General features: G+C 33.9%; 3 protein-coding genes and 1 pseudogene across 7 annotated transcripts; 3 read left to right on the forward strand and 1 right to left on the reverse strand.

The window, feature by feature from the left end:
- The window catches only part of LOC146724325 (uncharacterized), a 3,466-nt pseudogene extending 1,329 nt beyond the window's left edge, over positions 1-2,137 (reverse strand).
- A 3,888-nt stretch (positions 2,138-6,025) lies between these two features.
- LOC114934042 (uncharacterized) lies at positions 6,026-8,404 on the forward strand. Its single transcript, XM_085480023.1, has 2 exons — positions 6,026-6,305; positions 6,402-8,404. The coding sequence occupies exons 1-2, from the start codon at positions 6,026-6,028 to the stop codon at positions 8,402-8,404; spliced, it is 2,283 nt and encodes a 760-aa protein (XP_085336149.1).
- Positions 8,405-40,380: 31,976 nt separating this feature from the next.
- Positions 40,381-42,969, forward strand: LOC114934034 (uncharacterized). 3 transcript variants are annotated; one of them, XM_029306641.2, is made up of 2 exons: positions 40,381-41,377; positions 42,325-42,969. In XM_029306641.2, the coding sequence occupies exons 1-2, from the start codon at positions 40,669-40,671 to the stop codon at positions 42,333-42,335; spliced, it is 720 nt and encodes a 239-aa protein (XP_029162474.1). In that variant the 5' UTR covers positions 40,381-40,668; the 3' UTR covers positions 42,336-42,969. The 3 variants fall into 3 exon arrangements, with proteins under 3 accessions (XP_029162474.1, XP_029162473.1, XP_029162471.1); XM_029306640.2 differs by having other exon boundaries at positions 40,386-41,377; positions 42,398-42,969; XM_029306638.2 differs by having other exon boundaries at positions 40,388-41,571.
- A 5,620-nt stretch (positions 42,970-48,589) lies between these two features.
- Positions 48,590-54,534, forward strand: LOC146724326 (uncharacterized). 3 transcript variants are annotated; one of them, XR_014924115.1, is made up of 3 exons: positions 48,590-49,780; positions 53,919-54,128; positions 54,237-54,534. XR_014924115.1 is itself a non-coding variant. In XM_085480025.1 (2 exons), exons 1-2 carry the CDS (start codon positions 48,863-48,865, stop codon positions 50,830-50,832), a joined length of 1,176 nt encoding a protein of 391 aa, XP_085336151.1. In that variant the 5' UTR covers positions 48,600-48,862; the 3' UTR covers positions 50,833-51,775. The 3 variants fall into 3 exon arrangements, 1 of the variants encoding a protein (XP_085336151.1); XR_014924114.1 differs by having other exon boundaries at positions 53,919-54,104; XM_085480025.1 differs by lacking the exons at positions 53,919-54,128; positions 54,237-54,534 and adding an exon at positions 50,575-51,775 and having other exon boundaries at positions 48,600-49,780.
- Positions 54,535-72,089: the final 17,555 nt, after the last annotated feature.

Genomic DNA, 72,089 nt, shown 5'->3' on the forward strand with positions numbered 1-72,089 from the left:
TTTGGTATAATCACTGACGAGGTACTGTTAAAGACGGACGGTCTTACGGGAGTTTGTGTCGCTCGAAAAAGATCGCTGTGTGCTAGCGCCCTCTCAGAAATATTGCGGCCGGAGTGAGAAACAGTAACTGAATCTAAGAGATAGTAAAATAATATAATACTGATGAAGTATATATGATATGCGAGAATGCAATTACTAAAAAAATTATTTCAAAGTACATATATATATGCAGGGTATCCCGGAACACCCTTAACAACGTTCCTGTGGTGATAGAGCACATCGAGACGAACGAAAAAGTCTTATATCATTTTGCGATATTTTTAATAAAACTTTTTCTCTTATTCACCTGACTTTATCTCTATTACTCGCGCGACTTTAATATAAAATATTTCGCTTATTATTAAAGATATCGCAAAATGGTATAAGACTTTTTCGTTCGTATTGATGCGCTCTATCATCACACGAACGTTGTTAAGGGTGTTCCGGGACACCTTGTATACAAGCACATATACGTACATATACATATACATATACATATACATATACATATACATACGTATTCTGAAATAATTTTTTTTATTAATTGCATTTTTCGCATTATATGATATTGTGTACAATCATATATATACTCGTATATATATACACACACTATATATATATAAAATTAAATGAGGTCAGACACGACATAATGCATTGAAATTATTTTCAACTCGATTAAATATAAATTACAAGTTTTAGTTTTTATATAAAAGATGTTTAGATTCGTCAATTATTACAGAGATAAAGAAAGATCGTTGAGATGTCGAAGCGCGAGCGAGATGACATATCATCAAAGAGTTCCAAAGTCTCTCTCGCCAGGCTCTTTATCTAATATTTTTTGTGTCATATTACATAAGAGAGAGAGAGAGAGAGGGGGGAGAGAGAGAGAGAGAGAGAGAGATTTTGATTATTAAACTTCTATTATTTATATCTATACGTATACAGGGTGTCCCATAATTCGCGAACCACCGCGAATGGGCAGATAGAGCGTGTTAAACTGAATAGAAAAGTCCTGTATCATTTTGTGTGCGATATTTGCAATAATTATTGAGTTATTAACTTAAATATTTAAACGAATGAGCGGGTAGAAAGCGGTAGGCCGGACTCGGTGTGCATGTCGGATGACTTATTTGTTATATAACAATAACAATTCCTCTCCTCTTCTCCCCTTTACTTCTTCCTCGCCTTCCCTGTCTCCTTCCTCCTCCGTCCTCCTCTTCCTTTCCTCCCTGTAACTCTCTTCTTCTCCTTCTCTTCTTTCTTCCTTTCCGCTGACTTTCCCTTCTCCTTCCTCTTTTCCTCCTGTCTCCTTTCCTTCACCCCACTTTACCTTTTCCTCTATCTCCCTTTTCTCTTTATTTTTCTTCCTAGCTCCTTTTTCCTTGTCACCTTTTCCCCCCTGCTTCTCGACCTCTTCCCTCTTCACTAGCTTCCACCACTTTCCTCTTCTCTCCTCCGCCTTATTTTGTCCTCCCCTTCTCTCCCCTCTCACCTGCAGTTCCTCTTTTTCCTTCTCTTCCTTATCCTCCCCCGCCTCTTAGGCCTTCTCCTGCTCTTGCCTTCTCTTTACCTCGTAACCTCTTTCTGCCTTTTGTCTCTTATACCATGTGCTCACTTATGCGCCTCTCCTGCGTGATATTGCGCGCGCCGCTTCCTTCTCTCCCGTACTCCTCCTGCACCTTCTTTCCACCTCTCCTACACCTGCTCCTGTTTTTCAGATCCTTCTGCTTTCTCCCTAGGTCCCTAGGTATAGGGATACCTCCCACTCTCACCTTGCCCCTGCTCTCTACTTTCTTCTCATTTCCCTATGTCGCTACTCGCTACTATCCTGCGTATCCTGCGCGGTAATGCGCGCGCCATATCCTAGCTTCCTTCCTCTCTACTGCGCCCTCTCTTTCCTTCCCTCTCACCTGTCCTAATTTTCGTTTCCTTCCTTACCATCCTACCTTATCGACATGATGATTCCCGCCACGTGTACACTTTTCACGGTCGAAATTCCGAAGTATTTCTTTTTCTCCAATTCTGCCATACTCCTTTCATCCTTCTTTCCTCCTATTCCTTCCTTCCTTCCTTCCTGTCTCTTTCTTTCTCCACCCATCTCCTGCTCCTCTCGTGCGAGTTATTCTCCTTGTGTCCCCCCATCCTTCACTTGCCTCCTTTTCCTTTCATTTTTCATTACTTATCCATCCTCTCCTTCCTTTGTTCTTCTTCTCTTCTCTTCCCAACCTCAGTTCTTCAATATTCCTCCTTTTTCCTCAAACTCCTCTTCCTTCTTCCTTCCTATTGTTACACAATTTCCGGAGCACTCTTGCACCACACCTTTCCACTTGCCGCCATCTTTTTCTCCCTCCCCTATATAGATGTTATAATATTAATTTAAATAAAATATATTAGATTATATATGTTATATATTTGATAATATTAATTTAAATAAAACAATTGATAAATTTATAAAAAAAATATTATTTTATTTAAATAAATTAATTATTGTTTATATTTTTACCATTTCTAAATTCTTCAATTTCTCTAAATTCTTCAATTTCTGTAGATATAATAAAATGTTCTATTTCCTTTGATATATTATTTTCTTTGATAATTGTATTTTCAAATTGATTTATTTGATCATTTTCAAGTACTTTAATTTTTTAATTAAAAATATATTAGGTTATATGTAGTATATAATAATATAATATAAATAAAACAATTAAAAAATTTATAAATAAAAAATATTATTTTATTTAAATAAATAAATTATTGTTTATATTTACCATTTTGAAATTCTTCAATTTCTTTTTCTATTTTTTTCGGTATATTATTTTCTTCCATAATTGTATGTTCGAAAATCGAACGTCTAACGCAAGCTGAAAAGGCTTAAAACATTATTGCGTTAAAATTCATGCAGTCTTTTCATTCACATGCAACATGCATCATGCTTAATTTTATATTAATATTATTTCAAATAGCGCTCGGCCGCACAGGTATACGTATACCCCGCGCCTGCGAAAAGGAAGCGCTTACGTCAAATCACCGATAATGGTAAACACCGCGGTCGCGCGAGAGGAGATACAATTTAGTCCCGATAATAACAAAACGATTATTTTCCTGAAAGTAAATAATTACACTAAACGCTCTTTCGCCCTCAGCCGAACGATAAAATAAAGAGAATTGTTCTCGACTATTCTAGAAATACGGGCCTATATAAACCTCCTCTCTCGTGATCGCGGGGCTCTTTTCCGATTGCTTGTCGCGTCAAGAGTGTGCTTATACTTTACAAAAAAGATCGCTTGTCTTTTTCGTTTTTCACGTTTAATTACCGTTGCTTGCGGAACATTTAGTTATTAATTATCGACTCGGCTATTTTTTTTTATTTATTCTTATCAGTTAATTCTCTGGCAATTTCTGTGCGGTTTAAACAATTGTAATTTTTGTTGTTCGTAGTGTAAATATATTTTTTGTTCACGTTACGCGTGTGTCGAGTGTAGTGCTTCGCTGTCCTTTTGCTTTCGACCTTCCTATCCTGCTTTCCGTCGCGCACATTATTTGGTCCTTCGAGCCGGATCCTCAGGAACCTCCTTTGAATCCGGTGCCACGGAAGCGATAGTGCATCAGTGTCGGTGACCGGTGCTTCTGGACAAAAGAGACAGTGTTAGAAATGGCAGACACTAAGGCAATCATTGCCACAGCCACAGTGCTATACGGCAAGATCTCGCGCGTACGAAAACCTTCGGAAGTTCGACGAGGCCAATATCACCCTTGGCGCGGTGGAGGCCTGGCTTCAAAATCTCGAGAAGCTGTGGGAGAAATTCGACGCGATTAATGATACTTTAGCCGATCGTGTGGACGAAATACGACATGATGTTTACGCCAAGCAAGATATCCCCTCGTTGGGCGAGGAGGCTTACCTGCAGAACAAGGGCCTCATGCTCGATCTGAAGAGCGCTCTCCAACGACAAGAGCATACATCCTGATCAATTTCGGCAGCGACACCGGCCGCCGCTCCTCGGACCGCATTACCAAAAATTCAGCCGCCGACCTTCGGCGGGAAGTACGAAGACTGGCCTTCCTTCCGAGACCTCTTCCAGTCCATCATTGGCAGGAACCAGGCAGCCAGACCTGTTGAGAAATTGCACTATCTCAAACTCTGTGTCAAGGGTGATGCGGAACTACTAATACGCAACCTGAACACTACGAAGGAAAATTACGAAATCGCTTGGAAGACGCTGAGCGATTTTTACGAGAACACAAGGTTGTTAACCCGAAACTACCTCAACAACTTCCTGGCTCTTACTAAGATGAAAGGCGAATCCGCAGTTGAACTGGGGCGACTCTTCCACGGCGTAAAAACAACAGTCAGCTTGCTGAAGAGCATCGATCGTCCCATCGATCGCACGGAGGACCTCTTTGTGCATCTGGTCTTTGAGCTCCTCGACAATCGTTCTCGTCGAGAATGGGAGAGCGTCATCAGTCACACGACCAACCCGCCTACCTACGCTGAGCTGGAAGCCTTCATCGAGCGACGGCTTCATACTCTGGAGGCACTGTTTCCAGTCAAGAACGACAGCCGCAACCACAGCAGTGCAAAATCAACACGGAGCCATCACGTGAAGAAAGCTGAACCGAAGGATAGGTCCAGAAGTCGGTGCGCAGATTGCCAGGGCGACCACTTTATAATGTTTTGTGGCAACTACAAGGAGAAGACGGCTATGGCCCGCAGGTAGTTTATCAGCGATCAAAATCTCTGTTCAAACTGCCTGGGTCGACACCAGCTTACGGAATGCGCATCAAAAAGGACTTGCACGATGTGCGGCAGTCGGCATCACTCCTCGCTGCACGACGCCTTCTGCAACGCCAAGATCGCCACGACATCACACTTAGCGCAAGGATCGCACCCTGCCTCTGTCACGGTGTTGCTCGCCACAGCTCGAGTCCGCGTCCTCGATTGCCACGGATCCTGGCATTCCGCCCGAGCGCTGATCGACCAGGGCTCAGAGTCGTCCATCATATCGGAGCGATTGGTTCAGCGACTGCGACTGCCTCGCATGCCCGCCGCCGTCAGCGTCTATGGACTCGGCGAGAAAAGGACGGGAGTTGCCAAAGGCAAGGTTCAACTTACCTTTCGAGCGCACAACGGTGATCAGTCCAACTCCGTCGTCGCCTTGATCTTGCCGAAGCTGACTCTCTTCGCCGGAGGATGCCGCCGAAGTCTGCAATCCTGGACCCATCTTAAGGACCTGGAGCTCGCCGATCCAGAATTCCGTTCCGCGGATCCAGTAGACCTTCTGCTGGGCGCCGACGTCTACGGAGTAATCATCCGCGAGGGCCTAAAAAAGGGGGGTCATCAGGAACCGGTGGCACAGCAGACCTCTCTAGGATGGATACTCTCAGGCACCATTAATGAGAATGCACGCGGCCAACGTGTTTCCACTCACCATTGCCAGATCGAGGAGGACATCACCTGCTTGGTGCGGTGGTTCTGGGAGCAGGAGGAAGTTCGTCGGCCATCGCCGATCCTCACCAAGGCCGAACTGGAGTGCGAAGAACACTATCGCCGGCATCATACTCGCACTCCAGACGGCCGGTATATCGTGCGCCTGCCCACACTTGACTCTCTGCCGGACCTCTCAGGAACAATCCGCGCCGCCCGCCGAGCTCTGCAACACACTGAAAAAAATTTGAGAGAAACAGCGAATTTCAAACCATGTACGTGGAATTCATGCAACAATATTTGAACCTGCGCCACATGAGGCCTGCTCCTTCGTCAACTGAATCGCATCCGGGGGCTTGCTACCTGCCTCATCACGGGGTATTGCGTCCGGACAGCTCATCAACCAAACTGAGGGTCGTCTTCAACGGCTCGAGCTCCTTGCCAAACGGAGACTCCCTCAATAAATATCTCGCAACTGGTCCGAATCTGCTGCCTTCGCTAGCCGACATCCTGCTGCGCTGGCGACGTCATCGCTACGTCTTCGCGACTGACATCGAGAAGATGTATCGGCAGATCCTCGTGCACCCAGATGACCGAAGCCTGCAACGAATCCTATGGAGAGCTAATCATAAAACCGACATTCAAGAATATTGGTTGTGCACCGTTACTTACGGACTCTCATGTGCTCCTTTTCTGGCCATTCGCACCTTACGTCAACTCGCCGAGGAGCATCGCTTTCCGAAAGGCGCCGATATCCTGCGGGGCGACGTCTATATGGACGACATCCTGTCCGGTGCCGAAAATCTAGAGGATGCAGAAACCATGATAAAACAGCTGACGAGTATATGCACGGCGGGCGGGTTCACGCTCAAAAAATAGTCCACCAACGCCTCCTACCTGCTGAGCCTCGTGGAACCGGACGCGCGCCTGCACCAAGAGGCCAGATGGTGGCTGCCCGGAGAAAGTCACTCCACTCTCGGACTTCGATGGCAACCGTGCAACGATCGCTTCGCCTTCGCCACTCATCAGATCACCCTCTCGGCGGTCACTAAAAGATCGGTCCTCTCCTTGACGGCGAAATTGTTTGATCCACTCGGCTGGCTGTCTCCAACTACCGTGCTGGCCAAGATCAACATTCAAGCAATCTGGCTGCTGGGCCTTGACTGGGACGCGTCTCTGCCAACCGAGGAAGCGAGGAAATGGCTGCGTTTCCAGGACGAGCTAGCTGCAGTGGAAAACCTGAGTGTGCCCCGATGGTTAGGCAGCGTAGCGGACTCCCATCAGGAAATTCACGGGTTTGCCGATGCCTCCGAACGTGCCTACGCCGCCGTCCTCTACCTGCGAACCAACACAGACGGAAGTAGCAGAGTGACGCTGTTGGCTGCGAAGACCAAGGTGGCTCCATTGAAGCAGGTATCCTTACCTTGTTTAGAGTTATCGGCCGCCAGTCTTCTCGCTCGACTGGTCGCCCACGTCGTCCCTCTTATTGGCGCAGAGAAGGTACTTCTACACCTGTGGTCGGACTCCACTGTGACTCTCGGTTGGATTCGGGGTCACCCCTCGTCGTGGGTCACTTACGTGGCTAACCGAGTGAGCGAGATCCAGACGCTGATTCCGGACGCCCACTGGCATCACGTACCAGGTCGGGAGAACCCAGCGGACTGTGCTTTTCGGGGACTCTATTCTAACGAACTGGTTGACCACCCGCTCTGGTGGCAAGGTCCCGCATGGCTGACGGAGGAGAGCGGTCCTTGGACGACAAACAGCGAGGAAATGTCAGCGGAGGACCTCCCAGAGAGACGAGTCCGGACCCACGTCGCCGCCGTTGCCGAGCTGAAGCCCGAGTCGGAATTGCTGCTGCGCTACTCCTCGCTGAAACGACTGCTGCGGATCACTGCTTGGTGCCGTCGCTGGTTGCTGATTCACCGCCAGCTCCGCCACGCGCAAAACCAGCCTGGCGTGATCAGCTCCGACGAACTGACGGAAGCCCGCTTCTCCTGGGTGAGGTTGATCCAGGCTAAAATATTTACAGACGAAATTAGAAGGCTGCAAAATGGAACGCCTCTGCCGTCGCGAAACTCCCTACAGAAACTAAATCCATTCCTGGACAGCGAGGGACTTCTACGAGTCGGCGGGCGCCTCAGACACGCTAACCTGCAGTACGATGCCACTCACCCGCCAATACTGCCCGGCGAGTCGACATTCACTCTCCTCGTCGTAGATGACCATCACCAGCGGACGTTACACGGCGGTACTCAGATGACCTTGTGCTCCCTGCGCCGGGAGTATTGGGTCCCTCGAGGTCGGTCGTTGGTAAAAAGACACATCAGCCGATGTATAAGGTGCACTAGATGGCGAGCCGCCATCACACAGCCTCTCATGGGCGATCTCCCGGTGCCAAGGGTCACACCAAGCAGGCCGTTTCTGCACACCGGCGTCGACTACGCCGGTCCGGTTTGGCTGAGGACCTCGAAGGGCCGCGGACACAAAGCAACTAAAGGGTTCATTGTAGTTTTTGTGTGTTTAGCCTCCCGAGCCGTTCATCTCGACGTAGCCTCGGACTACTCCGCCGACGCCTTTATCGCAGCCTTGCGCCGGCTCATCTCAAGGCGAGGGGTCTGCATCAACTTATACAGTGACTGCGGTACCAACTTCGTGGGTGCTGACAGGCAGCTAAGCGCTCTCTTCTCCGCCGCCAGTGCCGACGGACGCCGCATCGCCGCATTCGCCGCACAGGAGAAGATCCAGTGGCACTTTAATCCACCGGCGGCACCGAACTTCGGCGGCTTGTGGGAAGCCGCGGTTAAATCGATGAAGCACCATCTGCGACGAGTCATAGGTGATGCAACCCTCACCTATGAGGAGCTGGCGACGCTACTCTCGCAGATAGAGGCTTGCCTCAATTCTCGACCGCTGCAGCCCTTGTCCGACGAATCCTGAGGACGTCGCAGCTCTCACACCGGGGCACTTCTTGATCGGTTCCGCTCTCTCCGCCGTACCGGAACCGTCGCTCGAACGAGAGCCGTCGGCCCGACTATCACGCTGGCAGCTCCTGCAACAGATGAGGGACCATTTCTGGTCCCGGTGGTCCAGCGAATACTTACACACGCTGGCCCATCGGCCAAAATGGTCCCGAGTCAACCAGGAGGCTCATGTCGGTCGGCTGTGTTTACTCCGCAGCGAAAACACCCCACCAACGCGGTGGCCGCTCGCGTGCATCACTCGATTGCATCCCGGATCCGACGGCCACGTGCGCGTAGTCGATATACGTACCGCGAGTACGAATTTAACGCGCCCCGTCAGTAAACTTGTTTTCCTGGACGGCGTCACTGAAACTTTACGATAATCAGGCGTCAAGTGGTTCATATCATTCTTTCCTTTCCTTCACATCTCTTCATCGTTCTTCTCTCATCAATTGCACGCGCACTTTCACTTCACCAGCATACTGTCACATCAATCATCACTCCATTCTTTTCATTACTACACCCCTCTCATCGCTGCACTATTCTTATCACCAAACTATTCGCCTCATCATAAATCACGATTGACTCATTTCTCTAAAATGCCCTGTCGTCGCGACACAAGAACCGACACGCGACTATACTGCTACGCTCGCAATAAACAGCTGACCGATTCAGCATTCCTTTCGCGATCTAAGTCGTAGCACGTGAACCCCACGTGTCCGGAACTCGCGAGCGCTTGAACAAGCGCGCGCCCCCTCTCTCGCACTACTTAACCGATTGCAGGTATACTGCAAGGCGGGCGGAATGTTCGAAAATCGAACGTCTAACGCAAGCTGAAAAGGCTTAAAACATTATTGCGTTAAAATTCATGCAGTCTTTTTATTCACATGCAACATGCATCATGCTTAATTTTATATTAATATTATTTCAAATAGCGCTCGGCCGCACAGGTATACGTATACCCCGCGACTGCGAAAAGGAAGCGCTTACGTCAAATCACCGATAATGGTAAACACCGTGGTCGCGCGAGAGGAGATACAATTTAGTCCCGATAATAACAAAACGATTATTTTCCTGAAAGTAAATAATTACACTAAACGCTCTTTCGCCCTCAGCCGAACGATAAAATAAAGAGAATTGTTCTCGACTATTCTAGAAATACGGGCCTATATAAACCTCCTCTCTCGTGATCGCGGGGCTCTTTTCCGATTGCTTGTCGCATCAAGAGTGTGCTTATACTTTGCGAAAAAGATCGCTTGTCTTTTTCGTTTTTCACGTTTAATTACCGTTGCTTGCGGAACATTTGGTTATTAATTATTGACTCGGCTATTTCTTTTGATTTATTCTTATCAGTTAATTCTCTGGCAATTTCTGTGCGGTTTAAACAATTGTAATTTTTGTTGTTCGTAGTGTAAATATATTTTTTGTTCACGTTACGCGTGTGTCGAGTGTAGTGCTTCGCCGTCCTTTTGCTTCCGACCTTCTTATCCTGCTTTCCGTCGCGCACATTGTATTTTTAAATTGATTTATATTCGTTTAATCAATGATGACATTTAATATGTGAAACCAGCTACTTATATATATAAATAGTCATTTATAAAATGACATGTTAAAAGAACTCATATAACCACCTAAGGGGTGATTTTTATAAAAACTCACTAAAAGTAATTTAAAAATTTTTACAATTAAAAAGAAACAATATATTAATTTATTAATAAATGCTCTTACCTAATAATGCCGTTTAACAATCACGCCACTACCAAAAGATGATTTTATTAAAAATATAAAATATGTTTCTTTTTCATAACTACATACATTTTTACATAAAATAACATTTTTTAAATACGCGCACGCGTGGGTAGATGCGTGGGTAGATTAATGAAAGTGTAAAACAAAAAACTAAATTCTCGCCATCCCCAAAAAATTGCAACATTTTGATACCAATTTAATGAAAATAGGTCCATTCTCATAAAAGTTTATAAAATTTTGATCCCGATTTTGTGCAGATCAGTCCATAAATACGCGCGTGCATGGGTGAATGCATGAGTGAGTGTAAAATTTAATTAAAAAAAATAGCAGGCTTTTCAGAAAAATTTACAAAATTTTGGGACCGATTAGCACGATCCATAAATTGGATCGCGCGCACGTGGGTGAGGGCATGGGTGGATTAGTTGAAGTGTAAAACTTAAAAAAAAATTACATAATAGTCATTCCAAAAAAAATTTGCAAAATTTTGATATCGATTTCGTACAAATTGGTCCATAAATGCACGCGCGCGTGGGTGGATGCGTGGGTGTAAAACTTAAAAAAAATTAATAGCAAACTTCTCATAAAAATTTTCAAAAATTTAGTGCCGATTTTATTCAAATCGGTTCATAAATGCGCGCGCGCGTGGGTAGATGCGTGGGTGGGATAAAACTTTAAAAAACCAATTAGTAGTCAAAAAAAATGAATAGCAGGCTTCTCAGAAAAATTGCAAAATTTTGGTACTAATTTCGTGCAAATCGGTCCATAAATGCGCGCATGCGTGGATGGACAAAACTAAAAAAATCAAATATTAGCCATCCCCGAAAAATTAGCGAAATTTTAGTACCGATTTTGAGAGAATCAATCAATTAAGATATGAATGCATGGGTAGGTGCGTGTGTGGGTGCGTGGGTGGGGCTGTAAAATTTAAAAAACCACCGAGTAGTTATCCTAGAAAAATTTGCAAATTTTAATAAATTTTGGTACCGATTTCAAGAGAATCGGTCAATTAAGACGTGAATACGTGGGTGGGTGCATGAGCGGGGATGTAAAATAAAAAAAACATCTAGTAGTCATCAGACCCAAAAAATTTACGAAATTTTGCTACCAATTTCGTGAAAATCTGCCAATAAATCTGTAAATGCGTGGGTGGGTGTGCGTAGGTAGATGGAAACTTGAAAAAACCACACAGCAGCCACTCGCGAAAAATTTGCAACATTTTGGTACCAATTTGATGAAAATCGGTCCATAAATGTAAAAGTAGTTCGCGGTCATACAGACAGACGGTACTTACGGTCAATAAATGTATGAGTGCGTGGGTGGGTGAGTGATGATGTAAAACTTAAAAAAAAATTACATAATAGCCATTTCTGAAAAATTTTCAAAATTTAGGTTTTATAATAATTTCTAGGGAATCGATCTATTAATGTGAAAGTGCGTGGGTGGCGCGTGGGTGGGTAAGTAAAGGTATAAAAAAAATCATTAAACTTAAAGAAATCTTTTTTTGCAATATTTCTGAACACATTGGCGTAGAAATTTGAAAAAAAAAATTTTTTCAAAAACATACCCTTTTCTGAGAAAAAAAAAAATTAAAAAATTAAAAAAAACCCACAGCAGCCACCCCCGAAAAATTTGCAACATTTTGGTGCCAATTTCACGAAAATTGGTCCACAAATGCGGAAGTAATTCGCGTACATACTGATAGACAAACAGACGGTACTTATATATATAGACTAGCTTTTCGGACCGCGCGAAGCGCGGTCCTCAAAGCCTTTCTATTCGGACCGCGCTTCGCGCGGTCCTCATATAACCTATATTAAATCCGTTTTAAGGGGATGCCGGAGCGTTGGCCGAACTCCGACGGGTTAGCGCCCTCATCTAAGCGGAACTAAAATTGTCGACAATTTTAATTTTGCTATTATCGGCAGTTTCCATATATTATCAATTTACATGTCAAAAAAATAATTTTATTGTGTTCAACATATTATATTTTTTCAGACAACATAATATATTTTTACTGTTGAATCATCTCGCACACGCGTTTTTATCTAAGCGTGTCAATGACAGTAAAACATACATACATAATTGTGTCTATCTTTATCACATAGTTTGAACAAAATAATATTATATATATATATATATATATATATATATATATATATTTGTTTTTTGGCTTATATATTTACATGCAATTCTTATATATATATATATATATATATATATATATCATTCACATGTGTATGTATGAATATAATTACTTATCATTTACATGTGTGTGTATGAATATATTTACTGAGCATTCACATGTGTGTGTATAAATATCTTTACTGAGTTTTCTAAATAAAACGTTACAATTTTTTATTTCTAAAAGTGTAATTTTTAGAAAATAATGCTGCAAATAAAAGTTCCAGTATTTCAACAGAGATATACATACTTTGATGTTACAGAAATGTTTGTAGAAGGCAATTTTCAATATCATTAGTCAACTTGATTATTTGATATTGATTAGTCTAATAATAAGTATTTATGTAAATTGATTCCTTGTAACATATTCTGCATACAGGGTAAAAGTCAATAATTGAACGGTTTACGAGATATTTTACATAATCTAACATTATATTATATATAGAAAGAATAGAGATGTAATAAATATGTACCGGGTGTTTCAATAAGCGTTACAAATTTTTATCGCTAAAAGTGTTTGTAGAAAAAAAAGTTTCAAATAAAAATTTTAGTATCTCAAAGGAGGCATAGTTGATGTCATAGAAATGTTTGTAAGAGGCAATTTTCAAACTTATTTATTTAGTCAATTTAAATATTTTATATAGAATTATTCTAAGCGTTTATGTAAATAGATTTTTTGTAATATTCTGCATAAAAATATAAGGAAATGTAGCCAAGAATTGAACAGTTTCCGAGATATTTCACATAATCTGACATATTTTTGATATAAAATACAAAATATCTCGCAAAATATTTAGTTTTCAATGATCTTGCTTTTATGTATAGAATAATTAGACGAAACAATTGGTATAAACAACAAACATGTTTTTACGAAAAAATATATATAGCTGCATGTAGTAAATTGTATATTTTTTTTACTGTGTATCTTTTTTTATTTGTCTATAATTATTCTATACATAAAAGTATTATCAAACACTAAATATTTTATTTACGAAATATTTTTTATTTTTTATATCAAAATATGTTAGATTATGTAAAATATCTCGTAAACCGTTCAATTATTGACTTTTACCCTGTATGTAGAATATGTTACAAGGAATAAATTTACATAAATACTTAGACTAATCAATATAAAATAATCAAGTTGACTAATGATATTGAAAATTGCCTTCTACAAACATTTCTGTAACCTCAAAATATGTATATCTCTGTTGAAATACTGGAACTTTTATTTGCAGCATTATTTTCTAAAAATTATACTTTTAAAAATAAAAAATTATAACGGTTTATTTAGAACACTCAGTAAATATATTTATACATACATGTGAATGCTCAGTAAATATATTCATACACACACATGTAAATGATAAGTAATTATATTGATAATTATATGTAACTCGATAATGAAAAAATATTATATAATATTTTTTTAAATATCGAGGATAAAATGGGCCTCTCCATCGTCCATTCCCGTGAGAACGCAGCTACAAAATGTTTTTTTTCGTCTATCCGATTATAGCAAACAAGACATTTGCATTGAAGCGTCTTTTTGCAACGATATGTATTGGAATATAACAAATTATTGATTTGATAAATTTTTATTATTTAGGAAAAGGCGACACTTTTTGAATACTAACTTTAGAATCCATCGTATCTGAGAATAATTCCACCAATTTTTGAAAATCGTTGGATTCATTGCTAGTATTCTTATATGTGCTATTCCTAGAGCCATTTTCCTCTTAGTCTTCGGTTTTAGTTTTTATGAGTTTCCAATCTTTAAATCGGCACCCTATTTCTTGCATATGATTCTTGAATAATCTCTGAAGTTCATTCCACATATGAGAAAAATTGACAATGCGACGCCCTTGAGCGCATGCTTTCTTGGATACGATTTATATCCAGAGGGCTATTCTCCAGATAACAAACTGATTGTTATTTTCGCAAAGTTCGACATTTTTACTACACGTACCTGTATTTGAATTTCACTCCAGGCATTGCATCGTAGGTACTAACGATTGGATACTAACTTTAATAACCAAAACGCACATGCAAATCGTTCTGGGAGAATATATTTTTAAAAGCAACTAGCAGACGAATATATCGTCTCTGATATAAAATATCTTTTTTTAATAACCAGAACGCACATGCAAATCGTTCTGGAAGAAGATATTTTTAAAAGCAACTAGCAGACGAATATATCGTCTCTGGTATAAAATATTTTTGTTTAAATAACCAGAACGCACATGCAAATCGTTCTGGAAGAAGATATTTTTAAAAGCAACTAGTAGACGAATATATCGTTTCTGGTATAAAATATCTTTTTTTAATAACCAGAACGCACATGCAAATCGTTCGAGATTTTTTAGTGTTCCGATCTTTTTGGGACACCCTGTATATGTATAATATATATACACATATATATATCGATTTATTTAGCAATCTATCGAAATATCTATATGTCTGTTTATCTGTCTATCTATCTATTTATCTATAATATCTATCGATCTATCTGTCTCTATCTCTCTGTCTATTTTCTCTCTTCTACATTGCATTTTTTCATACATGCACACGTATATAATAATTTTTTAAAAATAATTTACATTGCCAAAATAAAAATAATTAAATTTATAATCTAAAAATATATAAAAATTTTTTATGAATATAATTGATTATAAAGTTTTAGTGGATAATTTTTTGTAATAAATAAATGATTTATATGATTTATTCTCATCTAACTACTGCTCTGTTTTGATAATAATAGTGTTACTATTTATTCAATCTCAAAAATACTCTTCAATCTCTAAAAATAAAATTTTATATAAATCATTTATTTATTATAAAGAATTATTTACTTTATAATCAATTATAAAAGATAGGCCTGTTTCTACACATACACACACACACACATATAACCTGTTAGCTAGAATGTGGACAAAAAAATTTTCACACCCTAATCTACATACATACATACATACATATGGTATATATATATATACTCGTATATATATATATATATATATATATATATATATATGTATGTAGATTAGGGTGTAAAAATTTTTTTGTCCACATTCTAGCTAACAAGTTATATGTGTGTGTGTGTGTATGTGTAGAAACAGGCCTATCTTTTATAATTGATTATAAAGTAAATAATTTTTTGTAATAAATAAATGATTTATATAAAATTTTATTTTTATATATATATACATATGTGAGTGTGACAAAAATTTTTTTGTCCACATTCTAGCTAACAACTTATATGTGAGTGTGTGTGTGTGTACCATATGTGTATAACAGGCCTATCTATAATAATTATAAGTGATTATAAAGTAAATAATTCTTTGTAATAAATAAATGATTTATATAAGAGTATTTTAGAGATTTTGAATATAATAATACTATTATTATCAAAACAGAGCAGTAGTTAGATAAGAATAAATCATATAAATCATTTATTTATTACAAAAAATTATCCACTAAAACTTTATAATCAATTATATTCATAAAAGATTTTTATATATTTTTAGATTATAAATTTAATTATTTTTATTTATGTAATGCAGATTATTTTTAAAAATATATATACAGGGTGACCCATTTTAACTTAGGCAGCCAAATAACTCGAAAAATAAGCACACTACAAAAAAATGTTTACAATCAAAATTTCGTCATTTCGAGGGGGACGTACAATGACGTTAACATCAGCCCCCTTACCTCTTCCCCTGGGCGGTGAGGGGGGGGGGGCAAGTTTGAAATCTTAAATGGAAACCTCTATTTTTTATTGCATATTCGGAATCTTTGGCTAAAAACACATACAATTTGTCTAAAACATTTTTTTCGATTCATGATAGATGGCGCTGTAATCGACGAAATTCAATTTCTTCGATTTCTCTTACTGAGAACCCTATGCTTACGATTCTGCAATACATTAACAATAAAAATACCACGTTTTCATTGTTAATACTCGAAATTAGTCTTAAAACAAACTTTTCATTATTTTTTATTACTCATTAATTACTTCTCAAGAAACTGCTTTTAGCGTAACCCAGGAACAACAACGTGGACGTAGCAGTTTTCTATTCCCTTCGGGGTGCTTGATTAACATGAGTCCCCTCGCCTCTCACAATTCGGGGTGCTTGAACGTGTGGTAACCCAGCCAGTGAAGGCAAGGTCGAGTGGTAACCCAACCAGTTAAGGCAAGGTCAAGTAGTGACCCAGCCAGTAAAGGCAAGGTCGAGTGGTGACACTGCGACCGGTGGTTGGTCGCGGCTCGGAGATGCAGGCTCCGCAGCAGACACTCGCAAGCAGCCAGCAGATCCAACCGATGGTCGATCCTGACCACGCACAGGCATCGCAGACGCATCCGGAGGTCATCCCAGGAACATCAACCGATCCTCGACTCATCGCCCACGATTTGCCCCCGAGTAACTTTTAAACCCTGAAGGAACAGTGTATATAAATGTATAGTTATTAGGTTAAGTTAGGATAAGGATTCATCCACAGGAATCGATCGTGCAACTTGTTTAATAAGTTATTTTAACACCAAAGGAATTGACATCCATGCGTATGGATCATTTTACGTTTCATTATCATCCTGAGGTAAGCCTTACGATGCGATCGAAATCTATGGATGGAACATTTTTATTTTTAGCATAAAGTTATTCTGTGGATAAATAACCCGTAATTATCCACGGATATTCGAGTTGCGACTAAATGGATCAAACCATGGATGGAAATATCCATAAACTACCCAAGCGTTTTCCGCGAAGTTTATGAGAAACATCTATGGAGGGATTAACCTGGTTTGATCCGTTAACGTCACGTATAATCAACCTATGGACTCGAATATCGTTAATCTATAATATTAAGTTTTGATAACTTTAAAAGCGTATTCTTGTGTTTTATTTACGTGGAAAAATATTTTATTTTTATTCGTCGCACGAAATACGACTAGGTCTTTTATTTTTAGCCAGCAAATATTTTTAATTAACATGGTCAAGGACCATGATTGACATTGGCCAAAGTAATAATACATTGTTTTATTTTGTGGTGAAATTAATTTTGTATTAACTTAAAAGTAATTGTTGAGTATATCTGTAACAATGAGATAATTATAATAATATATATTTTAACCTAGAATAAAAGTATATATAAATATAAAAATAACATAAAATAAGAAAAACATATTTATATGTAACAAAAACACTTACCGTAGTTAATAAGTTGTAAATATGTTGTAACTATATGTTTATACCATAAAAAGAAGCGTCCAATAGCGCATTAGCAAGTACCATCGAAAAATCGCATAGTTAAGTAAAAAGGAACTCTTTACGAGTATGCCTTATAGCGCGAAAATAAAATCAGGAACTCCGACGGAGTAAAGGTTACTCCCGAGCGCCGCGATTCGCCCGAGCGTCAGCGGAGGGAGACGCTCGGCGCCGATTGGCAGGCGAGTCCATGGAGGGGCGCGTTACACCCAGATGGGTATAAAAGCCGTCGCAAGCGAGCTCTCAAGGTTCGTGTAGTTTGAAACGTCAGCGAGCACTGACTTACGCGTTCCAAGTCGGAAATTCGTCATAAAGAAATCAGTAAATACTGATCGACGCGATCCGAAATAACAATCGTGACGTAAATGTTAACAGCCTAAAGGCTGAGGAGCATCACGAGAATAACTCTGTCGGGAAACAAGTGCTTATAAACAGAAGCGCAAGTGTAAATAGAGCATTGGACTTTATGGAATAAACAGTTCCTTAGTTATTGAAAAACAGTGTGTCAAATACTTACCTTCTTTGTGCCTATCCCACGGAGTTCCTCTTCGGGTAGTAGCTGCGTTCCGGTGATCCACGAATCCAGCGTCGAACCTGAAAATAAAGAGGAAAGTATTAAAGCCTCCCAACCTTGTTGCTATTAGTGGTCAAAGCAACTGGCGACCGTTCAATGATCAAAGCGGGGCCGTCTGGACCGGTAAGTCGAAATAGTGAGTTCCTACCGCGAGCACGTTCGGTCACAACACAACCAGTTAAGGCAAGGTCAAGTAGTGACCCAGCCAGTGAAGGCAAGGTCGAGTAGTGACCCAGCCAGTGAAGGCAAGGTCGAGTGGTAACCCAACCAGTTAAGGCAAGGTCAAGTAGTGACCCAGCCAGTAAAGGCAAGGTCGAGTGGTGACACAACCAGTTAAAGCAAGGTCAAGTAGTGACCCAGCCAGTGAAGGCAAGATTGCATTGTTATCAGCTCTCTCCGCATGAAGGAGATGCTCAAAGTGTGCATCATTATTTTCTAAAGATAACAGTAATCGACAGCGAAAGTTACGTTGTACATTTTCTAGCATTAAAGGAGTTATAGCTTCACAAGCTCTTCTTATTCTTTCCATCATATTCAATCTTGTCGTTGGAGCTTCACTATACACTGCATCTTTAACGTATCCCCATAAAAAGAAATCAAAGGGGTTCAAATCCGGTGATCTCGGAGGCCACAGAACTGGTCCACCCCGCCCTATCCACCGATTTGGGAACCTTTGATTCAAAAATATCCGTACAAGACGAGTATAATGAGCAGGAGCACCATCTTGTTGATACCATAAATTTAGTCTAACTGCAAGGGGAACATTCTCTAGGTATGCTGGCAAATCATTTTCGAGGAAGTCTAAATACATTGGACTATTAATTGGACGTTAAAAAAATGAGGTCCAATGACTTGGCCATTGCAAATGCCTACCCATACATACAAACTCCAACGATGTTGATTAAGCACCTCACGATACCAATGTGGATTTTCTGGTGACCAATAGTGGCAATTATGCCTATTGGGACTACCATTGCTGATGAATGTTGTTTCATCACTGAAACAAATATTACTAAAAAAATCTGGATTCTGATCTAACATCTCAAGAGCCCATCTACAAAATTGTACTCTGAGTACGTAGTCGGCCTCACTTAATTCCTGTACCAGAGTAATATGATACGGATGGTATATGACTGATCGTAACAATCTATGTGCCGTAGTTTGAGGGATTCCCAGTTCTCGTTCTATTTGACGGGTACTAATATGGGGATTTTAATGAACCATAGCCAAAACTGCAAGCAATCTAGGGTCATTATTATTATGAAGTCTATTCCTTCGCCTTTCGCGATGAAGTGGATTATTACGAGATCTCCTTTCAATGTTTATAATTTGTTGATCAGTAGGATGGCGGCGATTTGGGAATCGCTCCGCATAAGTACGGGCAGTAAGTCTGTAATTTCTACCACATTCACCAAAGGTTATAAGAATATCGACTACTTCTGTAGGCGTATAATTTGCCATTTTACCAGAATTTTATCAGAGTACAAATGTTAAAAAAATACATAAACACTTGTGACTTTGGCACTAAATGGAGTGCGCACTGAGTGTGCACTCGCCGCAGGTAATTGGGCGTTTCTTGTGCGGTACTTTGGACCATTCAAGTTGCCTAAAGGGCAGGTTACGCTAAAAGCAGTTTCTTGAGAAGTAATTAATGAGTAATATAAAATAATGAGAAGTTTGTTTTAAGACTAATTTCGAGTATTAACAATGAAAACGTGGTATTTTTATTGTTAATGTATTGCAGAATCGTAAGCATGGGTTCTCAGTAAGAGAAATCGAAGAAATTGAATTTTGTCGATTACAGCGCCATCTATCATGAATCGAGAAAAATGTTTCAGACAAATTGTATGTGTTTTTAGCCAAAGATTCCGAATATGCAATAAAAAATAGAGGTTCCCATTTAAGATTTCAAACTTGCCCCCCCTCACCGCCCAGGGGAAGAGGTGAGGGGGCTGATGTTAACGTCATTGTACGTCCCCCTCGAAATGACGAAATTTTGATTGTAAACATTTTTTTGTAGTGTGCTTATTTTTCGAGTTATTTGGCTGCCTAAGTTAAAATGGGTCACCCTGTATACGTGTGCATGTATGAAAGAATGCAATGTAGAAAAGAGAGAAGAGACAGAGAGACAGAAACAGGACCACAGAGAGACAAATAGATCGATAGATAGATAGATAGATAGATAGATAGATAGATAGATATGTTGATCGATAGGTAGATCGATAGATAGTTTGATAGATACACAGACAGATAGCTAAATAAATTGATAGGTATGTATGTGTATATATATATATATATATATATTTTTTTTTTTATAAATATTTTCTACGCATACATACGCATACATATATATACATACATACATACATGCATGCATATAAAGAAATATACTAACCTTTTCATCCAGCCTTTCTTGAAGGAAACTATGTTGACAAAGAGGCAGACGTTTTGCGTGATATTATTCTATGTATGAGAGAGACGAAGATAATATGACTGTTCTTGTCTAACTGCACGATTGCAGCTCCATCTATCGCGACATCGCGCAACTAATTTTCTGCTCTGTATTATTCCCAAATGTCATTTCGCACATACACATGTGAATGAAATATTCCACAACCAAGATCTTTTTTATTAGACTTCTAAACTTATTTCTGCAAGCTCACTAATATTTCTTTATGCAATCTTTTGTAGGAACCTGTCTTATTTTGTACGAATAAATTGTGAAACTTTTATACAAGCAAATATTGTTATGACGTGACGCGAGAAGCCAGAAAAAAACTCGTATTTAAAAATTTTTTGTCTTTTTATCACAAATTTAGACAGCTTCCTACTTTATTATTGTATTAACTTTAATCGTGGAAAAGCATTTGTTATTCTATTAACGTAATAAAAACTTTTTGGTTGTGGCAAAATATAATCGGTTCGGCCGGTAAAAGTAGACCTCCGGCATCCCCTTAACACAAAAAATTAATTCTTTTTTTGTATTACCGCGAACTACTTCCACATTTGTTGTCTGTCAAAATGTTGTGTATAAAATATCTGGGAGAAAGAAATAGATAACAGAGTAGTCATCCACAAAAAAATTTAAACATTTATTTTGGTTAATATATACTTTAAATATTTTTTTTATTACTTAATTATTATATCCTTTTTTACATTTTACTAAATTTTTTTTTATTTCTAATGTATCCACCGCTAACCCGCTATTATTAGCTCACATACAATTTCATAATTCTTCAATTTACAAAATTTCCCTATATATTACATTTTTTGTAAAACATTTTTCACTTTCTTCAATTAAATGTCCTTGATTGCTACATTCATCAATTTTAATTTTTACACTTTCTCTTTTTGTTGCTCTAGAAAATGCCACATAAAGTTGATCATGAGCAAATACAGGATGTGGCAAATAAATTCCAATTTTTTCTAAACTTTGTCCTTGTGATTTATTTATTGTCATAGCAAATGACACTCGAATAGGAAACTGTCTTTGTTTAAACTTAAAGGGCAGTTCCAAATCATTTGTAATTAAATCTATCCTCGGAATCATGACAATTTGTTCTCGAGCAGGATCTGTTATAACTTCTACATAAATTATATTATTTTTCAAATTAGTTACAATAAATCTTGTACCATTACAAAGTCCTTTTTTAGTATTTAAATTTCTTAATAAGATTACTGTAGCACCAACTTTTATTTTAAGCCGATAAACTGGCATTCCAGAAGGTGTCAGTGAGTTTAGAAACTCAGTTGGAAAATTTAATTGCTCCTGTGGATCATCACTTACAATACAGTCAATAGAGAGGTACTCCTTTTCTTCTCCTTCCGTTAGACAAATAATTTCATCATTAATTTTGAAAGTATCCTCATTTTTAGGACAAAGAATCGCTCGATCTTGATTTTCTCTAATCCTTTTCATGGTAATTCTATCACCAAAAATCTCATTAATAAGAGATTTTTTTGATATAAAATCTTGTGGAATTTCAATCGTGTCTAGATTTAGTCCATTTGTATTTGATAATTTACCATCTCCGAGTTGCATTAACCAATTTGCAAATTCTTTTTCTTCCGCAGTTCTCATATTTTGCTGTAATTTAACCTTAATTACATTTCTCTATATAGGGTTGTATTTTACAGTCGATTCAATTATCGCTGTTTTGTGTACATGAGGTACTACTGGAAGATTTTGTCTGAAATCTCCTGCAAATAAAATTACTTTTCCTCCAAATGGTTGATGATTCTTCATTAAATCTTTGAAAAGTTTATCAACTGCTGTTAAGGCATGTCCAACAGTCATGCTCACTTTATCCCATATGATTAATTTGGCATTGATTCAATTCTCGTGCAGCTTGAGAATTTCCTCTAATATTTGATTTAGCTGCATCATCAATTGGAATTGTAAGCTTAAACAGAGAATAATAAGTTCTTCCTCCTTTCAGAAGTGTGGCTGCAATTCCAATTGAAGCACATGGAAGAATTATTTCATTTCTTCCTCGAATAACACTTAGAAATGTATTAAATAGATAGGTTTTACCACTTTCTGCAAACCCGTCAATAAAAAACAAACGCTTAGGTTCATTTTCATTTTAAATTGCTCGCATTACTATATCATACACGTATTTTTGCTCATCATTTAGTGTAGATAATAAATAATCACCACGTATTTTTTTTTATCTACATTATACTCTGTTTCGTAAATATTTATTTCATTGGATTTGGTAATTGAAATTTCTCACAACTGTTCCATTATTTATTAGAATTTGTTATATATGGTTTAACGTCATATTTTCGGGATTTACAACATTATTATTTACAAAGTCCTCAATCATAAAATCTTTGTATTTATTCCGAATTGTTGGTACATCTATTGGATTTCTAAAGATGCAAATGTAAGCAAATAATTCTCAAAGTTGTGCAGGCATATTCGATTCTGTTGCTTCCTCCATCGTTTTTCCCCAAAATCATCAGTTTCTACTAAACTTTTGCAATTGCTGCATCCTTAAACGTATTATAAATAATTCCATTTACATTTCTCAAATCTCAAAACATTTTGCTCCAGTCACATGTAGTAGAAGAAGACGGAGATAAAATCTTTCAATATCTTTTATGCTTACTGTATATAGTCTTGAAGTTATTTTTTCACCACCTTTTTTACGTGGTTTCCACTTAGTTTCTTTTTTATTATAAACATAATGATAAGGAATATCTGTATAAAGATAATTTACTGCATTTTCATCATATTGATTTAATTTGAACCATGCAGTCAGCGTCGTATCTCGATTTAGCTCTCTTTGAGCAGCTTGTTCTTCATTTCCTGCTCGAAAATAAACCATTTGGCGATCAGGCAAATGAACTGCCAATCTTATTACTGTATGAGATTTCATGAACAGATCATATCCGTTAAGTCTCCACATTGCTTCTGGAGCACTAACATATCTTGCATTCATGAATGAGTTAACCTCATCTATTCTAATGAATCTTGTACCATCTCGTGCTTGCACTTCAATTGCAGCACAATCAAATCCTTTATGAATATATTTATATAGATATTTTACGCTCTTCACTGATGAACATACTTCTAAATTAATATGTCGATTATATTTCATGATTAAATATGGTGAATACGGCACCACCCATCGATTATCCACTTCTTTATTTCTAACAATGTATTTTATTCCAATATTCCTACGTTGATAGATGGGATATCTATTTACATTAGCATTAGTTTTATCACAAAATTTTTTTAGAAAACCTTTTGAACATTTTTCATCGTCCCCAGTGCAAGGATATCTCCTCGAGGGATCTCCACATGGACCGTGAATCATGTATTTCAAAACTTTTTCATTAAGTTCTGAATATTTTTCTTCATTAGGAATTTCAGCCTATACCATCATATCAATGACTTCTTGAAGTCGGGGCTTATCTTCATCGCTCAACATTGCAAGTAAATGCAAATGTGGAAGTCCTCTTTTTTGAAATTTATATTGATACTACAGAGCCTTGTTTAAACTCTTAACCAATAGACTTAATTATATTAAATTAAATCAACCTCAATTAAGAGCAAAACTTTATTCAGAATTAATGGATCACCTTGATAATCGAGCACAAAATGAGGGAATTACAGTTGGTGTACCTGTAATATTACCATCTTCATTTATGGGCAGTCCAAGGAACATGCAAGAAAGATACCAAGATGCCATGTCTTTGGTAAGAAAGTATGGTAAACCAGACATTTTTCTAACCACGACTTGCAATCCTCACGTCACTTCAACCGCACGCGGTCTTCTTCAGTATAACAGTGTTACGTAATTTCTAATTCTTACAAAAACATCATATTATAATATAACATCATATTATATAAACGATTACCGCATGTCTAGGCTCGAGGGTCACTATTTATATTTCGGGAATAGGGACAAAAACAAATAGTTAAGCTGTGAATATATTTTTATTGTTTTTCAAAGTACTCGCCACGATGATCGATACACTTTTGCATGCGCTTAAATCAATTTTCAAAGCATTTATTCCATTCCGAATGAGGTATCTCCAAAACATGATTTTTTGCAACATGACACGCAGTTTATTCTTCACGGATGGGAACAAAAAGAAATCATTGGGTGCCAAATCAGGGCTGTACGGCGGATGACCCATCAATTCGATGTTTTGAGTGCTCAAATAGTCTCTTGTTTGAGCCGATGTGTGAGAGCTCGCATTGTCATGATGAAGAACAATCCGACGTCTCTTGTTTGTTTTCCTTATTTCATCGAAGATTTCTAGCAAACAGATGGTTGTGTACCACTCAGAATTTACTGTTCTACGATCCTCTAGAGGCACTGTTGCAATATGACCAGTTTTTCCGAAGAAACAGGCCACCATTTTCTTTGAAGTGCTTCGTGCGCGAACAACTTTTGTTGGATTTGGTTTATCTTGGAACACCCATACAGTCGGCTGCTGCTTACTTTCGGGCTCATACGAATATATCCATGATTCGTTACCTGTCACGATTTTATAAACGTCTTTTGAAGCACCGCGATTGTATTTCTTAAGCATTTCTTTGCACCAATCGACACGAGCCTTTTTTTGAGCGATTGTCAAATTATGTGGGATCCAACGCGAACATAACTTTCGCACAGCTAAGTGTTCATGTAAAATCGCATATATGCTGGTGGAACTAATGCTTAGGGATGCCTCAATCTCACAATAGGTTACATGACGATCTTGCTTAATCATTTCGTGCACAGCATCGATGTTTTCTGGCACTACAGTCGATTTTGAACGACCTTCACGAAACTCGTCGGACAGCGAACTACGACCACGATTGAATTCACTATACCAGCGATACACTGTAGTTTTTGATGGAGCTTCATCGCCAAAAGTCAAATTAAGTTGATTGACGCACTCTTGTTGTGATAATCCACGTCGAAAGTCGTAAAAAATCATCGCACGAAAATGTTCACGATTCAGTTCCATTTTTTGCCGAGACGAAACTTTCAACTAAATATAAAATAAACAAATAGCGTCCGTATGACAAAATGTTCTGAGTACGTATATCGTCAAAAATGTCAAACTTTACGATGGAACCGTCAGATGGACTCACATGACATCAGTGTTGCCAATTCTCGAATAATAAATAGAGACCCTCGACATTGCCTATTAATAGATAAAGGGTCTTAAATAAATTTATTATGCTTACTTTGTGTCGCCTCTTCTCACAGTTTAACACAATTTAAAAAAAAAAATTGAATTTATTATAAATATATAAAACAACTGTCTAACAAGACATCTCATTTTGAACTATATTTCATCGCAAATTACGTGTGTTTATATAATATCGGATAGATGTGCCTAAACTGTTGATGTCCTATTTGTATTATTATTGTTTTATTTTTGCTAATTTGTCTAAAATGTCATAATAGGACACGCTAAGAAGCTCAATGTCTTTATTTAAATTTAATGCATTTTTTGTTCTTTAATGTGTAACATCTCTAAGATGAGTCTTTTATGATAATTAATTTCTTTATCCATAATCAATACATAATCCCAATTGAATGTATGATGTTCGTCTTTAATATGTTCAGAAATTACCGAGTGTCTAATCGAATCCAACTTGATATTATTTTTGTGTTCTTTCAATCTCGTCTGTAATGGTCTCTTTGTTTGACCCACATAAGATGCATTACAATTATTGCAATTAATCTTATAAACCACATTCGAATTGCATGGATGTTTAGTTTTATCTTTCTGTGCTTTAATGATATTATCAAGTTTGTTGAGACATCTATATCCTACAATACACTCTGTATTTTTTACCGAGGAAACAATCATTTCAGAGATTCTATTTACATATGGAATGACAACTAGTTTTTTTGTTTCTAATTCTTTTGTTGTATTTTCTGTTTTTTCTATGTTTGTTTGTCTTTCCGTAATGCTTTTTTTAGCAATGAAGTATCCTATCCGACGATTGATTTTGTTAAATATAAGATCCAGGGGGTAACCGTTGCTTATAAGTAAGTTAATAACTATCTCTATGTTTTTATTGAAAAAATTGTGGGTGTGATAATAGCAAACATCTATCTAATAAGTTATAAATTATTCCAATTTTGTGACATTGTGGATGATTAGAAAAAAATGATCGAGTTCTTCCTGAGAAGGTTTCTTTTTGGTACCAGTCTATATTGTATTGTTCATAATTTGTATTGATAGATCTAAGAAATTCAAGCTGCGGTTAACCTCCTGTTCTACTATAAATTTTAGTCTGTCATGATAATTGTTAAAGCTACTAACTATCCGACTCATATTGGTCGTAGAAGTGGTCAGTATTATATCGTCTACGTAACGGAACGACAATTTGTAACACGCATAAATTTCTAACAAATTCTCGATTCGTATTAACGGACTATTAGTAAATTTTAAGAATATAATGTTTTTTGTAAGAATTAGAAATTACGTAACACTTTAAGAATTTAACAAGACTCTGTAATATAAATATATATATACATTGTCAAACAGGCAATAAGAGCCAAATCGCGGATGACAGTGCGTTATCCCAACGCGAAACTAAATTTTTTCGTTAGGATTAAAAACCTGTGCACAAGGCACTAAATTTTACTTGGACACGGCCAAGATTTAAAATTGGAGTAATCTCTACAAGAGATTTAATTCCATACATTCTCTGTTCCTCCCTTAAGGAAATAAATGCGAGAGAAAAATATAGATCCGAAAGTCGCTGAATCGGGAATCGAACCCGAGACCTTTCGCTTGCCGGGCGACTGCTCTTCCAACTGAGCTATTCAGATCCCTTCGATTCTATACTTTTCTCTGCTATATATATATAATGATGTTGATAAACAAACGCCTTTAAGCCAGCGTGTGTATCTTAAAGAAAGAGATAAATAAAAATTATTAATTTATTACAGATATATTCTATATATATTTTTTAAAATAACCTAAGTAGCGAAGCACTTTTTGCCAAAAATAATTGATTTAAGACAAAGATACAATAGGTATAACAGTAACTGTCTGCTGCTTTGACGAAGATGATATAGATTTACATCTTTATATAATTTATGATAGTATTTCCGCGTCCGCGACCACGTCCGCGTCCACGGCCACGTCCGCGTTCACGGCCACGTCCTGCTCTTGCCCATCGAGCTTTAGTTTTTACTGTAAAAAGAATATACATAGATTTCTGATATTATAAGGAAATTAATCCATAAATGTGAAAGTAGTTCACGGTTATATAGATAAACGAATAGAAAAAAATATTTATAAATATGGATACTTACGTTGCAATTTATCTTTTTCCATTTCTTTTAAGACTGCAGGCTGTGGATTGTCAGTAGCCACCTCAGGTTGTAGATTTTCAACAGCCACTTTAAGTTGTAGTGGCTGTTTGACCAAAGCAGCGGTCAGTTGCCGTTGCAACTCCCGTAGTACCTTCGTGTTCAATACATCATTTTCGGCATTAAAATCTTCGCTACCGTCATTCTAAAAATAGATAAATATATAGATAAATTAATAGATTAATAATTTTCTCTCTCTCTCTTTTTCTTTAACACACACAAACACACATGTCTATCTTTTTCTCTCTTTTTTTATCGTGATTCTCTCTCTCTCTCTCTCCCTTTTCTCTTTTTCTCTCTCACTCTCCCTTTCTCTCTCTCTCTCTCTCTCTCTCTCTCTCCCTTTTCTTTTTTTCTCTCTCACTCTCCCTTTCTCTCTCTCTCTCTCTCACTCTCCCTTTCTCTCTCTATCTCTCTCTCTAAAATTAAAATCTACTTACATTATGCTGACTTGAGTTGCATGCATTTTCGCTGCTCTCTTTAGACATCTTGGTTAAGCCGACTTATACGATTATACGTGGTTAGATGTGTCATTAGATGTATCACATTGATTTAAAAAAAGCTGAAGGAAATGTATGTATAAAATAAGAATATTGAATTTAAATGTTACTATGGTCAAGGCATACAAATTAAAGGTTTATTTACACGAATTGCACACATAATCACAAACACGTACACAAATTACTTCTTGGTGTGACCAAGTCAATAAATGCGTATGCACATGAGTGCATGGATGCGTGAGTGGGTGCGTGGATGGATGAATAGGATGATAAAAATTTGTTAAAATTATATAGTAGCCATCCCCGACAAAATTTGAGTACAAATTTCGAAAAAGTCCGTGAATAAATGTGTGAATGCGTGGGTGGGATAAAACTTAAAAAAACCACACAGCAGCTTTCTCAGAAAAATTTGCAACATTTTTGTACTAATTTCGTAAAAATTGGTCCATAAATGCACATGCGCGTGAGTGAATGCGTGGGTAGAGGTGTAACACTTGAAAAAACCACATCGTCGCCATCTCCAAAAAATTTGCAACATTTTGGTACCAATTTAACAAAAAATCGGTCCTAAATATGCGATTGTGTGGGTGGGTGCGTGGGTGGAGGCGTAAACTTAAAAAAATAAAACAGCAGTTTTCTCAAAAAAATTTGCAACATTTTGGTACTAATTTCGTGAAAATTGGTCCATAAATGCGCATGCGTGTGGGTGAATGCGTGGGTGGGTGCGTGGGTGGGTGCATGGGTGGAGGTGTAACACTTGAAAAAACCGCATCGTCACTATCTCCAAAAAATTTGCAACATTTTGATACCGTGTTCAGAAATATTGCAAAAAAAGATTAAACATACCCTTCTCTGAGAAAAAAAAATAAAAATTAAAAAATTAAAAAAAAAAACCCCACAGCAGCCACTCCCGAAAAATTTGCAACATTTGGTACCAGTTTCACGAAAATTGGTCCACAAATGCGGAAGCAGTTTGCGTACATACTGACAGACAGACAGACAGACACACTGTGCTTATATATATAGATGTACTCTGAAATAATTTTTATGTTACTATAGAAAATAAAATTCTGTTATTTCGCATTTTATCGAATTGAAAATAATTTTAATGGATTATTGAGACTTTTGTGATTAAAATGACACCAAACACAGCATAATTTAGATAATTTTTAATTAGATTGTAATCGAAAATTTAATTACCTGTCTAATTAAAAATTATTCTATTTATGCTGTGTTTGGTGTCATTTTAATCGCAAAAGTATCAATAATGCATTGGAATTATTTTCAACTCGATAAAATGCGAAATTCAAAAATTTTATTTTTTATAGTAACATGTAATATGAAAGATATATAGATCCTAAAAAAATCATAAAAATGAAAAGGTCAGGCCATGTTCAAAAGAAGGTACTCAAAAATTTAAACGATCTAATAATAAATTATCACGAAAAGTAACTGATATGTTATTCAAGGTGCCAGTTCAAAGTGAACATACGTAAAGTGTATATTATCTAAATTTAGTAATAATATATTACCATGAAAAGTAACTGTGATATTTTATTCAAGGTGCAAGTTCACATTGAACATACATACATATAAGTAAAACTGATTACAATTTGATTCTAGAAAATAAGTGCGATATGTTATTCTTAGTGCACAAAATATAATAGTCGTTTATAGAGATTTGATTTGAAATTCATACTAGCCCGTACAATGAAAAATAATTGCTCGTAATTCCAGAGTACCAATTTGTTAATGACTCAGAAAAATAACATGGCGGCCTGCTCTCAAAAAACTATGATGTTTCTCGATGTCCATTTAGAAATAATGTCGAAGCTCTTACAGAATAATTACTACAACATTTGAAATACGAAAAGTATTACATTAGAAGAAGATTAGATTAGAATAAGGATTCAACGTATTTTTAAAAGCTCTACACACACATCGAAGTGAATATACAAAACTATATACAAATACCTTTTTCTTCTGTGTTTCTGAAGAAAATTGTAAGTCAAATGAAACCTTGCACTTTGAGAACCATGTCACTTACTTTTCAGAGTCAAATTGATAAATTTTTTTTGTATATTTTAATGATATTTATTTTTCACTTGTATCTTGAATAATTAATATGTAATTTTTTATTGTATATTACGACAAATAATCAGTAAACTTTTTAAGCGTATAGCTTTATTGTAGTTGACCTGAGAACTGTACATTTATAAATTTTACTTAATATACACCCGTTTCGAGCAACAAGGCAAAGTTTTCTGATCAATAACTTACTCCCTGAAAATACGGTATAACACAAATCGGAAGTTGATACGAAAATTCGAAATTTTACTAAAGAAAGATTGGAGATTTTTAATTTATACAATTTTCACAACTCTTATTTCAATTATTTATTCTACGCATCCAAAGTTTTTTGAGAGCAGGCCGCCATGTTATTTTTCTGAGTCATTAACAAATTGGTACTCTGGAATTACGAGCAATTATTTTTCATTGTACGGGCTAGTATGAATTTCAAATCAAATCTCTATAAACGACTATTATATTTTGTGCACTAAGAATAACATATCGCACTTATTTTCTAGAATCAAATTGTAATCAGTTTTACTTATATGTATGTATATTCAATGTGAACTTGCACCTTGAATAAAATATCACAGTTACTTTTCATGGTAATATATTATTACTAAATTTAGATAATATACACTTTACGTATGTTCACTTTGAACTGGCACCTTGAATAACATATCAGTTACTTTTCGTGATAATTTATTATTAGATCGTTTAAATTTTTGAGTACCTTCTTTTGAACATGGCCTGACTTTTTCATTTTTATGATTTTTTTAGGATATCACTTACTTTTTAAAGTACAGATATATAGAGCAGCTTTCTAGTAATTCAAGTATCACAAATATATGTATTTTCGATTCTTATCACATAACTTTGTATAAGTAACAATTTATGCAATACAGTTCAAAATAATTGAAATATATGGTATATATGTACATATATAAAATATATAATTATATTATAGTATACATATATATTTTATTTAATCATATATGTAAATGTTTGTATAATTGTAATAACTTTTAACGATACATTGCACATTTATTTCAATTGCAACAGAATGAATTTATATTCTTGTATGAATATTGAAAATAAAGAATGGGCCCCTCCATCGCCCATTCTCGTGAGAACGCAACCATATATTTTTCTTCGTCTCTCCGATTTTAACACGACATACATATTTCTGTCTGATAATTTTTTTCTTCATGATACTTTTTGAAATGTCATGAAGCCTAGGTCAAATTAGAAACTTATTGCACTCGTTTTAATGCAGCGCTTACAGCAGCTTTTATAAAGCGCCAAAGCAGCCGATATTTTGGCGCTTACGGCAACTTTTATACAGCGCTAGAACAGTTGATGTTTTAATGTAGCGTTTACGGCAGCCTTTATACAGCGCCATTATTTAATCTGTTCTAAGAACAATATGTATGCCCCTTATGCTCCATTGGGCCATTTTTTCTTGAACACTTCCATATCATTAGAGTAATACCATTCTGATTTTGTGTCAGCTCTCAACATACACGTGTAGTGACCACGATTCATTTCTTCACCTTCGTGAAATATAGCGCTTATTAGCTTGTACTTTTTTTTATTAATCGTGATATTACTCGTTGGCACGGCGGTAATCCGATTGTTGAAAATTTTTTTAGAAGCACCGTTTACAAAAGTATATAAATTGAGCTGTATTACTACGACGGATAAAGTTGATTCGATTACGGTTTTCTTTTTCAACACGGTGCCCTTACATTCGTTACAATTGCCGTTTATCGTTTCCCATTTAGAAAATTCTACATTAATCAAACTTTGTAGAGTGACACCTTTTTTCCTTTTTAATGTCGAATGTATAGAAATTATTAACAAACTACTGCTTTCCAGCTTAGTTACATTGTAATTACATTTGACATTCGAGCAACATGTTACGTGCTTTAATTCGAGTTTTAATACATCATTGATGTCGGAATACGTCGACATTAGAGCCGTAAAAAATTCCGAAACATCTTGTTGTGTTCGTTCTTCGAAGCGTTTTCCGACAGATCTTCTAACCGCTTGAATGTTGCAATATTTACGTTCACCATACGCGCAGATAGCATCAATCAATGCATTCGATGCTTTATTTTTCAGTATTTGTTGCCTAATACGTACGCAATGAAACGCACATTGTAATATTACATTAGCATAACACGAAACAGCATTGTTATTGCAAAGGCCATATATTTTCCACGTAACTATACTTTCTGGTTTCTCACAATCATAATTCTGCATATCATCAATGATATTAGGGATATCCCATCGACGATCGTACATTTTCACAACCTTTTTCTCGGACGGATTGATTTGTGGCAGTTCAGATTTGAATATAGATTTCAGTCGATTATATTCTACAATGGCTCTCGAGTTTGCTTTAACTGATGCTGGATTGAAATTTATCAAATGTAGGCCTTCCAATTTACTTACTCGTGACAAACCTACATAGACTTGACCATCACTGAATACAGTCGTTCCTAAATCCATCATTGCATTGTTACATGTAATTCCTTCGATTATAAATAATTCGACATTCTTTAATTTGTCTCTCAAAGTTTTCAAGACCATGTCTGACAATTGCCTATATTTTGGTGTAGATTCATGACTAACCGGTAGTTAAAACATTCTATGGATTGTCAAGCCATCGATATTGAATGCTGCGATACCCGTGGGAGCAGATATGGCAGTCGTTTTTTCCAAATTTATTCTGATCCAATGTTTAATCGTTTCAATTAGAAAACTTTTCCCTGTACCACCCTCGCCACTTACGTACAGTCGCAGAATCTGATTCTTATCTTGTAAAACTTGGCATACTCCATCAAAGACTCTTTTCTGGTCTTTGTTCAATTGCGACATCATTTGCGATAAATCAATCGGGTCGTCAATCTTACCAAAATCTTCCAAATCTTTCATCGCGTCGTCAGCTTCTATCGGATTACAATCCAGTTCATCGTCATCGGATTTGTCTCTGTCTGCTGTTTTCAGATCATTTTCGCGCTTCTCGATTAATTCAGCAACGTTCTCAAAAGCTTTCTGTATTTCTTCGAGCCTTTTGTGATATTTCATTGCCTTCGTTAAAACAGACTCTGAATTCTTAAAGGCATCCGTGTAAGTCTCGAATGTACCTTTGAGTTCACTCAAATCTCTCCATGGTTTGAACAGAAGAAGCAGCGAGTAAAAGTATTTTTCGGGCTCAGTTTTTATATTAAATTGATAATGGTTAATTAAATAACCCTTTTTTTGTTTTTTTAAAAATAAACCCGATGCCAGTTTGTAACACTTGACTTCGTCATTATTTGACATCTGTTTCGTAATTTCCCAGAATCTGGCAAAATCGTACAAATTCAATGATTCTAATTCCTGAGGTCTATTTGGATAGTAATCATCGATGAGTGACGAACAGTAAATATTCGTAGAATTTTCATCGAGAGCTTTAATTTCATTAAATGTTTTAACTTTTCTATTTCTCACCTCATTAACATCGATCCATTTGACCACGGTATCATTATCCGTACCGTACAAGGGATTCCCTAATAGTGTATCCGCAGCTTCTAAAGCACCGCATTCTCTGTTATTTAATGATAAATAATGTTATTTATTGCAAAATTCCACAGTTTCGATGCCAAGGACTTATTCGAATCTATCACTTCAAAGTCTGTATTGTATTTTTCCGACTTTGTCGTGTATTTTGTTAAATATGAGTTTAAAAACTTTGATTTTTCTCTAATAAATTGTATGTCCATATTTCCCTCCCAGGCTAATTTGATAGCCGGATTATAATCATTTATAAACCTTTCCGACTCCTTGCGAAAAAGATCGTACAATCTGCTTTTACTGCGTAAATTTTTTCTACCGACTATCGAAGTGATAACGTCTCTTAAAACGAAATTCTCAGTAACTGGCCGAGGAAAATCGAACCGACACTTTCTGTATATATTATGTCCGTTTTTTTCGTACGCATGCAATACGAGTTATGTTTATGATTCTGATCACTTATTACCGTATCGTACAACGTTGGCGAAACATTTTCATCTGGAATTTCACACGTTACGTATTTTCGAATAAACGTAGTAACTTCTTCATCCGGTGATTTTCCTAATACTGGAGCATCTTTTATCCAAATCATACAATGCATGTGCTGAATACCTCTACTTTGATATTCAAGTCGCCAGAAATAATGAATAACCTTTCCTATTGGATTATCGGACGAACAAATAAAATCAATCATGGCTTTGAATTTTATGCACATGAATCTAGAAGTACTTACAGGATCGTATGCGACTAGTTCGCTGATGCCTAACTTCTCTTTATCGGGATTCATATCTCGTAAATATTCACCCAAATCGGACCATTTCCATTCACTAGGACTCAAAGTCAAAAACCACGTCGCTGGACCGTAATGCAAAGTCATGCATTTTACATTATTGGACGGTTGTCGCCAAAATTGATCCGTATTTCTCAATTTTGCGAAAATACTCATTAAATTCGATTCTAATTCGTAACCTTTCAATTCGTTCAAGTATCTACCAGCAGTGTATCTCTCTCGTGGGTTAGTAACCATCATCGTATAATAGATACCACTTTTCAACTGTCGGTAGTTAGCATCATTAAGAAGGAAAAACAGATACTGCAGATTCAACCTGAATCTACTATGTTTCGACATCAATCGTGTTCTAATAAATAAATATTCCGGCAATGCAAAGTTTCTATCTTCTCGTTGTCCATTGACACCATCAGGATATAAATCAGGGAAACACATGACATCCAGATATTTATAACGATTATCCATTGGAAAATCTTCAATTTTCATCATTTGATAAAGCTTCAATGCAGATTCGTTATCGATTCTTTTCGCGTGTATTGGGTATATTGTATACTGATCGTTAATATCCGAATGTTCAGTGATTTGTGTGAGAAAAGCCGTACGTTTTAAAACGGTTTGATCATTATTATTTTTGTTTTGCTGTACATTGTACAAATTCAATGCTGGTAATTCCTCAACCACCTCATTTATTTCGTCATTGTCGCTTTCCTCATCGACAATCCTATATTCTGTTTCCTGCAACTTATCCTTTAATAGATCATCAGATGACGCTGGAAGACGAATTTTTGAGTAATGAGGATTATTTTCTTTCAACCATTGTAAAGCCTTATACATTTTATTAATATCTACCAAATTTTCCCAAACCACTTTAGATTTCTTGGGTATACCTCGAACGAGAATGTGCAACTCGTGATTCAAATTTATAGGATCTTCCGGAGGACATACCTTATCCAATGTTTCTTGTAAAGGCAGAGGCAAATGAAATGTTCTACCTTTTCCTAAACAGAGTTCGATTATATAAGTTTCTTGATTTAAAATGTGCTATATTTAAATCATTTAATTATTTTTTTCGTTCAAGTCAAGAGACACGGTAGTGTCTCGCGACCAGTTAAGGGCGTAGCCGAGACACCGTGTATCTTAACGCGAGTCGGACATTTGAGTCTTTATAATATTTCGAATTCTCAATAACGGCTGAAGCAATCGAGTTTATACTAGACTTAATCGATAGATTGAGTTTGAATTATATAATAAAAGTGTCTTTATTTCTGCTCTACGTGATTTGTAAGCAGAGATATATAATTGCAAAGTCAAAATATGAAAAATTTCTTTTAAGAAACGTCCCCGTCATCATTACCATTGCAAACCCATGTAGAATCGTACCCATTGCAAACCTATGTAAAATCCTATAAAAAATTAACCAATGCAAACTCATGTAGAATCCTATGAAAAATTAACCATTGCAAACCCATGTAGAATTGTATTAAAAATTATCCATTGCAAACTTATGTAGAATCCTACATTGCAAACCCATGTACAATAGAATTGTATGAAAAATTATCGATTATAAACCCATGTACAATCGTAACAAAAGTAATGAAATAAAAAAATTGCGCCAAGTGAAAGTAGAAACTTGTACCAGTGGAAAATTAAAGTTGCAGACATATATAGAGTTGTATAATGAATCAGTAAAAATTTAAATTTGCAAATGTAGAATCGTACCATAAAAAAACTTATCTTTTAAAAAAAAAGATAAACAAGATGCCAAGTCCATGCGCCATGTGAAAAAGAAATAAAAAAATTTTAGTTAAAAAAACTGGGAGCGCTGCTAAATAATATTCTAACAATATTAAAATTAAATTGTTACTTTTAAACTCATTACAGTTAAAATATGTTTTGTGTTTAAATTAATTAATGTTACTTTAAGGTGCATTGTAATTTTGAAACTTAGCAGCGCGCCCAGTTTTTTTAACTAAAATTTTTTTATTTCTTTTTCACATGGCGCATGGACTTGGCATCTTGTTTATCTTTTTTTTTAAAAGATAAGTTTTTTTATGGTACGATTCTACATTTGCAAATTTAAATTTTTACTGATTCATTATACGACTCTATATATGTCTGCAACTTTAATTTTCCACTGGTACAAGTTTCTACTTTCACTTGGCGCAATTTTTTTCTTTCATTACTTTTGTTACGATTGTACATGGGTTTATAATCGATAATTTTTCATACAATTCTATTGTACATGGGTTTGCAATGTAGGATTCTACATAAGTTTGCAATGGATAATTTTTAATACAATTCTACATGGGTTTGCAATGGTTAATTTTTCATAGGATTCTACATGAGTTTGCATTGGTTAATTTTTTATAGGATTTTACATAGGTTTGCAATGGGTACGATTCTACATGGGTTTGCAATGGTTAATTTTGCCTAGGATTCTACATGGGTTTGCAATGATTAATTTTTCATAGGATTCTACATGGGTTTGCAATAGGATAGGATTCTACATGGGTTTGCAATGGATAATTTTTGTTAATGGCGTGCCCTTAACTGGTCGCCTTTTTTTACCTTTTTTTAAAGGTGAGTTTTTAGAGATTATATAATTATCTGTAACATTATGTAAAATTTTCTATAATGTTTTGCAGTGTTATATTAGAAAGATTCAACTATTATTATGGAGCCAATGTTTGTCCGATGAGGCATTCAATCGTTATTTCCGCAGTCGCAGATGATATTGAATACGCGGCAAAACTTACAGATTTTGGACCTAAATATGCGTATATTGTGCTACCACCGCACATTACAAACGACGAAATCAGGAAAATCTCGACACAGCTAAGGAATGAGAATTACCTTGTTATAAATAATCAATTGTGATGGAGTAAAACTTGATGATTGATTCGGTTAAAATTGACGCGATTATTATATGTATAAATGACTAAATAATAACAAATAACTAAACGTGAAAAAAAGTTAAAATAATTAACTTAACTGTGTTAGTTTAAGGAAAATATGACAATATACATTTTAGTTCAATTTATGTATATATTTTATTACTCAAAGATTGCGGTTTGTTAACATGGCAGCGTATTGAATTATAAAATCAAAAGTGAGAAATCATTGAATATTTTCTTCCAAAAATAGTCAAAAAATATTGTTTTTTTTGTAATCTATCTTAATAAATATTAAATATATAAGCATTGTTGCGTCAGAATCATGTGTTGTAATAAATATTAGAAGATTTTTTATTTATAAATTAGTTAGTATAAAGGATGTTCTTTTTATAATTTATATTGCATTATATTATTGAAATTATATTTATTTTTATATTATAATATAATAATTATATAGTGCAATTTAAGAATAAAAAATAGGTCGAACAATTTTGAATGATATTTTGTGCGAAGCTTAAAAGAAAATTATAAAATAAAATTTATTTCATCAACATTGTTCGTTAAATGGACATATATATATATATATATATATATATATATATATATATCTGTTAACTACGAACTTAATTGTTTCCGTGCACAAACTATCTCCCTAATAGCACAACATATGTGAAAGATATTCAGATATTATTTAGAGATATCCTGAAGACTATCAAACATCCTCAGGATGTTCTCTGAACGTTTTCGGAATGTGTGCTGTTGGGGCTGGTGCATTTTTTACAGATGTAGGTACACTGAAAAAAAATGACTACATTAATACATATTTAGTACAATACTGCTAAATGAATCATTTACTTGAAACAAATAAATCAAATAAATATCATTGGTTTCTAATAAATGATTTATTTGACAATATTGAAATAAATATTTATAAGAATTAAATAATTTTTTTCTTTAGTATATGTCTATGTAAAAAAGGAGCTGGTGAATATAATTTTTGTTTATTAATTTTTTCTTTGTTAAAAAAGCAACCGGAAACAATATTTCAAAATATTCAGTTTTTATTATTCAATGCTATATAATTTATAAACACGAATTCTGAAACATGGCGTATAACTGTCGTTTATTACACACGTTCTACTTTTTTGGAAATATAAAAAATAAATAAAAAAATATTATATAATATATTATTCAAGGTAATAAAGAATAATATTTTTTTGATATATTTCCTAATATTTAAGAAAAACTAGTAAAATGTGAAAAGATGAATTCATTTTCATAAACTCTTGAAAACTCTTGAAACTTTACATATTTTTCACTTTTAATTTTATTATTAACGTAATTAGTTTCATTATTCAATGCAATTTGAATGAAGAAAAAGCAAAAATCGTAATACAGATAATAAAGTATTTGTTGTGCTTTAACATATAAATTATTATTTAATATTATTACCTAAAAAAATGATAGTAAAATTTCCATTTCCGCGAATATTTAAATAAATATGATTGCTTATAAGTGTGAATGTTTATACTTTATATAATTATATTTTTATGATGCAAAAAATTTATTACGACAATTATTTCAATTGGATTTGCACAGTAGCTGAAAATTATCAGAATGAAAATGATATTTATATTTCTTTTTTATATCTCCAGTATTATATATACTTAAGATTTATTTCTTTATAAAATAATTAAGATATAGAAATGAAATATATTTCAATACTCTCAAGTCAAAGTTCGCAATACTTTAAGTTATAATTATTATGTCGAAATAGGCTAACATAAATGAGATCTATATAAATAACAACGATTATGATATATTCATGTTTCATCAAAATTATATAATTTATTAAACAATATAATTTTACATTTATACAGTACTGTATTTTATATTATATCTCAATTATACGCATATCTCGACTAGAAAATATAGTTTGTAATTATAATATATAATATATTACAAAATTGTACCATGTAAACATCCTATACATTGTGTCAATGCAAATTAGAAAATGCAAATCACATGACAACTTCTCTGATTGCTAATTTTAATTGATATATTTTATCATTTTCTAATTTTTTATAAGCATTATGCATATATAATGTAAGTAATTTATAAACTAACTAACTTATATAACTAACTTAACTAACTTATATAAGTTAGTTAAATATACATACTTTACATATATATTTCAAATATAGCATCAATATTATTTGACATTATTTGAAATGTATCCACGACAATATAAGAAAACGTTTATTTTATCATATTAAAAATAATATATTATTTTTGGATTACGTATAGGCATACTCATTTATTCCATACCCATTTCTTCCTAAAACAGTGGTTCTTAACCTTTTTGAAGTTACGGAACACTTTTGACTTATAATTATAAGAAAAATTTGCGAAATAAAATCATACAAATTTAATTTTAAAAAAATAATATTCATAAAATTAAAAAAAATTATAGTAATTTATTTTAGGTAAGTACTCCGCATTTTCATAATTTTACGGAACATCCGTTAAGAACCACTGCCCCACAATATCGAAACAATTTGACATTGTAGTTCACATTTAAAATCGTAACTGCCAGGTAATGGTATTATATGTTTCGAGACGAAATCAGTCACGAATGAGACACGAAAGTGTACACACGGGAAATATAAACACTGTCTTATGTGCGATACGAACGTTTCAAATTTTTATTAGCGGAATTCTTGTACCTTCTTAATCATAAATTCTCTATTGTTCAACATTACATCACAGTTCGGTGACTAAGAAGTTATTTTTATTATAAACAAATAAAAAGGATGGCTAGTTTCAAAATTTCCGCACCGGGCCGAATCGTCTTAGCGGGAGAGCATTCAGCAATGTATCAAAAACACTTTGTCTTGACCAGTTTAGACTGTCGTACCAAACTCACGTTCCGTGAATTACCTAGAGGGTGGCCAGTTGAAATAGAATTTCCAGATGTCAATCTACAGATTACAGTACCTTTAGAAGAAGTTCGAGGTTTCCTTTTAGAAGAGAACCAATTAAATCCAAACTTAAGGATTATATACGTGACATCCTTTATTACCTTCAACGGCATGTGGCGTACGTTTGCGCAGAGATTTAGTTTACAAATGTTTTTTTATTTGCTTTATAGTATTGCTGTCTATGAGAATCTTGACATCACATCTTTTCACGTGCACGTGACCACGAATATACCGCTCGATGCTGGTCTTGGCAGTTCGACATCATTTACTGTGTGTCTGGCTGCGTGTTTTCTTCATTGGTGTCGTGTACAGAGTGATTATCATGAAAATATTGAATTTAATCGCATAGACTTTTTGATGAATGTTGGAGTGTACGTTAAAGATTGCGAGGAACGTATGCAAGACTATCAATGTACGCAGATCGATACCGACGTTTGTGTATTCGGTTTTGCAACAAAGAGTCTACTTACCGATGACGTAGAGTACTCTGTTGAGGATTGGGAAGAGATGGCAAGATTGAAGATTCTACTAATCGATTCAGGTATTCGCCAGGAAAAGTGTGATCAAGCAACAAAAATGAGACAGCTGAGATCTGAATGTCTTTTCACGTTTGATAACATTTTAAATGAATTAAATGATTTATCAATAAAAATGTATAATTGGCTCAATTTACTAAGTATTAATATTTGGAATGCCATTTTAACTGAGCAAGAATTTTATTATGAAAATTTGCAGGTACTTTTTTTCGTTTTTCTAATTTTGTTATAATTATATTATATATAAGGGTCTTCGGAAAATTGCGCGCAATACATCGGGAGGCGATTTGGAATCCAAAAAAAAGAAAAAAGTTAAACATAGGTTCGGAAATAAGTCATTTCCAAGTTATAATTATACTTTTATGATAAAAAAATCGTATTTATAGTCCGTTTAGCACCCCTTTCTTAATTTTTAAGATATTTCAAATTTTTATTTTTTAAATATTTATTTGTTATATTTATGTAATTTTCAATTTTTCTGATTTCGTTTATTATAATTTTAAAATTTTATTTTTTAATTTCTTTTTAATTTTAATTGTTTTAATTTTTTTTATTCTAATTGTTTTATTTTTTTCTATTTTTTGATGTACTTGTAAATACAATTATATTATCTTTATAAAATAAAGAATCTAAATTTAAAAACAATTAAGAAAATAGGTGCTAAACAGACTATAAATTATGACTTTTTTAACATAAAAGCGGCTTACTCGAAAACAACTTATTTCCGGACCTATGTTATAACTTTTTTCTACTTTTTGGGTCCCGAATCAGCTTCAGAGGTGTATTGAGAACGATTTTCCGAATCCTGCATAATACACACACACACACACACACACATAAATATATATATGTATATATATATTCATTAGTTTTTCTGTGTTGACAAGATTGTCCAATATATAATTGTCTGTTCGAATATGTACAGTTTCCCAAAATGTTTCATGTTTTGCAGTGTTGCATTAAAGAAATTCAAGTATTATTGAGAAGCCGTGGTTTGTCCAATGAGGCATTTAATCGTATTTTAGAAATTGCACAAAATATGGGATACTCGGCAAAGCTGACAGGTTTTGGACCTAAATATGCGTACATTCTGCTACCACCTTACATAACAAACAACGAAATCAGAGAAATTTCAACACAGCTAAGGAATGAAAATTACCTTGTTATAAGTACTAGCATCAATTGTGATGGAGTAAGACTTGAGAATTGATTCTGTTAAAATTATAACGATTATTATATAAATGTCAAAATAATAACAAGTAACTAAACGTAAAAAAGATTAAGTTAGTTAACTTAATTGTGGTAGTTTAAAAAAAGTATAAGGAACAATATAAATTTTTGTTCAATTTATGTATACATACAAATATGTATATTTTTATTATATTACTCAAAGATCGCAGTTTTTTAATGGCAGCGTATTGAATTATGAAATCAAAGGTGAGAATTCATTGAATATTTTCTTCCAAAAATAATTCATTGAAAAATATTAGTTTGTTCGAACTCTATTTTATTAAACTATCAAACATAATCAATGTTGTTTCGAGCTCATGCTGTAATAAATGTTAAAAAACTTTCGATTTAAAAATTAAATAGTATAAAGGACGTTTTTTTTCATAACTTATAATTGATTTTTATAAACTCTTTCTTCACTTTTAATTTTATTATTCAACGTAATTTGAATAAAGAGAAATCAAAAATTGTAATAGAGATAATAAAATGTTTGTCGACTTATTAAACATACGAATAATTATATGTATAATATTAATACTTGGAAATATGATAGCAAAATGTTCTTTTCGGCGAATGATTAAATAAATATAAATGCTTATAAGCTTATTTAAATGAGATGTGTAAAATAACAAATAATAACGATATTTTTATGTTTAATGTCAAGATCATATAATTTAGTAGGAAATATAATTTTACACATATAAAGTAATGCAATTTATATTATATTTCAATTATACACGTTTCTCGACGAGAAAGCAAATTTTTTAATTACAATTCTAATTATAATTTTAATTATAATTCATTATAATATATTGCAAAATTGTAACATGTGAATTTCTTATTCATTGTGTCAATAGAAATTTTAGATAAAACAATTAAAATGGCAACTTCTCTGACTGTTATTTTTAATTAGTACATTTTATTATTTTCTAATTGCGTCCAAGTATATTATGTACGCGTACATATATTACAATTTAAACTATAACACCAATATTATTTGACAATATTTCAAATGTATCTACGACTATAAGAAACTTTTAATTATCACATTGAAAATAATATATCATTTTTGAATTATTTTATGAGCATACACATTTATTTTAACTTTTTCCGAAAATATCGAAAATAATTAATATGTTTGATATAACAGTTCAGACTTAAAATCATGACAACCGAATAATGTTATTATACGTCCCGAGATGAAACCAGTCACGAGTGAGACGCGAAAATGTATACACAGAAAATATAAACACTGTCTTATATATGCGATAACGAACGTTTCACTCTTCATCACTGTAAATCTTAATTATAAAGTTAACTGCTCAACGTTGCAATTCTATAAAGAAATGTCTTCATTGATGGAAAAAAGGGTAGCTAATTTTACAATTTCGGCACCGGGCAGAATCGTCTTAGCTGGAGAACACTGGTGGCGTATCAACAACATATTGTCACGACAAGCTTAAATAGACATACCAAACTCGAATTCCACGCATTACCTAAAGAGATAGAACACATTGAGATAGATTTCTCTAATGTGAATCTACATATTAAAGTACCTTTAGAAAAAGTTTGAGGCTATCTTTTTGAAGAGAAAGAAAGCAAATTAGATGAAAGTTTTAGGGTTAAATACGTGATATCTTTGATTACCATCAACGGCATGTGGTGTACGTTTGAACAGAGATTTACAAATATTTTACGAATATTTTTTTTCTTGCTTTACACTATCGCTGAAGAAGAGAATCTTGATATATTATGATAACTTGATAGCATAACGTGCTTTTATCTTTGGGAGCATGTACAGAATGATAATGCAATATAGAATTGAGTGATTACGTGTTGAAGCAAGTTGGACGTTTCGTTAAAGAATGCAAACAATTGATGCAAGACTATGGATGTGCGCAGATTGATGCCGACGTTTGTATATACGGCCGTGCAGCAAATCGTCTACTTTGTTCCGATTATGTAGAGTACAGTTACATTAAGAAATTCGATATGATGAAAGGAATGAAGATTCTACTGATCGATTCGGGTATTCGTCAGGAAAAGTGCGATCAAGCAAGAAAAATGGCAGAGCTCAAATCTGCATCTTCTGACACGTTTGTTACTATATTAAATAGATTAAATAGATTTGCAAAAAAAAATGTATAAATTTCTGCATCGCCTAAACAGCAATATTCGAAGTGCCGATTTACCTCAACAGCAATTGTATTATGATAAATTACAGGTACTATTTTTGTTTTTATTTAACATTTATTATTTTTGTATATATAATATATATATATATATATATATATATATATATATATATATACAGCCTGTCTGACATAAACTGCCTTACCGAAAATATACAAGTAGATCTTGTTACTTTAAGGCAAATTTCCCTCAGCAACAATATTGAGGCATCAATAATTTTGGTGTTAGAAGAGATTGTAAATAAAGGTTTTTTCGCACATTAAACCTTGTCGATATAAAATATTAACAAAACCATATTGTTCAATTATTTTCAAGTAGAGTTTATTTTAATAAAATTTTAATTTAAGGATTAATTATAAAGATTTAAGGTGAGAAAAATTGCGAACATAAAAAACGATGGCTTCTCTCATTCCAAATAACGAAATCTACTTGTATATTTTCGGTGAGACACTTTATGTCAGACATCCTATATATATTCTTTAGTTCTTCTTTGTTGAAAAGATTTTCCAGTACATAATTATCTCTTAGAGAAAGTATAGTTTGATAACATTTTTTATGTATTGCAGTATTGCGTTAGACAAACTCAATTATTATTGAAGAATCATGATTTGTCCATTGAAGCATTCAATCATATTTTCGAAAAAGCAAGCTCCATTAAATACTCTGCAAAGCTTACAGGTTTTGGACCTAGATATTCATATATTGTGTTACCACCGAGCTTTCCAAACGGAGAAATCGTAGATATTATAACACGATTAAAGGATAAAAATTTAACTCCTATATTTACAAGCATCAATTGTGATGGTATAACACTTGATAAATACCATTTTGATTAATTCAGTTAAAATTGTCGCGTTTATTATATATTTGAATAACTAAACAATAAAATTTGTCAAGATTATTAATTTAATTACTGTAGTATTTAAAGTAATGACGAATACTATACATTTTTGTCCATTGTATGAATATATACTAGTACTTAAAAATTGCGGTTTTTTAATGACGTCATATTGAATTATGAAATCGAAGGTCTTAAATCATTTAACATTTTTCTCGTCAAAATTATCAAAAGATATTAAGTCTCTTCGTATTCTATCTTATATTAACCTTTGAAAATATAAGCGATCTTGAGTCGAGATCATGTGCTGTTATAAATATTAGTTTTTTTGATTTGTAAATTAATTGATGCACAATTGAAAAATTTGTGTTAAATTTGACAGATATCACATGTCTAAACCACAGAAACTTTTGTGTTAATTTAAAATAATATAAATATGTGAAATAGTAACAGATATATAGTATGCTAATATTTTAACACAAAATGTATGCAAAACTTCAAGTGAGTTAAAATAAATTTTGTGTAAAATTAACATAGTTTTAATGTAAAAATTAACTAAAAATATGTTAATTTTATATTTTATCTCTATTTATAATGCAAAATATAAAATCAACATTTTTCAGTAAATTTTAACAAATAAATCTTGTCACTAATAAAACTACATATTTATTGTGTACAATTAAAAATAGATGCACGTTGAGTTATTTTTATACAAATTTTCGATTGTTTTAATAATTAAAAATTTAAGTTCTATATAACACAACGCAATATTTTAATTAACACATGAATATTAAATATTTAACACAAAAGTTTTGAAGGGATCGTTTTTAACAAGAAAGCGCAAATTTTCCTACTATGTATAAGTGGTTTTTTTTCACATTGCGTTATATTATTTATATTATATTTATTGTTATGTTACCTAATGCAATTTTTGAAAGAAAAATGAAACAAACAATTTAAAATTATATTATTCTGTGAAGCTTACAAAATTATAAAATTTATGTAATCAACATTATTTTTTAAATGGACATATACATATATCTGTTAGCTGCTGATTAATATTTTCCATGTACATATGTCATCTGATGCATAATTTAAAGATGTAGATATGCTTACATAAAAAGGAATCTGGTGGATATAATTATTTTTTATTAATTTTGGCAGACTTGATTTTGACGTAACTAGCAATTTTATTTAATTCTTTCATGACGTTTCGACCATTTAGTTGTGGTCCTTATCAAGTAAAAATTTCATTAATTAAACTGAGATTAACGCAACATTACACAGGTCTTATTTAAAATTAATAGTTAAAAGTTAAAAGAGGAACACGTCCCATCGCTATGATGTTTCGTCAACGTCAACGTCAAGGACCACAACCAAATGGTCGAAACGTCGTGAAAGAATTAAATAAAATTGCTAGTTACGTCGAAATCAATTCTGCCAAGTTTATTTTCACTACTAGCGTCCAATATTAATTTTGATTGATTTTATTAATTTTATTTTTGCTAAAGAAGTAACCGTAAAAAATATTTCAAAATATAAGTTATCATTATTCAATAATGCTAATGCTATAAAATTTATAAATGCGAATTATGAAGCATGTAGTATACAAATTATGAAGCATGTAATATATCTGTCATTTATAATCACACGTTCTACTTCTTTGGCAATATAGAAATTATATTAAATAAGTTATATACATTTAATTATTTAAGGTAACGGAAAATTATATCTTTTGAAATTTTTTAATACTAATGAAGAACTAGTGGAATATAAAGAGATTTTCATAAACTCTTTAACAACTTTTACATATGTCTTTTATTTTTATTTCATTATTCAACGTAATTGAAATAAAGAAAAAATTGATTGAAAAAATTAAAGATAATAAAATATTTGTCGATTTTTTTAAACATTCGAATTATTATATGTATAATATTATTACTTGGACGATGACAGCAAATATTTCTCTTCCGCGAATACTTAAATAAATATGATTGCTTATGTGCATATTTATAGTTTATATGACTTTTTAATAATGCAAAACATTTATTACGACAATTATTTCAATTGGATTTGCATAGTAGCTAAAAATTGTCAGAATAAAAATGATATTTATATTTCTTTTTTATATCTCCAGTATTATATATACTAAAATAAGATTTATTTCTTTATAAAATAATTAAGATGTAGAAATAAAATATATTTCAATATTCTCGAGCCGAAGTCCGTAATACATTAAGTTATAATTATTATGTCGATTTAGGCTAACATAAATGAGATCTATATAAATAACAATGATTACGATATATTCATGTTTTATGTCAAAATTATATAATTTACTAAACAATATAATTTTACATACATACATATACGGTACTGCATTTTATGTTATATCTCAATTATACGCATATCTCGACTAGAAAATATAGTTTGTAATTATAATATATAATATATTGCAAAATTTTAACATGTAAACATCTTATACATTGTGTCAATGCAAATTAGAAAATGCAAATCAAATGACTTCTCTGATTGCTAATTTTAATTAATATATTTTATCATTTTCCAATTTTTTATAAGTATAATATGCGACGAACGTAACATATATATTTTAAATATAACATCAATATTATTTGACATTATTTGAAATGTATCTACGACAATATAAGAAAACGTTTATTTTATCATATTGAAAATAATATATTATTTTTGGATTATGTATGGACATACACATTTATTCTAATCATTTCTCCCTAAAACAGTGGTTCTTAATCTTTTTGAAGTTACGGAACACTTATTTCGACTTATTATAAGAAAAATTTGCGGAATAAAATCATACAAATTTAATTTAAAAAAACAATATTCATAAAATTAAAAAAAATTATAGTAATTTATTCTAGATAGATACTCCGCGTTTTCATAATTTTACGGGACGCCGGTTAAAATAACCACTGTCCCATAATATCGAAAAAATTTGACATTGTATTTCACATTTAAAGTCGTGACTGCCGGGCAATGGTATTATATGTTTCGAGACGATATCAGTGACGAATGAGACGCGAAAGTGTACACACGGAAAATATAAACACTGTCTTATGTGCGATACGAACGTTTCAAATTCTTATTAGCAGAATTATTGTACCTTCTTAATTATAAACTCTCTATTGTTCAACATTACATCACAGTTCTGTGACTAAGAAGTTATTTTTATTATAAACGAATAAAAAGGATGGTTAGTTTCAAAATTTCCGCACCGGGCCGAATCGTCTTAGCCGGAGAGCATTCAGCAATGTATCAAAAACACTTTGTCTCGACCAGTTTAGACCGTCGTACCAAACTCACATTTCGTGAATTACCAGAAGGGTGGCCAATTGAAATAGAATTCCCAGATGTGAATCTACAGATTCAAGTACCTTTAGAAGAAGTTCGAAGCTTCTTTTCTGAAGAGCAAGAGAACCAATTAAATCTAAACTTTAGGATTAAATACGTGAAATCCTTCATTACCTTCAACGGCATGTGGCAGTCGTTCACGCAGAGATTTAGTTTACAAATGTTTTTTTACTTGCTTTATAGTATTGCTGTCTATGAGAAACTTGACATTAGATCTTTTCACGTGCACGTGACCACGAATATACCGCTCGATGCTGGTCTTGGCAGTTCGACATCATTCGCTGTGTGTCTGGCTGCGTGTTTTCTTCATTGGTGTCGTTTACAGAGTGATCATCATGAAAATATTGAATTTAATCACATAGACTTTTTGATGGATGTTGGAGTGTACGTTAAAAATTGCGAGGAACGTATGCAAGACTATCAATATACGCAGATCGATACCGACGTTTGTGTATTCGGTTTTGCAACAAATAATCTACTTGCCGATAATTACGTAGAGTACGTTTTTGAGGATTTCGAAGAGATGGCAAGAATAAAGATTCTACTGATCGATTCAGGTATTCGCCAGGAAAAGTGCGATCAAGCAAGACAAATGGCACAGCTGAAAACTCAATCTTCTTTTGCGTTTGATTACATGTTCAATATATTAAATAATTTATCATTAAACATGTATTATTGGCTCAATTTACTAACAATAAGTATTAATATTCGGAATGGCAATTTAGCTGAGCAAGAATTTTATTATGAAAAATTACAGGTACTATTTTCGTTTTGATTTCTAATTTTGTTATAATTATATTATATATAAGAGTGTTCGGAAAATTGCGCGCAATACTTCGAGAAGTGATTTGGGATCCAAAAAGAAGAAAAAAGTTAAACATAGATTCGAAAATAAGTCATTTCAAAGTTATAACTATACTTTTATGATAAAAAATTGTAATTTATAGTCTCTTTGGCATCCCTTTCTTAATTTTAAAAAAAATTTTAATCTTTGTATTTTTTATATTTATTTATTATATTTATATAATTTTCTATTTCTGATTTTGTTTAATTTTAAAACTTTATTTTTTAATTTTTTTTAATTTTAATTGTTTTAATTTTTCTAAAGTTTAATTGTTTCAGTTTTTTTTCAATTTTTTGATATACTTGTAAATACAATTACATTATCTTTATAAAATAAAAAATTTTAATTTTAAAAAATTAAGAAAATAGGTGCCAAACAGACTATAAATTAAGACTATTTTAACATAAAACTGAGGCTAACTCGAAAACGGCTTATTTTCGGATCTATTTTATAATTTTTTTCTTACTTTTTGGGTACCGAATCAGCACCAGAGGTGTATTGCGGACGATTTTCGGCACACATCCTGCATAATACACACACCCACACACACACACACACGCACGCACGCACGCACGCACGCACGCACACACACACACATATATACATATATTTATATATATTCTTTACTTTTTCTGCGTTGACATAATCCAGTATATAATTATCTGTTAGAATATGTACAGTTTTCCAAAATGTTTTATGTTTTGCAGTGGAGCATTAAAGAAAGTCGAATATTATTGCAGTACTATAGTTTGTCCGATGAGGCATTTAATCGTATTTTTGAAATTGCACAAATAATGGGGTACTCGGCAAAGCTTACAGGTTTTGGACCTAAATATGCGTACATTCTGCTACCATCTCACATAACAAACAACGAAATCACAGAAATTTCGACACATCTAAGGAATGAAAATTACCTTGTTATAAGTACTAGCATCAATTGTGATGGAGTAAGACTTGAGAATTGATTCTGTTAAAATTATCGCGATCATTATATAAATGTCAAAATAATAACAAGTAACTAAACGTAAAAAAAAAATTAAGATAATTAACTTAACTGTGTGGTATTTTCAAAAAGTATGACGAACAATATACATTTTTGTTCAATTTATATATACATACAAATATGTATATTTAATATATTACTCAAAGATCGCGGTCTTTCAATGGCAGCGTATTGAATTATGAAATCAAAGGTGAGAAATCATAGAATATTTTCATATCAAAATTATTAAAGGATATTACTTTCTTCGTACTCTATTTTATTAAACTTTAAAAACATAATCAATGTTGTTTCGGGATCATGTGCTGTAATAAATGTTTAAAAACTTTCGATTTGTAAATTATTAGTATAAAAAACGTTATTTTTCATAACTTATATTGCATTATATCATTTAATGCAATTTGTAATTAAAAAATAAATCAAATAATTTTGAATTATATTTTTTTGAAAAGCTTAAAAGAAAATTATGAAATAAAATTTGTTTTATCAGCATTGTCTATTAAATGTACATATACATATACTAGTTACCGACGAGCTTAATATAGTTTTTGTGTACATACTACCTGGTAAATATCTCATTGATGTAAATATGTCTATATGTAAAAAAAAGGCTGGTAAATATAATTTTTATTGATTAATTTTTCCTTTGCTAAAGAGGCAATCGGAAATATTTCAAAATTTTTAGTTTTCATTATTCAGTAATGCTATATAATTTATAAACACGAATTATGAAGCATGTAATATATCTGTCATTTATGATCACATGTTCTACTTTTTTGGACATATAAAATTAAATAATATAAATTATATGCATTTAAGTATCTAAAGTAACAAAAATAATATATTTGGATATATTTTTTAATATATTTTTAATACTACAAAACTAGTACAATATAAAAAGATTAATTGATTTTCATAAACTCTTTCTTCACTTTTATTTCATTATTCAACGTAATCTGAATAAAGAGAAATCAAAAATCGTAATAGAGATAATAAAGTATTTGTCGATTTTTTAAACGTGCGAATTATTATATGTATATATAATATTATTACTTAGAAATATGATAGTAATAAAATGGTTTTTTCTGCGAATGCTTAAATGAATATGAATGCTTATAAGGGTGAAAGTTTATAAGATTATATTTTTGATGTAAAAATTAATTACAATTATTTCAGTTGAATTTGCACAGTAGCTAAAGATTTTCGGAATGAAAACAATATATATTTCTTTTTTCATTTTCTTCAGTTTATATAATATAAATTTAACTATTTATAAAATATGTTATAAAATAATTAAGAAATAGAAATAAAACATATTTCAATACTTTCGAGCCAAAATTCACGATACACTAAGTTTAAATTATAATGTCGAAATACTTTTTAATACTTTTTAATATATTTTTTAATACTACAAGACTTTAATAATATAAAACTGGTACAATATGAAAAGATTAATTGATTTTCATAAACTCTTTCTTCATTTTTAATTTCATTATTTAACGTAATTTCAATAAAGAGACATCAAAAATTATAATAGAAAAATAAAGTATTTGTCGATTTTTTAAACATACGAATTATTATATGTATAATATTATTACTTGGAAATATGATAGCAATAAATTGTTCTATTCCGCGAATGCTTAAATGAATATGCTTATATATAAACTTACTTCAACGAGAACTGTAAAATAACAAATGATAACGATATTTTTATGTTTTATGTCAAGATCATATAATTTATTAAAAGAAATACAATTTTACACATATAAAATAAGGGATTTTATATTATATTTTAATTATACACGTATCTCGACGAAAACGTATATTTTTTAATTACAATTCTATTTATAATTCATTATAATATATTGCAAAATTGTAACATGTGAATTTCTTATACATTGTGTCAATAGAAATGAGATAAAACAATTAAAATGGCAATTTCTCTAACTGTTAACTTTAATTAGTACATTTTATATATTTTATAATTTCGTATAAGTATATTATGTACGCGTACATATATTTTAGTTTAAACTATAACATCGCAATATTATTTGACAATATTTCAAATGTATCTACAACTATAAAAAATTTTTAATTTATCACATTGATAATAATAAATTATTTTTGGATTATTATAGGCATATACACATTTATTTTAATTTCTTCCCAAAATATCGATAAAATTTGATATAACAGTTCAGACTTAAAGTCATGACAACTGGGTAATGTTATTATACATTGTCCCGAAATGAAACCAATCACGAATAAAACGCGAAAGTTAAACACGGAAAATATAAACACTGTCTTATATAAGCGATAATAAACGTTTCAAATTTTTATTAATGGCATCACTATAATTTTATAATTAAAAACTATTTACTGTTAAACGTTAAAATTCGGTAAAGAAGAGATGTATTCGCTAAATAAAAACAGGTTAGCTAATTTTACAATTTTGGCACCGGGCAGAATCGTCTTAGCTGGAGAACACTCGGCGTCGTATCAGCAACATATTGTCACGACAAGCTTAAATAGACGTATCAAACTCAAATTCCGCGCATTACCTAAAGAGATAGAACACATTGAGATAGATTTCGCTAATGTGAATCTACATATTAAAGTATTTTTAGAAAAAGTTTGAGACCATCTTTTTGAAGAGAAAGAAAGCAAATTAGATGAAAGTTTTAGGGTTAAATACGTGATATCTTTAATTACCATCAACGGCATGTGGTGTACGTTTGAACAGAGATTTAGTTTACAAATATTTTTTTTCTTTTTTTCTTTTTTTCTCGTCTATTTCTTTACAGGGGAAGTTAAGAAAGGAACAAGAAAAATTTCTGAGATCCCAACCATAAGATACAAATTACTTAGTTTTCAAATTTTCTTCCTTAATTGTCGCAATAACATCGCGTGTGGTTCTATTGGCCGAGATGAAGGAGGTGTACATTGTATTTTTAAAATTTAAAAAGCTGACTTAATATTCTTATTATTATTATTTTTTTTGCTTTATGCTATCACTGAACTGGAGAATTTTGATATATTACCTTTTCGCAGGCGCATCATTTCGAACATTCCCTTAGACACCGGTCTTGGCAGTTCGACATCATATTCGCAGCATGCTTTCTTCTTTGGAAAGATATACAGGATAATACACGTGATATTCGTGATTTGATCATCTTCTTTTGATGCCAGTTAAACGTTTCGCTAAAAGATGCGAACAAGTGATGCAAGACTTTGGATGTGAGCAGATCGATGCCGACGTTTGTGTGTATAGCTTTGCAACAAATAGTCTATTTATTTCCGATTACTCAGTGTACACTCATAAAGAATTCAAAAAGATGAAAAAAATAAAAAATCTATTGTTTGTTTCAGGTATTTGCCAAGAAAAGTACGATCAACCAATAAAAATGGCAGAGCTGAAATCTGCATCTCCTGCGTCTTCTAAACCGTAATATTCGAAATGTCAATTTACTTCAACAGCAATTGTATTATGATAAATTACAGGTACTATTTACGTTTTTATTTAACAGTTATTATTTATATACTTATCTGCATGGTTTATATAATGTATGTCTAACATAAGCTGTCACGTTGAAAATATAAAAGTAGATCTAGTTTATTAGAGGCATTTTTTCCTCAGCAACAATATTGAGGCATCAATAATTTTCGAGTCATAAACGATTAAAAATTAAAGATTTTTCGCAAATTAAGCCTTGTTGGAAATAAAATATTAACAAAACCATATTCTCCAATTAATTTCTAGTAGAGTTTAAAAATTTTAGTTAAAAAAACTGGGCGCGCTGCTAAATAATATTCTAATGATATTAAAATTAAATTGTTACTTTTAAACTTATTGCAGCGCGCCCAGTTTTTTTAACTAAAATTTTTTTATTTCTTTTTATTTTATATTAATTTTAAATTTGCATAAGTTTTTAAATTTTAATTTTTTATAAAAATGTTTATTTATTCGCGCAATAATTGGACATTACTTTTTGTAGAGATATTAATTTTAGAACATAAATTTTTGTCAATTGATAGATTTTTTTACTTAAAAATACTTTTTTGTTTAACACTTTTTCACATGGCGCATGGACTTGGCATCTTGTTTATCTTTTTTTTTAAAAGATAAGTTTTTTTATGGTACAATTCTACATTTGCAAATTTAAATTTTTATTGATTCATTATACGACTCTATATATGTCTGCAACTTTAATTTTCCACTGGTACAAGTTTCTACTTTCACTTGGCGCAATTTTTTTTTATTTCATTACTTTTGTTACGATTGTACATGGGTTTATAATCGATAATTTTTCATACAATTCTATTGTACATGGGTACAATTAACAGCAAAAACTGCATATACGTAGGTATGTATTTGACTCTACTGCCATTACTTGAAACAAATACATTATTCGATATTAACAAATTGGAACTCTGGAATTACGAGTAATTATTTTTCATTGTACAGACTAGGTTTAAATTTTTGAGGACCTTTTTTTGAACATGGCTTGACCTTTTTATTTTTATGATTTTTTGAAGATAGGGTGAGAGAGGACGAATGAGGGTAAGAGAAGACGAGATAGGCGAAAGAGGGTGAAAGAGAACGAAAGAGGGTGAGAAAAGACGTACGAGGGTGAAAGAGGTGAGAGAGGGTGAGAGAAGACGAAAGAGGGTGAGAGAGGACGAGAGTGTGAAAGAGGTCGAAAGAGGATGAGAGAGAGCGAAAGAGGGTGAGAAAGAATGAAAGAGGGTGAGAGAGAACGAAAGAGAGTGAAAGAAGGTGAAAGAGGACGAAAGAGGGTGAAAGAGGGTAAGAAAGAATGAAAGAGGGTAAGAGAGGACGAAAGAGAGTGAAAGAGGACGAAAGAGGGTGAAAGAGGACGAAAGAGGGTGAGAGGGAATGAAAGAGGGTGAGAGAGGACGAAAGAGGGTGAAAGAGGACGAAAGAGGGTGAGAGGGAATGAAAGAGAGTGAAAGAAGACGAAACAGGGTGAAAGAGGGTGAGAGAGAATGAAAGAGGGTGAGGAGAGGACGAAAGAGAGTGAAAGAAGGTGAAAGAGGACGAAAGAGGGTGAAAGAGGATGAGAAAGAATGAAAGAGGGTGAGAGAGGACAAAAGAGAGTGAAAGAGGACGAAAGAGGGTGAAAGAGGATGAAAGAGGGTGAGAGGGAATGAAAGAGGGTGAAAGAAGACGAAACAGGGTGAAAGAGGGTGAGGAGAGGACGAAAGAGGGTGAGAGAGAATGAAAGAGGGTGAAAGAGGACGAAAGAGGGTGAAAGAGGACGAAAGAGGGTGAGAGGGAATGAAAGAGGGTGAAAGAGGACAAAAGAGGACGAAAGAGGGTGAGGTAGGACGAAAGAGGGTGAAAGAGAACGAAGGGGGTGAGAGGGAATGAAAGAGGGTGAAAGAGGATGAGAGAGAATGAAAGAGAGTGAAAGAGGACGAAAGAGGGTAAGAGAGGGCAAAAGAGGGTGAAAGAGGGTGAGAGAGGACGAAAGAGGGTGAGAGAGGACGAAAGAGGGTGAAAAAGGCGAAAGAGGGGTGGAGTGGGGGGGGGGTAAGGGGGGTGTGGGAGGGAAAGGGGTGGGTGGAAGTTGAGGGAGGTGTGAGTGAAAGGTGAGAAGAGATTTATACGCGGACAGAGAGGAAGAAGAAGAAGAAGAAGAAGAAGAAGAAGAAGAAGAAGAAGACGACGTTACTTCATTTTTCATGAAAAACGTCACTTTTTGACCGCTTGTATCTCCAGAACGGCTTGACCGATTTTATTTTTTCTTGGCTCAAATTACTCGTGGCGATGCCGCCTTTCAGGTTATATTATGTGCAATTCAAAATTTTTTATATTTTAGTAGTTCTACACTCCCAAAAAATGGACTTTGATGGTGCAGGATAAGGAGACTTGTAGTGTCTTTTAAGGTCTTTTAGGGTTTGAACATGGCCGGAGACACTACCGCGTCTCCTGATATATATATATATATATAGATATATATATATATATATATATACAGGGTGTCCCATAATTCGCGAACCACCGCGAATGGGCAGATAGAGCGTGGGGACACCCTGTATATGAATGTATGTATGTATGTATGTGTATATATACGCAGGATGTCCTGCAACGTGATATCCACAGTGAAACTTTGTATTCTTGAGATCATTCAAAAAATAAAGATGATTTTAAAATTTGCAAGATTTTCTTTATCTATAAATTTTTTGCGATATTCTAATGATACCCCCTTTATTCTTATATATATACACACACACGCGCACGCACACACACACACACATATATATATATATATATACAGGGTATCCCAAAAAGATCGGAACACTGAAAAATCTCGAAAAGTATACGTTTTACAGAAAAAAGTTTTAGACAAAAGTTATAAAAAATCTATTCATTGATCTGATCAGTTTGATCTTGGACAGTGTTACCAAGGTCAGAATAAGGTTACCTTAAATTTCCTAGATGGAATCCTATATTTTTTATTACATATTCTTGTAGCTTATCTCGAGGGCTTTCCAAAACACTATAATAAAATTATTTTTCATAAAGTGCTCTTTGAGTTATAAAGGTTAGAAGCTAACAATTTTTTGACATAAAATATATCTTTATAAAATATTCCATTTTCGATAATCATACCTACTTTTTTGCACAGTATAATAAAAAATCAATTTATTAAAGAAAACAGATAATTGAATATGTAATATTCAATATGCAGCAGCATACTTTTTTTTATAAGCAACTATGTGTTTTTTTACACCAATTCATTGGTCTCATTATTCCGTGCAAAAAAGATATGATTACCGAAAATGGAATATTTTACAAAGATATTTTACATTTTATGTCAAAAAATTGTTAGCCTTTATAAATCAAAGAGTACTCCATAAAAAATAATTTTATTAGTGTTTTGGAAAACTTTCCAGATAAGCTACAAGAATATGTAATAAAAATTATAGGATTCCATCTAAAAAATTCAAAGTGACCTTATTCTGACCTTGGTAACGCCGTCCAAGGTCAAACTGATAAGATCAATAAATACATTTTTTATAACTTTTGTCTGAAACTTTTTTATGTAAAACGTATACTTTTCGAGATTTTTCAGTGTTCCGATTCTTTTTGGGACACTCTGTGTATATATATATATATCCTACAAAAATCATAAAAATGAAAAGGTCAGGCCATGTTCAAAAGAAGGTACTCAAAAATTTAAACGATCTAATAATAAATTATCACGAAAAGTAACTGATATGTTATTCAAGGTGCCAGTTCAAAGTGAACATACGTAAAGTGTATATTATCTAAATTTAGTAATAATATATTACCATGAAAAGTAACTGTGATATTTTATTCAAGGTGCAAGTTCACATTGAATATACATACATATAAGTAAAACTGATTACAATTTGATTCTAGAAAATAAGTGCGATATGTTATTCTTAGTGCACAAAATATAATAGTCGTTTATAGAGATTTGATTTGAAATTCATACTAGCCCGTACAATGAAAAATAATTGCTCGTAATTCCAGAGTACCAATTTGTTAATGACTCAGAAAAATAACATGGCGGCCTGCTCTCAAAAAACTTTCGATGGGTAGAATAAATAATTGAAATAAGAGTTGTGAAAATTGTATAAATTAAAAACCTCCAATCTTTCTTTAGTTTTGTATATTCACTTCGTTGTGTGTGTAGAGCTTTTAAAAATACGTTGAATCCTTATTCTAATCTAATCTTCTTCTAATGTAATACTTTTCGTATTTCAAATGTTGTAGTAATTATTCTGTAAGAGCTTCGACATTATTTCTAAATGGACATCGAGAAACATCATAGTTTTTAGAAAATAGAAGCACGAAGAAATATTTATATTTGATCATCGACCACTTTACAAGGTATGCATTCATAGTTACTTCCAAGACACAAGTTTCAAAGGACTTCGTGAAATTAGTAAAAAAAGTGGAAAACAATGGAAAAATAAAGATCCTGTTAATTGACCAATACGCGGGTATTAATTCGAAAGATTTTAAACAATATATAAACACCAAAGATATACGATTACTTTTCACCGCAGTAAACTGTGCCTTTTCGAATGGAATGAACGAGAGAACTAACCAAACATTGGTTAATAGGATAAGGTGTAAGATAAACAATGATAAGAAACGTCCATGGCCAGCCATAGCAGAAGAATGTATTGAAGAATATAACAACACAGTACACAGTTCAACAGGATTCACCCCTAATTACTTATTAACAAAAAGAGATAATTCAATATTACCGGAAGAACTGGAGATAAACAATAAGAAAAATCTAGAAGAAAACAGACGGATAGCCTATGAAAAGTCAAAGAAGATTCATGAACAAAATAAGAAGCTCTATAATAAAAATGTAAAGAATATTGATTATGAAGTAGGAGATCTGGTTTATGTGCAGAATAGCAATGAACTGAGTAGGAACAAATTAGATAAGGTTAGGACGGGTCCGTACAGAATAAAAGAGAAGTTATCAAATGTGATATATGTGATTAATAGTGGATTCAAGAAAAAAGAGTCTAATCTATTTCATGCGAGTAAATTAGTACCGTACGGCCCTGCAGCCCCGGGCTTAAGGACCGAAAAGGGGGGGATGTAAGTTGAACGCTTTCACCAAAGATGGTCACAGTCAACAGGTAGGAGAGAGGGGGTAACCTCGGGGCTAGGTATTTCGCTCGAGAGTATTGAGACAGAAAGTAGATATTGCGGGTAAAGCGGGTAATCAACATTTGTGTTGATTCAGGTGTGTAAAAGGTTGTATGGATTATTGTACCTTTATTGTATTCCTATTTAGGAGTATGTTTAATTACAGTTACTTAACTACATCAGCACGTGTCTGAGTGGGACTGCCATTAACCCCAAATTCCTCTTGACTCTTAAGACTCTGATTCCGAGTCTTACACATGCTATAAAAGAGAATTAGAAAGACAAAAAAGTAAAATAATTAGTAGTTTATAGCAGATAAAAAATGGAGAGGGCAGGATGATATGTTTAAACGTGCAAGGATTTTTAAAGCATAAAGATGAAATAGAAAATGTACTGTTAGAGGAAGTTAGACCAGTTATAATGGGATTTACAGAGACACATGTAACAAGTGATATTGAAAATCATGAATTAGAGATTGAAGGATACATATGCGTGAGAGGGGATTCTGAATCTGGTAGAACGGGAGGAGTACTATTATATGTAGATAAGTCGATCAAATTTAAGATTATGGAAATAAACAAATGTGAAACAAATTGGTGGACAATAACGGTAAAAATTAGTGATAGAAATTATAAGGGATCGTTAATGTTAATCTATCATTCGCCGAGCGGTAGTGATGCTAGTTTCTTAGATTTCCTAGAGGAAGTGTGCAATAATGACTTGTTGAATGGGAGCGTTATAATAATGGGTAATTTTAACATAAACATGAAGATCAAAAATTATTGTCAAAAGAAATTAATAAGAATAATGAATTCAGTAGGGCTGAAGCAATTAGTCAACGAGCCAACGCGAATTGTAAGCATATCTGAGACAATAATTGATTTGGTATTTGCTAATGAGGAATTAGAAGTAACTGTATTACATGAGCCAAAAATAACGGACCATTCGATAGTCATGGTATGCTGGAACGTAGGAGTGAAAGAGACAGAGAACAGAACGATTGTATGCAGAGACTATAAAAGAATAAATGTGGAAAAGTTTATAAGTATGATTGATAGTAGTATAAATGTTATAGATGAAAATAATGTCAATGTTTTGGCAAACTTAACTGTAAACGCGATTGTAAAATGTCTTGATGAGGTTGCACCAAGAAAGGAAATCAGTTTGAAAAAGAAGAGAGAGGGTAAGCAATGGTTCTCAGATGAGATTCGGCAAATAGTAAAACGGAGGGATAAAACCTATAAATTAGCACGAACGAGTAAGAATGAAGAAGCATGGGAATTGTATAGGAAATGGAGAAACAAAGTGGTTGATAAATGTAGAAAAGCTAAGAAAGAGTATTTTGAATTTAAACTGGATAGAAATAAGAAAAATCCGAAACAAATGTGGGGGTTACTCAAAGAATTGTTGAAGGGCAAAATATACAATAATAATATTTACAAGGAAATCCAATGTGGTAATATAATAAAGAATAATATATATGAAATGGCAAATATATTTAATAGGTTTTTTGTAGATAGTTTACAGGTGATGACTGAAGATGACCATGATGTAGATTTAGAAGTTAATAAGTATACAGTAAACAAATTTGAAACTGTTTAAAGTAATTGATGTAGAAACATTAAATAGAATAGTTTGTAATTTGGAAAGCAAAAGTGGTACAGAGGAAGAAATAACTGTGGAAATAATGAAAAAAATAGTAATGGTAGCAGGTGCAAAATTATGTTATTTATTTAACAGATCATTAGAGGAAGGAAATTTTCCGAGTAAATGGAAAGAAGCAATAGTAGTTCCTATACCAAAGATACAAAAAACAAAAAAAAATGAAGAATTTAGACCAATAAATAAATTACCGATTTACGAGAAAATACTAGAAATAATAGTTCATAATCAGTTAGTGGAATATTTGGAGAATAATAATCTATTGAAGGAGTGCCAATCAGGGTTTAGAGCGAGGCATTCGTGTGAGACAGCCCTTCAATGGGTTATCTCAGACTGGAAGAAGAGCATAGGTGAAAGAAAGATGATAGGGGTTGTATTTTTAGATTTAAGAAGGGAAAGAAATTGGAGTGGTATGGAATAGAAGGGGCAGTACTTAGTTGGTTTAAGAGTTATTTAGAAAGCAGATTGCAAAGAGTAAAATTCAATGGAATATTATCAGATCCTATTGCCGTTGAAATGGGGGTCCCGCAGGGATCGGTACTGGGACCGTTATTGTTTTTGCTTTATATAAATGACTTGCCTAGGATTGTTTGTGGCAGCTGTGGAATTAGATTGTTTGCAGATGATGCATTAATATATACAACAGGGTACTCAAGCCAAGAGATAAATGATAATCTTAATAAGCAAATGGAAAGAATCGAAGACTGGTTAAAAATTAATAAGTTGCAATTAAATGTAAACAAAACGAAAGTTATGCTGGTAAGGGGTGTAAGAAAAAACGTATTAGAAAGTAATATAAAAGTAAAATTTAATGATGCAGTATTAGAAGTAGTTAATGAAACTAAATACTTGGGTGTTATAATAGACAAAAATTTAAATTTTACGGCACATGTAAATTATATTGGGAAAAAAATTGGATCTAAATTAGGGGTACTGCGACGTGTTAGCACGAATTTAACACCATATATGAGGTGCGTAGTATATAAGGCGATAATTGCTCCTATATTTGAGTATTGTTCGTCGGTCTTACTGTGCTTGAACGACACTAATATGCAATACTTACAAAAATTGCAAAATAAGGGAATGAGAATTATATTGCGATGTAATATTAGAACAAGAGTTAAAGACATGTTGGGGGCACTGCAATTTATGTCGGTTAAAAAAAGAATTGTATACAATGTTTGTATTCTTATACATAAAATGGTGATTGGAGAATGTCCGAGGTACTTAAATAACAAAATAGAATTAGTGGGAATCGAGGAAGAAATACAAACTAGGCAAAGAGGAACATTACTTATAAGCAGATGTAAGACAAGAGAGGAACAAAAAATGTTGTTATATGATGGGTTTAAAATGTATAATAACTTGCCAAATGAAATAAAAAAGGAACTAAGACTGCAAAACTTCAGGAGAGCATTAGTGCCATACATTAGGGAGGGAGAGTTAGTGCAATAAAGGAAATATGAGTTAGTGCAATAAAGGAAATATGAATAGAATTATAAGTTATATAGATGTATAGGTTAAGAAATAGTGTTCATTCATAGAGACTAATAGACTAATAGACTAAGGAATATTGTTCACATATGTAAATGTAGCTACTGCAGCTAAATAAATACCAATCAATCAATCAATCTCCCGCTATCTATCGCTCTCTCTCGCTTTCTCTCGCTCTCTCTCGCTCTCTCCCGCTCTCTCGCGTTCTCTCGCTCTCTCTCGCTTTCTCTTGCGTTCTCTCGCTCTCTCCCGCTCTTTCTCGCGTTCTCTCGCTTTCTCTCGTCTTCTCTCGCTCTCTCTTGCTCTCTCCCGCTCTCTCTCGTTCTCTTTCGCTCTCTCTTGCTCTCTTCCGCTCTCTCTCTCGCTCTCTCCCGTTCTCTATCGTTCTCTCTCGCTCTCTCTCGCCCTCTCTCGCTCTCTCGCTCTCTCTTGCTTTCTCCCGCACACTCTCTCGCGTTCTCTCGCTCTCTCTCGTCTTCTCTCGCTGTTTTTTGCCTTTTCTCGTTCTCTCTCGTTCTCTCTCGCTCTCTCTCGTTCTCTTTCGCTCTCTCTTGCTCTCTTCCGCTCTCTCTCGCTCTCTCCCGTTCTCTATCGTTCTCTCTCGCTCTTTCTCGCCCTCTCTCGCTCTCTCGCTCTCTCATGCTTTCTCCCGCTCACTCTCTCGCGTTCTCTCGCTCTCTCTCAGTTTTTTCGCTCTCTCTCGCTTTCTCTCGCTGTTTCTCGCCTTCTCTCGTTCTCTCACGCTCTTTATTGCTCTCTCTCTTGCCCTCTCTCGTTCTTTCTTGCTCTCTTCCGCTCTCTCTCGCTCTCTCCCGCTCTTTATCGCTCTCTCTCGCTCTCTCTTGCCCTCTTTCGCTCTTTCTCATTTTCTCTTGCTCTCTCCCGCTCTCTCTCGCGTTCTCTCGCTTTCTCTCGTCATTTCTTGCTCTCTCTCGGGTTTTTTCGCTCTCTCTTGTTTTCTCTCGTTTCTTCTACCTCTCTCTCTCTCTCTCTCTCTCGGCTTCTCTCGTTCTCTCTCGGCTTCTCTCTTTTTTTCTCTCGCTTTCTCTCGTTTTTTCTCGCTTTTTCTCGCTCTCTCTCGTTCTCTTTCGACTTCTCTCGCTCTCTCTCGGCTTCTCTCGCTCTCTCTCGTTTTTTTTTGTTCTCTCACGTTCTTTTTCGCCTCCTTTTCGTCCACTCTTGTTTTCTTTTGACCTTTCTCTCTCTCTCTCTTTCTCTCTTTCTCTCTCTCTCCCCCCCCCTCTCTCTATCTTTCTATCTATCTATCTCTATCTCTTTTTCTCTTCCCCACCATTCCATATGGAATTAAATCTCTTGTAGAGATTATTCCAATTTTATATCTTGGCCGTGTCCAAGTAAAATTTGGTGCCTTGTGCACAGGTATTTATTTCTAACGAAAAAATTTAGTTTCGTTTAGGATAACGCACTGTCATCCGCGATTTGGCTCTTATTGCCTGTCTTATATGTTAAATGTATATTGATACTACAGAGCCTTGTTTAAACTTTTAATTTATACACGCTGGCTTAAAGGCGTTTGTTTACCAACATTAATATATATAACACAGAGAAAAGTATAGAATCGAAAGAATCTGAATAGCTCAGATGGAAGAGCAGTCGCTCGGCAAGCGAAAGGTCTCGGATTCGATTCCCGATTCAGCGACTTTTGGATCTATATTTTTCTCTCGCATTTATTTCCTTAGGAAGGAACAGGGGATGCATGGAATTAAATCTCTTGTAGAGATTATTCCAATTTTATATCTTGACCGTGTCCAAGTAAAATTTGGTGCCTTGTGCACAGGTATTTAATTCTAACGAAAAAATTTAGTTTTGTTTAGGATAACGCACTGTCATCCGCGATTTGGCTCTTATTGCCTGTCTTATATGTTAAATATATATTGATACTACAGAGCCTTGTTTAAACTCTTAATTTAAACAATTAGGATTCAAATTTTGTTCTTTGCAAATGTTTAGTTGAATATCGATTTTACAGAAAAAACAAAAAAATACAAAAGTACAAAATTAAAGAATGGATAATTTTGCATAAAAAATGTTATTTATAAGTCTTTTATACAAGTAATACTTTTTATAAAAATAACTTTGCAAGACTTACGCTGCACGGTGTATTCACGGAGCGTGCTGGCAGACGTTATGTGGATTGAAGCGTTACACCCGCGCACAAAAATGTCATAACTTTTGAATGAATTATTGTACAAAAATGTGTGAAGTGTCGAGAGTTGAGAGTCTGAGTTGAGAGGCCAGAGATTTCAACTTTTTAATGCAATCTTTTGTTATTCTACGCTAATACTTTAAAAAATTACGATAGTTTAAGCAAAATGTTACATGTAATGTTTGTCTTCTCTCATTAAATTAGTAACAGGTAGTCTTAGAATTTTTAGAAAATTTATCATAAAATAACAAAACAAATTACATTAAAAAGTTGAAATCCCCAGATTTTTAACGGTTATTTTTCAATCCTGTTCGATAATTTATTCAAAAGTTATGACATTTTTGTGCGCGCATGCAATACTTTAATTTACATAATGTCTGTTGGCACGTTCCACCACGTTCTGTCAATACACCGCAACAAACAACTTGTAAATTTTTGAAGTAAAAAGTTTAGCTTATACAAAAACAGTTATAGAATACTTCATGCAAATAACAGAATTTGGGTACTAATTGTTTAATTTTATTTTTTAGCGGCCACTGTACAATGATAAATTTTTTTCTTTAATTTCATGCAAAAACGAAAGTCTTTACCAAACTTCAGTTTGCTAACATTTTTTCTGAGGTATCGTTCAATTTTTATCTAAAGTAACTGTAGTATAAAATATATTGAGAATCACTATAAAAGCTACACGCATGCACATACATATGTAAGTACACAAGCATGTGCGTACGTAAGCATAGATATATGTTTACATATACATATTTTTTAACATATCTTTTAATGAACTTTGCAAAAATATGTGAAATCTTACAAAAAAAGACATCACAGATGTAAAGAAAAGCGCTAAGTTATATCTTTCGCCAGCAAAAATAGTTCTTTATAATAATAAAAAATATTATCTTCTCAAAAATTATGTTTTTAGGAAAAATAATTCTTTGCAAAAACTAATTACCATCAAAAATAACTTTTTTTCTCGTATTATCAATATAATTATTTAGCGCAATTTTTTGATTTTACTACTTTTTGATGCTAATATTTTAATTTTTTTCTAGTATTATTAACAAAAATAAAATATAATTTATAAATATAATTTTTGAGAAAATATTTTTGATAATGATTAATTTTTGCAAAGGATTATTTTGGCTATAAACATAATTTTTGAGAAGATAATATATTTGATTACGACTTTTTGTAAAGAATTATTGTTGCTTGCAAAAGATATAACTTAGCACTTTTTTTTACATTTGTGATGTCTTTTAGTGGGATTATATATATATATCTATTTATCTAAATATTTTATAAAAATATATAATAACTTTACAATGTATATACATTCCAGTTTAAATTAATTACATAATTATTCATATTATTTAAATGTAAAGATAAATAAATATATATATATATATTTTACTGAATTTATTTTGTTATTGTATATATTATAAACGTTTTAAAATAAAGCAATAATTATACATTTGTATCATTATAGAAAATTTATCTAAATATTATATATTATGTTGTCACTTACTTAGTGCAACTTTTTGATTTGACTACTTTTTGATGCTAATATTTTAACCTTCTTTCTCGTATTATTAATATAATTATTTAGCGCAATTTTTTTATTTTACTACTTTTTGATGCTAATATTTTAATTTTTTTCTAGTATTATTAACAAAAATAAAATATAATTTTTGAGAAAATATTTTTGATGGTGATTAGTTTTTGCAAAGAATTATTTTTCCTAAAAACATAATTTTTGAGAAGATAATATTTTTTATTATTATAAAGAACTATTTTTGCGGGCGAAAGATATAACTTAGCGCTTTTTTTTACATCTGTGATGTCTTTTCTTGTAGGATATATATATATATATATATATATTGTTACGTCCCTGGTTTACATCCCCTGAGCACCTTCATCCCTTTTCATCTCCTAGGAGGGTTGTTTATAGACAACCGGCGTTCAAATGTTTTGGGGCGCCATGATTAGATTTGGTCTAGCTGTCGCACCGAGTGGACGCTTACGAGACCGATGGGCATTTTGGCCTATTATATATTGTATTTCTTTGCTTTATTGTATTGGGTCGTTTCATTAAAACTCCTTTCCTCATTACGAGAATTTATTCATTCCGGACGCGAGTGAGAGTGTGAGTGACATCTTTTTGTGAGACAGCGCAAGAGACGTCGCGAGGACGTAACATTTTGGGGGCTCGTCCGGGATCGAACGAACAACGAGCTACGAAAAATAATTAGGAAAATGACCACCCAACATTCGCCCAGACTAACTCGTTCACAAGCTCCGCTGCGAACACCATCGAATACGGAGACTCTTTCGGAGGAAAATGTGCTGCAAACTGCGCTCCGGGAAATCAGAGAGCTGCGAGAACAACGAGAGCAGGAGCGCACGCAATTCGAAGCTTTACTGCGACAACGCGACGAGGAGCTGCGCCGGCTAGAGCAGAGAATCGCCTCGCGGAATGAAAACGAGCTAAGTCCTCCCAATAATATCGCTTGTAACTCCGATAATAGAGCTTGCGGAGATATTAGTAGTGATTTTCGCGCGAGAATCGGTTTTAAAGTAAAACCCGATACATTTGACGGGAAAGTTCCGCTGCGGGAGTTCCTCTCCCAATTTCTTTTGGTCGCGCGCGCGAATAATTGGGACGAATTCGCGAAGACCGTTGCTTTAGCCGCGAATTTAAGGGGAAAAGCGCGAACTGTGTTAGAAAATATAGAAAATTTAGATAACCTCGGTTTTACTGAATTAAAATCAAAATTAGAATTACTTTTTGGAGAGGGAAATCTTACTCAAAACTATTATTCTTTATTCACGAATCGGAAACAAAAATTCGGGGAGGATCTCGCTTCTTTTGGTGCCGAATTAGAAAGATTGTCGCGACTCGCATATCCCGAATGTCCTTACGCGGTGAGGGATAAAATCGCGTGTGCGCAATTTATCTCTGCTCTCTATGACGGTTTCTTGAGGAGGACCCTTCAATTAGAGGGGATAACCTCTTTAAATTTGGCCGTTGAGAGGGCAAAGATTATAAAAACTATTCAAGGGGAAAATTTTGAAAGAAAGAAGGAAAATTTCGGAAAATTTAACAGCGCGAATTTCCATAAGGTGGAGAGGAACGACGCGCGAAAGGATTTTGATAAAAAATACGGGAACGATAATAAGAACCATGAAAACAGCGCGCGAAAATCTGATCATGAAAATAGAAATCCTTCGAGAGGGAGATGGCGAAGAAACAATTTTTCCTCAAAGGGCAAAGAATGTTGGACGTGTGGTAAAACGGGGACATTTTCGATTTGAGTGTCCTGAGGAGAAGGGAAACGCGGTTTAGTTGAGCTGTGCGGGGTGAGCTCGACTTCTTCCGAAAAAGCCCCGATATCGAATCGATTTGTAGATTTTAGTGTTGGTAGAATTAGAGAAAATGATTTTTGTTATCTCGGAAAGATTAACGGTAAAAAATGTTCTTTGAAAATAGACACGGGCTCTGATGTTTCACTTGTAAATAAAAAAATGTTCAATAAGGATGTAGAAAAGATTCGAATTAAAGATTGTAATTTGAAATATCCTACAGGAGAAAAAGTTTTAATTAATTTTCTAGTAGAAGTTAGAGTAGAGATTGGAAGATATTGTGTTTCTATTCCTATGTTTGTCGCCGCCATAAATGATAATTGTATTTTGAGAACAGACTTTCTTAAAAAGATTAATTTACAAAATATTTTTGATGAAGAATTTAATGAATTAGAGTCAAAAGAAAATAAAACTTTTAATTGTTCTAAAATTGAAAACTCTTGTAAAGTTCCAACTATTTTAAAAAATCTTTTTGAAAATAATTCTTTGAATTTGAAAGAAACAGAGAAAGAAATTTTTGCAAACTTTTTAAATGATTTCTCTGATGTATTTTCTGAAAACATTGTGGTTGGCAACTGTAGTGTTGTAGAACATGTTATTAACATAAAAGACTCTCTCCCCATTAAGCAGGCACCTCGTCGAATTCCCATTCATTTAAGGAAGGAAGTAGATAAAATTATTGAGGACATGAAAGAACAAGGAGTTATAGAGGAATCGCGAAGTCCATGGATCTCTCCGGCCGTTATGGTGAAAAAGAAAGACGGCAGTATAAGATTTTGCATCGATTATCGAAAATTGAATAATGTGACGGTAAAAGATTCATATCCTCTTCCCAGGATTGACGATATTTTAGATCAACTCTCAGGTAACTCTTGGTTTTCCACATTAGATTTAAAGAGCGGTTATTGGCAACTAAAAGTCCGTTCCGAGGACAAAGAAAAGACGGCTTTCTCAATCGGCAGGGGTTTGTGGCAATTTACAGTAATGCCGTTTAGTTTATGTAATGCTCCCGCGACTTTCGAACGATTGATGGAAAAAGTCTTACATGGCCTTTTATCAAAAAAATGTTTAGTATATTTAGATGATATAATAATTTTCGGTAAAACTTTTGATGAAATGTTAGAGAATTTGAATTTAGTATTTTCGCGATTGAGAGAAGCTAATTTAAAAATGAATCCAAAAAAATGTATTTTCTTTCAAAGAAATACGAAATATTTAGGACATATTATTTCAGAAGAAGGCATTACTACGGATCCCGAAAATATAGCCGTGAGAGATTATAGCCGTGAGAGATTGGCCGGTTCCCCATACTAGAAAACAGTTACGAAGCTTTCTCGGTTTTTGTTCGTATTACCGTAAATTTGTGAAAGGATTTTCTTCTTTGGCAAAACCCCTTTATGTATTAACGGAAAATCAAGTTAAATTTGTTTGGGGAAAAAAATGCCAAGATGCTTTTGAGAAATTAAAATCGATGTTATCGTCTTCCCCGATACTATCTTTTCCTAAAGGAGAAGATGAATTTATTTTAGATACTGACGCGTCTAATATCGGTATTGGTGCAGTGTTATTCCAGAGACAGATGGGAAAAGAGAAAGTAATTGCTTATTTTAGTAAAACGCTTAGCAAAACTGAGCGGAATTATTGTGTGACTAGGAGAGAATTGTTAGCAATAATAGATTCCTTGAGATTTTTCCGTCACTATCTTTTAGGTAGAAAATTTGTAATTCGTACAGATCATGTATCGTTAAAATGGTTAATGTCTTTTAAAGATCTGGAAGGACAATTAGCTCGATGGCTCGAAAGACTTCAAGAATTTGAGTTCGAAATTATTCATCGAAAAGGACAATCTCACGGGAATGCCGATGGATTATCCAGGCGATCATGTGAAGCTTTCGGATGCGAATACTGCGCTGAAGTCGAGACGAAAAACGCAGAAGAAAGAGAGAAAATGGTCGCTCGCATTATGCTTGTGGGAGAAAATCTGGAAGAGTGGCGTTGTGCTCAGCAAAAAGATCCAAACATTTCATTTATTATACGAGGGAAAGAAACAGGAAAAAGACCATTGCATTTGAAAGTTCCTACCAAGAATGTTTCGGCTCAGATTTATTGGTCTTATTGGGATTCTCTCGTTTTAAAAAATGGAGTTCTCTATAAGAAATGGGAAGCCCCAAATCTTTAAACTAGTTTCCTTCAATTGATAGTTCCTCAAGATCGGATCAAAGAGATTTTACAGGAAACTCATGATTCTCCGTTCGGAGGACATTTCGAAGTTAACAAAACTCTTGAGAAGATTCGAAAAAGATTCTTTTGGGCAAATTGTAAACAAGACGTAGAGAAGTGGTACAGAACCTGCAAGATATGTATAGCAAAGAAAGGTCCTTCTGGAAAAGGAAAATCCCCTTTGCAAATTTATAACGTCGAAGCTCCATTAGAAAGGGTGCAAATGGATATCCTTGGTCCTCTTCCATTGACTAAGTCAGGGAATAAGTATCTTCTTGTAATGGTGGATTGTTTTACAAAATGGGTAGAAGCTTTCCCTATCAAGAATGTTAGAGCCAAAACTGTGGCTGAAATTTTTGTGAGTCAGTTTGTTTCAAGGCATGGAGTGCCTATTGAGATTCACACAGATCAGGGAAAGAATTTCGAGTCTCAGTTATTTGGAGAATTAATGCGACTTCTTGGGATTAAAAAGATAAGGACTACTGCTCTTCATCCTCAATCAGATGGTCAGGTAGAACGTCAACATCAGACAATCATCAATTACTTGGCGAAATACATTTCTGAAAATCAGAAAGATTGGGATGAATGGATTCCTATGTTTCTTTTGGCATACAGATCGTCGAAACATGAGACTACAGGAGTGACTCCTGCCGAGTTGTACTTTGCTCGAGAACTTAGACTGCCAGTAGACTTGTTACAAGAAAGACCTAAGATTGATGAAGAGAAATTGCCTCCAGAGAATTTTGTGGATAATTTAAAAGAAAGATTAGAGGAAATTCGTTCTTGTGTTAGGGAACGTATGGCTGTAAAGTCTTCGCAAATGAAAGCCAGATATGATAGGAAAGTTAGAACAATTCTTTTCGAGGAGGGAGAGAGAGTCTGGCTATATAATCCCAAGAGAAGTAAAGGGAAAGCCCAGAAATTGCAGAATAATTGGGAGGGTCCTTATTCGGTTATTAAAAGATTTAACGACGTGGTATATTGTATCCAAAAGATCCTAGGCATAGGAAAAAGGTTGTGCATGCGGATAGGATAGCTTTTTTTCTGGAAAGGGATAAATTGTTAGAATAGATTAGAGCCCGAAGAATGTCTATTCTATGGAAAATTCAGAGGAAAATTTGAACAGATAAAAGTAGGGTGAATTAATTATTGCGTAATCTTCTTTTTCTTTTACAGAATCTCCGAAGAAGAGAAATTTCACTCGAGGGAGAGGTTTCGATTAAAGGAGTGTTTGCGATTCTGCTTTGGGGAGAAACGGAGTTTTCTGGATATGGCGGAGAAGCCGATTTTCGAACTGAGCTTTCCAGGAAGAAAGGTTTTCGTCTTCAGTTCATTCTACGAAGACTGCCTCTCTCGCGGTTTTTGATCCGTGGTTTTCCCGCGGGACTTCGGGCAAATGCCGAGGCAGGGACTTGGGGAGTCCATAAGGGACGATGGGTCCACGGAAGTTACCCCCCCCCTTGTCTGAAATTCTTCACGAGGTCGCAGGAAAATCAGGACGTGGAAAACAAAACATTAAAGGTCGATTGGGTTTGAGTTGGCGAATCACCCGGTAACCTGTGGCAGCAGCCCGGGGTAGGGCAGGGTGATTCGTTAGAGCCCTGGAGTCGACGTTGGACTGTCAGTCGATTGGGACCAGAATGACGAAGTC

The sequence above is a fragment of the Nylanderia fulva genome, unplaced genomic scaffold, assembly GCF_048542155.1.
Source record: "Nylanderia fulva isolate GAGA-0341 unplaced genomic scaffold, ASM4854215v1 Scaffold138, whole genome shotgun sequence".
Taxonomy (NCBI): Eukaryota; Metazoa; Arthropoda; class Insecta; order Hymenoptera; family Formicidae; genus Nylanderia; species Nylanderia fulva.

What these genes read in the sequence shown, in the direction of transcription:
- LOC114934042 (XM_085480023.1), top strand. Translation starts at nt 6,026, where the DNA reads ATGTATCGGCAGATCCTCGTGCACCCAGATGACCGAAGCCTGCAACGA. An exon ending in CATGATAAAACAGCTGACGA is followed by an intron (nt 6,306 to 6,401) that starts GTATATGCACGG and finishes GCCTGCACCAAG; the next exon opens with AGGCCAGATGGTGGCTGCCC.
- LOC114934034 (XM_029306638.2), top strand. Translation starts at nt 40,669, where the DNA reads ATGGCTAGTTTCAAAATTTCCGCACCGGGCCGAATCGTCTTAGCGGGA. An exon ending in TTTATTATGAAAATTTGCAG is followed by an intron (nt 41,572 to 42,324) that starts GTACTTTTTTTC and finishes CATGTTTTGCAG; the next exon opens with TGTTGCATTAAAGAAATTCA.
- LOC146724326 (XM_085480025.1), top strand. Translation starts at nt 48,863, where the DNA reads ATGGTTAGTTTCAAAATTTCCGCACCGGGCCGAATCGTCTTAGCCGGA. An exon ending in TTTATTATGAAAAATTACAG is followed by an intron (nt 49,781 to 50,574) that starts GTACTATTTTCG and finishes TATGTTTTGCAG; the next exon opens with TGGAGCATTAAAGAAAGTCG.